Here is a 72,089-nt window from a genome sequence, read left to right on the forward strand (position 1 = left end):
AGTATTACAAATTACAATATGATATAAATAAAAAAAATAAAAACTTGTTTTCATTAAATTATTTGTATTTTTTAACACTTTTTATTTTTTAAACTTTTTATTCTATTCTTTATTTAAAAAAAAAAAAAAAGGGGACCCCACGAGCCGAAGCAACGAACCATGAGCTCGGCTTCAATGAGCCACAAGCACGAGCCGAGCTCGTGGCACTAAGGGCCGAGCCTTTCGTCTGTACAAGTCAAACTCATTCAGTCATTCTATAATATATTTCTCCTCTGACCAGCCTTGGCTCCATGAATAGCATCTGATCTCGTAATAATTGTAAAGAAATTTTATAAACCATTCTAAAATTAAAAAATTAGAAACTCATAATGAAGAAATTTTCTTGTCTGCAAGAGTATTTAGTGGTTTCTTGCAAATACTAAAATTCATATACCTTTAACAAATTTTCAATGGTTGACACCATTGTTTAAGAACATCCACTTTTTCAAGTCAAAAATTTCCTCCCAAAAAGGGGAATTGAAGAGGATAAAATGAAGAGAAAAAAATTGTGAAAAGTAGAAATACCCTTTTCTTCATATTCAAAAAAGAAAAGGAAAAAAGAAAAAAAGTCTTAAAAGCAACAATGATGGTAGATGATGGACTAAAAATATATCATATTAGAAAATCAAAAGACGACAATCCATCAGAATTGATAAAAAGATAAAGCGAAACTCCTCGATCCGCTTTCTTCATTCCAAGTGCATGAAAAACAACACACATACATACCTTAACTGAATAAAAGATTTACTTATTACTATCTGTCAATCTCATTCTACTTTCCGGGATCATTCTTGACAATATTACAACAAATAAATTTTCATAGTACTGTCTAACCTATTTTACCAGAAACGACATCTAGGCAAAGAGATGTATATTAAGAATCACAAGGAACAGAATAAGGAGCAAACCAAAGATAACGGTGTGCAGCAACATGGAGGGTATACTAGTCTTCATATTCAAAAAATCGACCGGCCTATGCTTCCCGGGAAGCTGGAAGAGCAATCCAGGACAGAGGAAAGCAAAAAGTGCTGTTCCGATGAGCGGGGCTGCCCAATCGTTCATTCTCTTAAGCTTCTACTTGACCTTCTTCTAACTGGGAAAAGAAGAAAAGTGTAGAGGACAAAGCTGATAAAAAAGGGGTTTTGTTAATTGGATGCTAAATAGTATTATAACTTCAAATTGGTGTAGATGGTGAGATTGAGAATCCCATAAAGTAAAGATGATGATAAATTATTATAGTCCTATGCTTTAACTCTTTCCTGTTTATTATTTGCTATGTGTTGGATAAGACAATACATAGTTGGTGGGGAAATACATGAAATTGACCCAAATAGGAGAGGTCATTTTCCATAATGACCCTTGACTTTTCCAAACATTTAAAACTACCTAAAATACCCTTAAACAAATATTAAAAACAACCTACTTCATAATAAAAATTTTCTGTTTAAGTCTTTAAAAATTAACAAGTAATTTTTTTAAAAAAATTGAAAAAATTATTAATGAATAATTATAAAATGGAAAAATCCAAATATAAGAGAGGACCATATAATATAAAAAAGGTTGTTAAAAATAAAAAAGAAATTAAGTTTGAAAAGGAAATTGATAAAATAGGATGTCAAGAACAATTATATGCATCACAAGAAATATTAAAATGTTTCAAAGAAAACTTATTAGAAAATTTTGCTAAAGGAATTGTACGATCAATAATCATAAAAGATAAACAAGATATCATAGATAAATTAGAAAAAAGGAAGAAAAATATCTCAAAATACGATATACCCTTTAGAACAGACATAGATATGATAACAGATATTGATATTATAAATTCTCAGACATTACTAGACTTTGAAGAATTACTTAAAAATTTATGAGAAGAGCAATAAAAAATAGATTACCACAAACATAAAAAAAAATTAGTTTTTAACCTTACATTAAGATTTTATATACGCTTAATAACAAATAAATTAACTAAAACAAAAATAAAATAATTTTTAGAATATTAGAATATTAGATTTGTGATTATTAGATTATTAGATTTTTGTTCGTTTATAGTAGCACCCCTCCCGTTGGTATCAGAGCCAGAGAGATCATGAGAAAATATATAAAAATAAATTCCCTAAGAGATATTGAAAATAAATAAAATTTATGATTTTAGAAATTATTGAAACTTATAAAAATAGACTAAGGTATCAGGTAAAACATAGCTCTAATATAGAAGGCTATATAGAAGAAAATAATATAGTTGGAACATATAGTAAAGACATAAAAGAAGTATTAGAAATTTTTAGAGCAATTAAAAATTTACCTTTAGAACTAAAAGAAAAAATAATTAAAAAGATATTATTTGAAGAATATAAGCATATATATATATTAGGAAAAATTCAGAGCGAAATAGATTTCATATTAATTTGAAAAAAATATATATATTTTGGAAATCATAAAAATAAATCATTATTATCAATGTATTGAAGAAAAAAGATGTTATATATTTTTCAACCCTATCCCTAATAAATTAAAAATAATAACATTACATATAACTAGAAATTTACCTAGAGAAATAAAGGAACAAATATTACATAAATTAATTGTAAGAGTTATCAAAGATAGACGTACATATGAAATAATTATCGAAATATTTGAAAATGAATTATACCATAGAGAAATATTTGAATCATCATAAAAGTATAATAAAAGAAACTAAAAATATTTTAGAAAGAAAGTTAAGAAGAATACGATTAATAAATAATAAAATTTTAGATGAATTATTAATACCTGGAGATATAACTAAAACTCAAGAAAAGCAAATATTAAAATTAAAACAAGAAAGGTATAAAGAAAAAGCAAGATATTATGAAAAATTAAAAGAACTAACAAATATTGAAGTGATAAAACAAAAGTATGATAAAATGATAAGAGATTGTAAAAACGCTGAGTATATAAAATTTTATTATTCTCAATCAAAAAATCGATAAAAGAAAATGTCAATCAGTGATCATATGGAAGAATTAAGACATTTAATAAGAACACTAATAAATGATGTACAAGAAATAAAGAATGAAATAAAAGAAGCAAGAAATGATATAAATATATTGAAACTTGAAGTCAGAAAATTAAAAGAAAATGAAGAAAAAAATAATAGAATAGATAAAAAATTTATAGAAAAAGAAATAACCAGAATAGGGAAAAAACATATTGAAAGAAAAAATATAATAATAGAAACAGGAAGCATGGATGATGAGTTTAGAAAAAATATATTACCTAAAATAATAGAAGAAGAGGAATCTAGAAAAAAAAATGTTAGGTAAACAAAAAATTGAAGAAAATCAAGACAAAGAAGATGAATGAAGAATTAGATCTACTTATAGATAATTTTGATCATTTAAGCTTAGAAAGTATAGATGATGAATACTAAATCTTAATGAATACTGGAGGAAGACCTAATCCCGTAAGAACCTCTAAACAAGAATCAATAAATCCATATGAAAGTTATGCTCCGATATATAATAAACCATATAGACAATTTTATGATAAAATAAGAGATAAACAACCGTTCAAATGAAATAAATATAGTAATAGATTTGAATTAAATAATAATTATGATAAACCTGTTAATCATGGAGGAAAAAAATTAGACTTAGATTGCAAAATAGATACTAAGAAAGCCTTAATAACTTGGATAGACTTAATGATATTATTCATTTTATATAATAAAGATGATACATGGGAAAATACTGAAAGGAGAATAGATTTTTTAATTGCATCTTTTGAAGGAAATGTTAAAAATTGGTGGGAAGGAATTAGTAGTGATACAAAATCATTAATAAAAAAAATGTACAAACAGAAATAATAAAGTCAGATAAACTAGGAATAGAAAGATTAGTAGAATATATTGCAGATGAATTCTTAGGAGAAAATTGGTTAAGAAACTATGAAGAAGAAGCAATACGAGAAAAAGATAATGCAAGAATTAAGTTAATTAATTTAACAATTTGTGATATGTGTAAAATTAAAAAATATACTTGTGAATTCAAAGAATACTATTATACTCAATTTTATAGTAATGAGAATCAAGAAGTATATCAAGATATGTATTATAATAAATTACCAGATTCATGAGGAATATATTTTAAAATAGAATTTGAAAAATATAGGAATACCTAGAACATTAGGATCAAGAATAAAATTCTTGTTTGAAAGACTTGCACATATATATGTCAACAAAGACAATTACTGAAAAAAATCAGGAAAATTAACTAGAATATGTTGTGAAGATATGGAAAAACCTACAAGATGGGGATGTAATTTTGAAAAAAGAAATAAAAGAAAATATAAAAACAGAAAGTTTAAAAAATACAGAAACTTTAGGAAAAAAAATACATAAAATCTAGAAGGAAATATTCTAAAAAGAAAAATAATATACAGAAAAATAAAACTTATAAGAAAGATAAAAAAACAATGTAAGTGTTGGAATTGTAGAGAAATAGGCCATATAAGTCCTGACTGCACAAAAAAAATTGAGAATATTACAAAAGGATTATTTTGAAATAGAAAGTGAATTAAGTGAAATATCTAATATTGAACACTATAATAATCAGGAAGTATTTATAAGTGAAGCAAATTCAGAAGATTATGGATCAAAATCTGAATAGAGAAATTGAAGAAATAGAAAATAATAACATAGAAATCCAAGAATATGAGGGAATAGAAGGTTATGGATTAAAAGTAACTTTTGATAATAATAAATTTAAGAAAATACAAAAGTTATCCTTAGATTTGAAGATAGGAAAATGGGAAATTCTAGATAGAATATGGATAAGAGAAAGAATAGCAATAAATGAATACCATAAGATTGAAAAAATTTTAGATGTTAGGACTACTCAAGGAACACATAAAATAAACTTTTTAACAAAAAATACAGTATCAGAATTATTATCAAAAATAAATAACAAACATAGTGAAAAGATCCAATATGTTTATTTAGCAGAAATACAAATAATGTTTAAATCCTTATTTAGGGAAGGAATAGATTCACCATTAATTGTAAGTCTACATGATGGAAGAATTATAAATCTGGAAGATGGTCATTTAGGAACTATAGAAGGAAATTTAGTATATCAAAATTTAATATTTACTTGTTACCCAAAATATTGTGTCTCATTGAAAGATAAAAACTTTAATGAAGTCTTTGGATTACATTTCAAATTACATAGAAATGATATAATGGAACCAGGAGATCAAATTATGACTATGGAATATAGGGCATTATACACATTTACTAATTCTAATTATGGGAATATTTATTCTAATAAACCATATATAGAAATTTATAAGGAATGTAAGGATATTAGTAAAATAGTGGAACCAAACAAACAAATAAATCTTATCCCAATAAGCCTGAAATTACAGAGTTAAGCAAAGAAGAAGATTATAAAATAACATTTCATAATGGAAGGTTGATAAAAAAAATCAAAAAGTCTTAGACTACCTAATAAAAAAGAATATTTAGGAGAAACTAGTGGTATAAAAGAAATAAAACCTCATGGAAATATTGGAAATATGAAAATAGAAGGAAAATATTTCAATGGTAGAAGGTATATAAAAGGACCAAATATATTGATAGATACAGGAGCTGGTGAATGTCATATGGTTGCAAATAAAAATGAAGGATTAATAACTTACAAGATAGAACCATATGAATACAGGAATTTTGATGGACAACTATACACTACAGAATTAAAGGTAAAGGTACCCATAAAAATAGGTGGGATTGATCTTTTAGTACCATGTTATTTGGATGAAAGTATGGATATTGAACCTCATATATTATTATGAATGAGTTTCTTAAATGGATTAGAAGATTATAGTATAAAAAGAGAAGGATTATATATAACTCATAAAGAACAAACTACATTATGTAAAATAGGAAGTGGATGAATAATCAAATAAGTTTTTCATTAGCAGTATATATACAAGTTACTATAGTAGAAACAAATATAACAACTTGTGCCTTAATTGATACAGGAAGTGATATAACAATTTATAAAAATTTCTTAATAAAATCATGGAGTAAAAACAGTAAAATAAAAATAACAGGAATGACTGGATAAAGTACTCAAATAATTAATAGTGCTAAAAAAGTTAATATAATACTTGGTAGTAAACAAGTTATAATAAATAAAATATATAATTATAATAAGTTAGAATGTGATATATTATTAGGAAATGATTTTATCCAACAATTTCAATATTATAAACAAAATAATTATATGATAATGTTATAAACACCTTGTGCACATCTATTAAAAATACCAAGAGAGTTTAGACCCTACAGAGTTCAGCCAGCCCAGCGTGATGATAAATGGGAAAAACGACCAATAGTAAAAGATGAATTAAAAAATAAAAAATTATCATATAAAAAGATCCTAAAAACAGAAATAGAGCTAAGTATGGAAAAAATCATAGAACAATTAGAAAAAATTTATGGAGAAAACCCATTATTATTTTGGAAACCATATCACCCTAAAGCTAAAATAGAATTAATAGAAAATGTTATAATAAGAGTTAGACTAATGATGTATACCTTACACGATATGCAAGAATTTAAAATTCAGATAAAAGAACTATTAGAACAAAAGCTAATTTGACCCAATAATGGACCTCATAGTAATCCAGCTTTTATGGTTATGAAACATTCTGAGCAGATTAGAGGAAAAACTAGAATGGTAATAAATTATAAAGAATTAAATAAATATACTAAATTTGATGGTTACTTTTTACCAAATAAAGAAGTCCTAATAAATCTTGCAAAAGGAAAACAATATTATTCCAAATTTGACTGTAAATCAGGATTTTGGCAAATAAAAATGGAAGAAGACAGTATACAATATACAACTTTTAGTACACCTCAAGGAAAATATGAATCGTTAGTTATGCCATTTGGTTTAAAAAATGCACCACAAATATTTCAAAAAAAAATGGATAATATATTCAAAAAGTATAGTGATTTTCTTATTGTTGATATAGATGATCTATTAATATGCTCTAATAATAAAAAGGAACATAGGAATCATTTATTACAATTCATAAATGAATGCAAAAGGGAAGGAATTGTACTTTCTAAAAAGAAATCTATAATTGAGAAACAAGAAATGGATTTTCTGGGATTATCAATAGATAGAAAAGGAATAAAATTACAAACTCATATATCTAAAAAGATAGAAAGCTTTCCAGATGAATTAAAATCTAAAGAACAAATACAAAAATTTTTAGGATGTCTAAACTATGCTGAAAGATTTATTGAAAATCTCTCAAAAAAGAGACATAAGATACAAATTCTACTTAGAAAAATAAATACTAAAGGTTGGAATAAAGAACATACTGAAATTGTTAAATCATTAAAAGATGAATGTAAAAATTTACCAAAACTAAGATTACCAGATGAAAAAGATAATTTAATTGTTAATACTGATGCCTCGGATAAATATTGGGCACCTATATTAAAAACAGATTTAAATGAAATATGCAGATATTCAAGTGGAACTTTTAACCAAGCAGAAATAAATTATATTACTCATGAAAAAGAATTGTTAGCAATTATTAGAGGAATAAAAAAGTTTTCATTATTCCTTTTATCTAAAAAATTTATTGTTGAAACTGATAATTCTCAAGTTGCAGGACTTATTAGAAATAAGTTACCTATGGAACCTCAATATAGAAGCTTACACAGATGGCAAGCATATTTATCATTCTACAATTTTGATATTGTTCATATTAAAGAAATAAATAATTATCTTGCAGATTTTTTGAGCAGGAATATCGTATTTGGAGATGGATAATATCAAAAATTCATTAATAGACATCAACAGACGAATGAAATTCCTCACGGAAGAATCAGAAGATATGAAAATTGAAATTGAGCAATTAGAGCAAATGGCAGAATCTATCCAACAAAATGTCAGATTGTTGGTGGAAATATCTAATTCTCATTCCAAATATACCAAAGAATTGAATAACAGAATTGTTGATATTACTTCACAATTCGAGTCATTAAATACCAAACAGGAAATACCAATTGATACAATCTCAAAAATACAAACAGGTACACAGCCAGGAAGCAGCAGTGGACCCAGCAATATCAAACGAGACATAGCAAGTCCCCGAAAGGTGACGATGAAAAATGGCGATGAACATACAAGAGTTATCAGAATCAAAACTGATGAAGATGATGATACCCCTTTATCATCAAAAGAAGAAGAATATAGATCATTTGCCAAAATTGTTTATGAATTGGAAGAAAATGAATCATATTTTATTGCATCGGGAGATCATGTTTATCCCAGATTAATAATTACCAAAGATGCAGACCCTTTTATGGTCAAAATGGCAGCAGATTATGGATTTCTGGATTTGATCCATCCAGGAAAAGATTTAAAAGAAATTGAAAAATTTGATGATATATTCAGGGCAGAAGTTTCAAAATTTGCCCAAGGGAGATCAATTTATATCAAATTTTATTCAATAAGTCCCGAGGTTGAGGTTGATGGCAGGATATACTATCCTGCTGAACATATTATTACAATTGGATATGTTGGCCGAGATTTCCAGATTGAAGTTGGCCGAAATAATAAACCATTGCCTAAAATCAATAAATCATGGATAAAATTCCGAAGAGTTTTGGGGATGAAAGTTCTTTACAACATTGCAAAGAACTTATATGACAAAAAATTCAGATGCTTGTGCCAATATGAAGGATGGACACTCCTTACTAATAATGGAAAAGAAAAATCTACTATTTTGAAAGAATATATCCAAAAATTTGATACTCATCAAATTAATGGAAGTCCTACAACAATCCAAGAATCATGCAGATTGAGGGAGTGCCCCACATGCAAACAAGATTAAAAGATTGATTCTTCAAGATAAAAGATGAATGGAGAAAAATAAAAGGGGACCTTCCACTACCAAAGCATCTAGACAGCTGCATATGGAGCCAAAGATGGAGAGGCAATAATAGAGGAAAAGATGCCCCTTTGATGAAAAAGCAAAAAACGCATGTGAAAATGTAGACCCCAGGAGGAAAAGAATAGAGAGGCATGTGAGCCTTTTTTCAAATTCTGATGTATGCAATGATGTAATAGACCAATAATAGTAAGTTTGAGTCATGTATAAATAGAGGTCTTTGGGAGAGAATGGAGCATCTCGAGTCAGAAACCATTCTCTTTCTTTAAGCTTTGTTTTAAAACCAGTTTTTCTGGAAACCCTTTGTATACAATAGAAACCTTGTATAAATCATTATATAAATAAAATTTCAATCTTTTGATATCAGAAAAATATGAGCTTCTAAACTTCCTATCCCATAGATTCTTGACAGATTGAAGAAGATAATCTCTTTCTTACTTTAACAAAGAGAGAATTTTCTTTACTTAAGATCCTTATTCTTAATTCTAAGAAAAGATACAGTGAGGGCAAGAAGTTGAAATAGCAGAATTCCCATTGAGGCAAAAGGCCGTTTGAGGGAGCAGTTTGCAGATTTAGAGCCTGTAGGTCACTCGATTCTAAGAATACAAATTTAAGATCAAAAGTAAGGTAAAATTATTGTCTTTGTTAAATTTAGAAAGAATTCTTCTAATATCTTGAAAGAATCGTAGGGATTATTACTTATCATGTTTGCAAAAACTTATCTATCGTGTTATTATTATCATAAAGTTTGTAAGGAATTATCTATATGATGCCAAGCTATACAATTAAGGGACTAGATAATCTGTTAGAAAGATTATTAGAAAAAATAAAAAGTATTTTTTCTCAACTAGAAACTATGGATACATCGTCTAAAGAACATGATAATCTTAAAGAATTATATGACAATTATATTACAGATTATGCTAATTTATTAGATCAAAGGATGGAACTATATATTAAAATTCGAAATGAAAGAAATAGAAGAATTTTGGAACTATCCCAATAAATCAGGATATTTTGTGCAAAATATGACAAGCCATTTCATTAAGGGTATTATAGACATTTTGACAAGAATGAATAGTGATAGGCCATTTAGAAAAATCCCCTGGTTGGCGTGCTTTTATTGTAAATATAATATATTAATAAAATATCATCATTATTCTCTAGTATTTGACGTTATTCAAAAGTGGGTCTGAGGTTGGCCTGTCCGCTTAGTACATCATGTTAGGCCTTTTGACGTTGGTTTGTTCTAGAGCGTGGCCCTGTCATTTCAAGGAACTATGTGGCACTCCTTATTGGTTGGACGTCTGTCCCGATAGCACCCTCTATACGTCATTTGAGGTTTCATTTCAAAAGTTGTAAACTAATCTTGGTCTCCCATGCTTCAGTAGCCAAAATGTGCAACAAAAGTTTGAATAGTAAATTTTGAAAGAATATGTGATTTAAAATAAAAATAAAAAATTTGAATTTAAACGAAAAATATTTTTTATTATGAAAATATGTAATTGAAAATAAGTATAAGAAAGAACTCTGATCTCTTGCCTCCAGTTGATTTATGGTTCTCTTCATTTCAGAGAACCATAGATAAGGATTACTTGCCACATCAACAGTGAAATTTTTTTACTCGACCCATTGGAAACATTAGACGAAATTCATGAGGAAAAATATAGGAAAAAGGTTGTCAAACCAAGGCTAAATTTTTTTGAAAAATGCTATTTGTATACCGTGGTTGACACTTCGATATACACTCTTCTAATGTGAGGGCGGGCCTAACGACAATAAAAAAAATCGTAGGACTCCCCTCAGGTAAGGAAAGTGTACACAAAAATGTCAACCCCGATAAAACTCAAAATTTTTTAAGATAATTGCTACAGTGGATAGCATACTAACCCCAATAAGCATAAAATGCTCCATCTTTAATTGTCAAGTTATCTCTCCAAAATCCAAGAACATTCACATTGTTTTGCTCAAGTCATTGTAAGTGTAACTCAGGACGAGGATGTCTCATTGATTGATTCGCTTAATATCAATCTTAGGAATCTTTCGATATTCTAGAGAAGGAATCAATTTGGAGCGTATAATTGTGGATTGGACGAATAAGCCCCCATTTGATAGTCGTTATTTGGTCAAAACAATGTTTTGATTAGTGAGTTTAGGAGAATGTATGGCTAAAAAAAATGTTTTGAATTTACATACAAAATATTTTATCATGTGAATATATGGTTGAAAATAAATATATAAGAAAAATATTTTTTAATAACGATGGTCAAACGGGGCCTAAATCTTAGGAATTAGTTAAAAGCATCAAGAACATATTCTTCGAGGCTAATTTTAGTACTTGAAGAAGATCTCCGAATTGGGTTCCTTTTTGTTCCTTTCGATAGAAGTTGAAAACTTGAAATAAAACATTTGGTAAGACACTTGACCCGCACTGGTAATCGCCAGGATGACTACACCCTCACATGGGGTGCGTGGGTTCCAACTGAATAAAAAAATGTCCCTCGAGGCATATCCCAGTGGTGCAAAGGACAAGAATGAGGTATATTCAGTCTTGCTGGCAGTCGCATTGTGAGAGTTGGATTCCTGAAATATGGATTGAAACTCTTTGTGAGCACCAGTGTACAGGCAGCTCTTGCTTCCTGACGTGCTGAGGCACATTCCGTGATTAACCTCTCTCACGATGCTCCAGGGCAGGACGGTGGGGGGACGCTTAAGATTGGGGTTCAATCTTTTAAATAAAAAAATGCTGACCCTCCATGTGTGTGTATTGTGTCAACCTCGAGATCATCCATTGAAACTGTAACATCAATCAAGCATTCGATTGCTAGCTGACAGATGTCCTCGAATGTAAGGTTCGATTTTTTTATGTCAACCTCAAAAGAAATGAGATAAGGTTGTAAGCTACAATACTAACTATTCCTAAGTATCATAATTATGTTGTAAGTTGCACGATAGCAACTTTAACACGTAACAAGTTTCAAACAGTAATGAGTAATGAGAGACAAAACCATAACTTCCTTTGTACTATGATTAAATGCACTTGTTAAGCAACAGAATAAGGTCATTAGAAAAATCATGACCGGATTAATATCCTATTGTCACGGACATATAGGACCAAGTTAAACTCGCTCAAAAAACTACTCATGCAGCTACATGTATACTATTTTGTACATTTTAATTTACGCTTTACTATGTGACATTATCCTATTGGATAGCTTAAATTTTAAACAGTTTTTCTATTCAATAGATATTTGACAACGATGGAAGTGTTAACCAACATATCAAAAATCAATGTACAGGTAGCAAAGTTCTTGAAATAGTAAATATCAGATTGAATAACAAATTCCAAATTAATGTTAGAGCAATGAGGAAAAATCTCCAACAACATACAATAATCAATGAAGAACTGATAACCTCCAATATTTATTACTATTTTATCGACTCAAATGAGAAAATATTTAACCAAAGCCGAACATACACGATCTTAATTTAAACAGGTAGTGGTACCTTTTACCGATATAAAGTACGAAAGATTTAGAATATGTGTAGTAACACGATTAGTTTGCTTTTTGGAATACACCTTTAGTTTACACTACTAACGCGGTGGTCAGAGTGTTCTAGATGAGAAATTAAATTAGTGTCAATCTAATTTTGACCGTCTATATCATTGATATTAAACTTAGAACATGTCGATCTAATGCTAAATAGTGGACGAGTACACTTTTATATCAAGAAAGTTGTACATTAAACTTGGTTTATATGATTATATGAAATCAAGAACTCTAAAAAAATTGGTGTTTTCCCCCAATACTGGAGTTTGGTAAATATGGTTAACATATTAACTATTTCTACATATTATGGAATGTTTGTTGACCGTTGAAAAAACAATATTACCAGAACGTTATAAAGAAAAAGATAACGAACAAGTTTTATAGATGAAAAATTCTTAATTTACCCCTCCTCTCCTCTTATTATGCACATTTTGCATATTTGCTGCCACACGAGTCAAAGTGGCCAGGGTTAGAGTTATTCTGAGCCACTGCCCGCTTCAGCAATAAAAGTGGCATATTTTGTTGAGACAGGTCAAAGTCATTTTAAAATAGATTTCTTTGCTGACCTGGGTAGGGCACCTTAGTCAGGGGAGGATCTAGGGACGTGGTCGGCTATGCTACAACTCATTCCTCCAGCCCAAATGTTAATTAAAAAATTAAGTAAATTTTTTTTCGTATTTGTACATCCTGAATATTTTTTCTGGATCCACTCTATGAATAGCCCATGCTCACGAAACCTGGTTTTCTTCGCTATTTGTTATTAAAGAGAACAATTAAGATAAATATAGTGTAGATAATTATTTTATGTTCTACATAGTATCAAAGATTCGATCCAAAAAATGGAAACCATGTCCAAGTCTACCACTTATGCAATACCAACCTTTGTTTCCACCCTTTTCCCTCTTAAACTGTGTCACGACTCTTATCTCCTTTTTCTATTTAATCAATCACAAAATTTACAACTGAATCACCATCGGTTATTTGTTCAGACTACTCAATCCTGCGATGCCTCAAATCATCGACAATATAAAGAATTCTGTTAATTTTGTCCACTATTGCCCAAGAGAAGTGCTATATCTACCCAATGGTGTACACACAATATTATAACCCCCATATAAAGGAGGTCTACATACAATAAATATTCATGGGTCTCTCTCCATGTGAAGAGGTGTAATCCATTATTCATGGTGTACACATAGAATTATTCATCAAATCTATTTACGATTTGATGGTATTGTAATTGGTGACGGTACCAATCTACGATTACCCATGCTATTGTGCTTTACTTTCCCTCTTCCTCTCACTATTTTAGATTATCTAATATCCTCTGAGTTCGGAACATGAAAAATAAAATGGACTTTGCTGCACTTACAGAAAAAAACTTACAGAACCGTTACATACAACTCACAAGTGCGGTGGGAAGGTGATTTTTTGACATTTTTATATTACACATGGGGCCCACACTGGCAGACTTTTGTGAGGTGAAATTCTGTACATATTGAACTTCCCAAAAAAAATAATTTCAATTTCTACGTTGTCAAACAAATCAGATGTCAATTGAATTTTGTACATCTTCTTTCCACGTGAAGGATCGATGGAGTGAGGAAATACCTGAAAATAGCTTAAATATAAGGGTGAATCTTAAGATTGGACCTAAAAAAATAATTATTTGAAGAATAGCCTTTGAATAATAATCTTTCCAAAAATACCCCTCATAGAAAATTTGCAACCAAAGCTATTACAATGTATAAAAACCTACAATTAGGTCCCCAAAGAAATATATATCATGAATTTTTAATAAATTTAACCCCAAATATTATACAAAATTTTATTGATCTAAGAAATGTAACAAATGATGAATTAAATTATCTAAAAGAAGATCTGAAGAGTTTCTTTATAGAATATTTAGATCTAAAATTAAAATATAAAAATGTTAATATAGATAATAGAGCAATTAAAATAGAAAATAATATAGATAAATAAATTCTTAAACTGGAAAGAAGAATTAACAAATTAAATATAATTATTAAAGAAAATGTTTTGACAAAAGATAGTGAATTTTATAAATTCTATTGTAACATTTTAAATACTTATGAAGAATTTAATTGGATTCAAAATCTTAACCCCTCCGCTGCACGCTCCGACGAAATGGTATCAGAGCCATGTTACGAACCGAAAATTATGATGAACATAGTAGATGAAGAAAATATAATTGAAGAATTTTTTTAAAAAGTTGAAAAACATAAAAAACCAAGTTATTCATATTTACCTAAAAACACCACCAATGAAAGCTTTGAGGATATACATAAACGATTAGAAAATTTAGAACATAAGCTACAAGTAGGAAACACTCTTTTAGATAAAAACCTTAAAGGAAAAGATAGGATTATAATTAATCCACCTTAAGATTTTAGGATAATACAAAAAATAATAATAATAATAAAGGGAAAAAAATGAAGAAAATCAATATATGATTACAGATGTAGAAGAACTAGAACAAAAATTCTTAGAATCTACTGGTGAAGAGTATGATGAATATAAAAAACAGTTAGAAGAATTGACTGAAAAAATGGAAAATACGAAGATGAATACTAATCCATCAACAAGTAATATAAAAATAGAATTCAGTAGCGATGAAGAATATGATTATCCTTATTATACTACAATACCTCTTAAAGACAGTATTAATCAATATAGAAAAACACAGAAAAGATACACTGAAAATATAAGAAAACAATCCATAAAAGAAATAAATCCAATAAAATCTTATAATGAACCAACCCACACAACAAGAGTATGGTTACATCTAGACTGTATAGATAAAAATAAAATTATTGAAACATGGATGAAAAGTACTGACTTAGCAATACAATTTAATAAATGGGAGACATATACTGTTTTTGGATTTATAGAACATATATTCAAAGGAATTGTTTCTGAATGGTGGAGAAAGTTATCAAAAACTATAAAAGGAAGAATTAAGTATGGAGAAAATAGAACTGAAGTATTAGATAATAGAAATACTTTAAATGATCAAAATATACAAGAAAAATTAAAAAGATTTGAAAGAGCCTTAAGAACAGAGTTCTTAGGAGATAGATATGCTTCTAATAAAGAAGAAAAAAAACAAGACGAATATAATGAAGGAATGATAGTAATAGAAAATTTAAAGATATGTGACATGTGTGAATTAGAAAAATATACATTTAAATTTGAAGAATTATATTATATATTAAATTAAGGAGATTATCAAGAAAATAAACTTATACTAAGGTCTTATTTTACAAAATTACCATTCCCATGGGAATTAAATTATTAAAAGAATATGAGAAATTATTACCTCTAAGAGAAGAGGGAGGAGTAAAAATAGATAGTCTTGGAAGTAGGATTGAATTTACAAAAAAAATTATAGGCATGTGGTGCAGAGAAGCTCTAGAAAGTAGGAAAGCATACAAAATAAGAAAGAATTCCTTGTGTCGTTACAAAGATATAGGCCAAATCGAACAATTTGGATGTCATAAGAAGAAATATAAAACATATAAGAAATATAAAAGAAAATTCAAAAACTACAAAAAATTTAAAAGAAATTTTAAACCACAGAAAAAATATTTTAAGAAAAAAAATTGGAATAAAAAATCCAAACCACGAAACATTAAAAAATGTAGATGCTTTTATCTGTAATGAAGAAGGACACATTGCCCCTCAATGTCCTAAAAAGAAAGATAGATAGAATATAAAAACTCTTAGAATTTATGAAAAATTCCAAGATGATAGTGAAATAGAACCAATTGAATATTTTGGAGATTTAAGTAGTGAATGCAGTAGCATTTATGAATTAGATATATCCTCATCAGAGGAAGATTCTGAGGAGATAGTATATATGAATCAAGAGATACAACAAGCAGATCTAGAAATAAAAGTAGAAACAACTGAAGAAGTTGAAGACTCAATAAAAGGTATAAATCAAGAAATTACCTTTGATATTAAAAAATACAAAGAAATAACCAAGAAAATACTAGTCCTACAAGAAAAAGATGTATTCCAACAAGGATTCTTAGGAATACTACAAAGAGTAAATAAAACAATTGTAAGTATGAATTATAAAGAAATATCTATCAACATAGAAGATACTATAGGAAAAGCAAGAATTCCTATAATTACAAAAGAATGGGTAAAACAAAAGTTATCCAAAATTCCAGAAAACATAATAAACAAATTAAAATGTATTGAAATAGGAGGAGTCCAGAAAGTAAACCATTAACTGCATTTAGTACCCCCAATCCTTTAGGACAATACGAATGGAATGTAATGCCATTTGGGTTGAAAAATGCACCACAGTTATTCCAAAGAAGAATGGATGAGGTAATGAAACCAATTACTCATTTTTGTATTGCATATGTAGATGATTTACTTATTCATTCAAATAACATTGAAGAACATATTGAACATCTTGAAAAATTTTGTTATATTATGAAAAAATATAGTATTACACTTTCTCAAAAGAAAGCTGAGATAGCTAAAACAGAAATAGAATTTTTAGGATTATTTATAAAAGAAAAAGAATTACAATTACAATCTCATATTGGAGAAAAACTTCAAGAATTTCCTGAAGAAATCAAAGATAAAAAAATAATTACAAAGCTTCCTTGGTATATTGAATTATGCTGAAGGATTCATTAAAAATTGTGCCAAACTAAAAAATTATTTTATTCCAAAGTTAAAAAAAATATAATATAGTCTTGGGAAAGATAAAATTGTGAAAATATAAGGAAGGTGAAAGAAGAATTAAAGGTATTGCCCAAACTTATAATTCCACAAGAAGAATATTTCTTTATTCTAGAGCAGTATTAAAGGTTAAAAAGAATCACAAAGAATATAAATGTGAGAAGACTTGTTCTTGTTTTGAGATACTTATAGATTATACATCAGAAACATTTAAAGAAGTTGAAAGGAGATATGAAACGAACAAGAAAGAACTCATTGCTGTAAAAAGAAGAATTAAAAAATATGAAGATTATTTATTATCAAAAAAGTTCTTGATTAGAACTGATAATACTCAAGTTAAAGCCTTTTTGAAACATAATGTTGATCCATTTATTGCCAATAGATATATTTTTCATACTTCAAATTTGATATTGAATATATAAAAGGTAAAACTAACTTTCTTCTTGATTATCTCAGCAGGGATGGAGCTAGAGCAACTAAGGACGAAAGTCCAAATACTTGAGATAAAAGTTTCCTATTTGGAAACACAAATTCAAAATATCCAAGATAGCCTTCGAGGCAAAAATATAGCCCTTGAGGCAGAAGTAACTTGTACCAAGTCTAGTATTCCTTCACAGGGACCAGTGAATACTAGCACTCTCCCCGAGGATAAAGGGAAAGAGAAGAAGGTAGTAGAAACCCCTTCACAGGGAATACTTAAACCTATTACTGGTAATGAAGATATTCAAAATATCAAAAGCAAAGGTAGCTCTTCACAGAGTCAATCTAAATCTAAACTTTCTATTGAAAGAATAGATCCAAAAGATATTGTCAAAATATGCCATGAGGCAAAATTTTTCAGAAAAGATAACCATGAAGAAGTCATATTCTTTATTGTTATTTTTAATGTTTTATCAGATTGGTATCTGAAAATAGAAAAGTGGATAAAAACTCTCCATTATTCAAAATACAACAAGATAAACTTCTATCCAGGAGCACCAGCCAACTGAGTATGAAACTGTTTTGAGATAGGAAATATACTCTATATATATCCTAACAAAGATCTCAAAGAAATAGCCCAACTTCTAGCCAATGTCAGGAAAGCTGTAAAAAGATATACTGAAGTAGTCAAGACAATAAACATATACATCAGATTCCATTCAGCAACTATGGAATGGGATCCCGTTCTTGAACAAATGCATCCATCATTCCATGTTATTAAAATGGGACTTACAAACCAATATTTTTTACCAACCAGTCAAAAGGTTGTTAAAAATGGATATCAAGATATTATAAATATGATGCCCCACGAAAGAGCAAAAGGGTACAAAGAAATATTTGAACATGTAACTCAGATTATTACTGAGAAAGAAAAAATATGAATTTATCTATCTGAAAACCATGTAATCTACTCCAACGCAAGGATGGCCACGAAGGAGGAAGATATATGTTATCTTGACCATTTATTATCCTCAATTATTTCAAACCAAGTACATGGATCAGAATATATGGCGAAAGAACTGTGCAAACTACTCTGAAACTACAGTGACCACCATTGTGAATACTGCGTAGTAGAAGATATGAGTCAAGCATCTCTCAACAGAGAAGAATTTCCTGCAGAATTCTTTGATTCGAATATGGAAAAGTGACAGTGATAAAAGTGGCCCTTTATCACTACTTTAATAAAGAAATTTATTAAAAAAAATCGTGGCTACTAAAAGACAGAAGATAGTGCAAGAAAGTCTCCATTATTGTGACCACTCATCCACTGGTGGAAGACAAAATCAAAGATAAGGTAGAAAATTTCAAAAAGAAAGGTCCACCTAGCAAGAAAATAATGGAGAAATAGGTGGAGATAAGATTGTTGAGCTACCCAACAAAAGAAAGGAGGATACAACTATTAAGATAAGATTCTCAAACTTTCTATAAAAGGAGGCAATCAGGGAATCTCAACGCATCTCGAAACAACTTATCTCTAAAACACTCTGAAGAAACACATATTTTGTAATCTGTATACACCACTTGTATTCAAAAATATTAGATAATCAGAAGATGGCAAAGCTTGTAATAAGGTAATCACTTATGAAGTTCTAAACTTAATAAGGTGAGTACCAAATGTATGTAAATATAGATTGTAAGCATGTACTATTTCAGTTTATGAATATTAAAGTAAAGTTTGTTATGTTTAACAAAATTTTCATAAAAGGATTTCGTTAAGTTTCTCATGATTCCTCAGCAGTACAGATAAAGATTTTAAAAGATTTTCAAAATATTAATTTTGAATGGATGTTAGCCATGCCAAAGTACCCGTCTTTGATGAATGGTTTAGGGGAAAAAAGTAGTTTTCTAACAAAATTGTAGCACCTTGTGTGTGAGTTATCTTTTAAAATTTTATTCCAAATAAGAACTTGATTCAGAAAAGAGTCTGAATAGAGGTGAAAACAGAGACTCTGAATACTCTGTGATAGCGGTAACACGGCTAGTTCTCTAGAGTGAGAAATGCAACCTTAATTGAAAAGCCTTTTGCGGAAGCAGTTGTGGACCCAAATGATTCCAAAAAACTTTTTAAACTCTTACTTGATTCAGAAGATTGATTAAGTACATGCAAAGTATCTATAAGAGCATACTAGAGGGAAAGTCTGTTTACTTCTATTTGATTACTGTAAGTTATTTACTCACTTTAACATGCTTATACTTTGATTAATTTTGATGAACAATTCACAAGCATCCACATCCACTTCTAATGATGATAAAACCAGATTATATTTAGATGAGAAAGATATTTCGTTTTTATTTAAATTAGCTGAAAAGTCTGGAGACATATTTTCTGTTGGCCAAGAAAAACTTGAAGAAATATATAGAGATATAGATTATTACTGTGAGCATAATATAAGATATGATTCTGTAAGAATTAGTAGAGAAATAAAAAAAGGTAGAAGATATTATAACTAAACATAAAGATATAGAAGAAGAAGTTTCAGAAGGAATAATTCTAGGATATATAACTAAAAAAGATCAGCCTAGAATTTTTGAAGAATTATCAAGCTACAGAAAATATTTAGAGGTATTTGAAAAATTAAAAAATACAAACATAAGTCCTGATTAATGAATCCTGAAAAGAGAATGATACATCTTGCAAATAATAAAAGTAAGGGTAAAATAGTATTTCCAATTGTTAAGGCCATTGTGGAAAATAAAATAAATATTCTGGTCATTTAGAAGATCGTCCCCTGATGGAGTGTATACGTGGCCCTACACATATTTATTACTCTCCACCGATTCTTGCCCCATTGTGATAAGAACAAATGCACCAAGTCATTCAAGCTTCCATTTTCAATGTCCTCTATTATTAGAACCGCCCGCACACACTATCATTTTCTTTGATCTTGGGAGATCACTTGTTGAATCTATCAAACGAAATAAATCCTACATTATTTTCATTGATCATTTCATAAATATATTTATGATTTATAATTCTATATATATATGCTCTAAAGCAAAAATTTACAACCCATATTATTTAGTCAAGTCAAAAGTTGAATATTCAAAATCCAAGTCAACTAGGGACTTAAATGAAATAAATAATTTTATTGGGTGTTGAATTGACCAAATTATTTTGTTGAGGTTTATTTTACAGTTTACCAAAACTGAAGGTTCAAGATGGATGAAATTTAATTTTGGGGATTTACTTATATATTATAGAAAGTAAGGGACTAAATGTTATGTTATATAGAAGAAGAGGGACTTCTTTTGCAAACGGAAGTTAACGGGCCATTTAAAACACAATTGCCAATTCATTTTACACATACAAATCCAGAGAGTTAGGAACGCAGAGAAGAACTTGGAAAAATTGAGAGAAAAACTGAGAGAAAGAGGAAGGACGAGAAAGAAAAAGGGGCGAAAAAAAATGAAGGAGAAGGAAGAAGGAAGATGTAATGTCTATTCTTCGAGTATAAGTTTTCAATTTCTCCTTCTACTCAAAAGGTAAATGAAAATATTTTAATAAGTTTTTAGGGTTTACGAACAATTTGCCTACATTCGAAGTTTAGCAAGAATTAGATGTTATTGACATATATTTGAGGTATTAAACATGAATATGTCAAAGAAATTCATATTGAAAGATGGGCGTTGAAGAAAAGTGAAACTTTGAAAATGAGTTTATGAAATAGATAGCTATTCTTTGATTTTCTTGAGATTATATAATGTCAAGCATTTAAATTAAGGAATTGGGTTGATTTCTCCATTTTTAAGTAAGTATTATAAGCAATTTTTGGACAAAATCCTACATAGGTGCTGATTTTGTAATTTTGCCCAGAAAAGTGCCATTTCTGTCAATTGTTTTGGTGATAGTTCTCATTGTACAGAACCTAGTTTTACAGTTCCATATTCTGGAATTTTAGTGTTGTTTTTGTTTAATCTTTGATTTTCACATTTTAAGGACTTGAATGAAGTCATATGACAAATATTGAAGTTTATGTAGTAGACGAAATTATGTATAAGGATTGTATGAGGTATTGAATTTAAGCAAGTGCAAGTGATTTAATGGATTTGATAATGAATGGTGATTAGTTGATAAATCATTAGACAGAAGAAAATTTGGGGAATTCATTCAAGTATCGAGAAATGGAGATTCAAGAGAAAATTTGAAAGTTGAGGAATTAAGTGGTGACTTTGTATTAGTTTACGTGTCATATTTCAATTTGAGTTATTATACTGTTATTTCAGGTAATGGCGTGGAAGTTTGGAGATGCTTGTTAATTTAGCCAGGTTTTTATCCATAGAGCAATGAGCGGATATAAAACTCATTTTTAGAAATTAATATTTATTAAATTTATGTTAGCTTAGAAAATTTATTATTTCATACAGTTGATTTGACAACATGATGTTTAGAATAAAGTGGATTCATAATCAGTTATTTTAATGTTATATTCAGTTTAATTAAATAATTTGATTAGCATGTTATATGAATATAAATGTTTTAGTATAGCTAAAGTTATTTCTAAAAACCACAAGAAAGTACCCAAGTGATTTTACCTTAGTTTGCACTCGTATGAATGTATGTTCCATAGTGTATGATCAGTTATGGTGATTTTACTCACTCTGCTTTTATGTGAATGTGTTTCTACAGTATATAACTAGTTATTGCGATTTTACCCGCTCTGCACTATTGTGAATATGTTTCTATAGTGTATGACCATATTATTATAGGTCTTTGGGACCCACTTTCGTACACATATAGGCTTTGGGCCGTGTACCAGAGTGATTAGCTTTTGGGGCAACTCCGCATATATTTGACCAGATTATCAAATTTGAATGACTTTGCCTTGTACATGGAGATTACTCTGTGCATGAGTAAGGCTATTCATTGGGTACATTTTTGGTGTACTTTTTCAGTATTTCTACAGTTTATCAGATTTCAGATTATAGAATTCATTCAATATTTCGGAATAAAGCTTTAAACTTATAATATTGAGCAGCAGCAATATTTCATAGATTTTCATTGATATCAGATTATTTATAGTCATTATATTTTACAGTTGCTTATTTAAAATTAAGAACAAAGAATTTTATGATGCAATTATATTTAGTTTTAAAAGTGTTACCAAATCTCAAAATTTCTCAATGTTTTAATAGAGTTAAAATTTTCAGAAAATATGCATAAATAGAAAAAGTATACTTATTTGCAAATTATTTACTCACTGAGCTATAAGCTTATATTTGTTTCACCCTTTCTCTTTGTAAGATAGCAATCGAGTTGAGAAGTTTTGGAGCTTTTCGATCCACCGAGGTGAGCCACATACATGGTCATTAGTTATATGACCCATTTTGTCAATTTATTTAGTGCATATTTCTTTTGAGGTAAATATAGTTTTTGTTATAAAAGCTTATCATGGGCTCACTACATATTCGATTTCTTTGGTACATTTGAGGACTTTTGGCTGTAGAACAAAGTAAATATTGATTTTCCAGCATATTATTTTGAATAGTTTGTATTTTGAGGAACTAGTGTACTCTGATTTATATTATAAGTATTGATTTGTGGAAATTGGTTATTATTCAGAAGGTTTTAGTTCATATTTTAGGGAAAACTTTGTCAAAATTTTGTTAAATTTATTTTTCAATCAAGCAAGTCAAAGATACCTTGGTGGTAGGTTCGGAGTTTAGCTGGTATCTACCATCGGCGCACGACATGTGTCAAGTCTACTAAGGTGATTCGGAATGGGTCAAGATGTGCATGGCAGTTTTAAATCTATTGTTGAAAAATTCTTTAATGCTCACATACGTACTCTGATTATATTTGTCTTGCCTCTTTCATATCAGATAATGGCATTTTGCAACTTGCTACACCTCATCGCACACTATAGTACAATGACTTCTCTAAACGCCCCGACACAATCACATTGTAGAAATCAGTCTTGTACTCTACCATGTGTCTGTCTTAATCTTATTATGGTGTCTTGTTAAGCACAATCTTGTATCTCATAAATCATATGTCCACGTCTATTCTAGCCATAAATCCCCAGCAGAGTTAAAGACTAGTGCTTAGATTATGCTAAACTCGATGTTTGTTATCTTTGATAGTCGTGGTTAAAAACATAGACTGACGACAAGTTATAACCTCCGTCACGTCCATTGTATTTTTTGGATAATCTCTCCCCAAAGTCGTTGTACTATATTGTTGCTAATCGGATGTAAATTTCTCGTCATGTCAACTTCATCAAATCTGCATTCCCATTTGATTCATGAACAACCACTGGTATTATTGTTTTCATTGCCGACTCATCTCATATTTCCCATCCCAATTTATATCCTTACCCATTCTGCCAAGCTCTCAACTTTTTCCACAAGTAAGCTCTGTTAGAGTTCGGGTATGGCTGAAATTCTAATGAGAATTCTATTGGGAGTTGGTAGTATGCCTTGAAAAAGTCTTGAAGAAGTCAAAGAGGTATAAGGAGAAATAATCACGTGAAGACGACTCGCCAACCTCACAGATGTCGTTCAAGCAAAAATTGCAATAACTTCATGGCTTGCTAACCATGCCAGGTGCTCGAGTGGTGGCCAGTAGATGCATAGCTTGTGAGCTACGTGACCACCGCTCGAGTGATGGTGTTATTCGATGCAAACCCTAGTCGCAATTTTGGTAGTTTTTACATTCATATTCCACCTCAAATACTAAATTATTTGTTAGACTTATTATATTAGTACACCACCATATGTTATGCTCTTCTTTGTGTTATATGTAGGAGTAATTTCATTTCCTGAAATCATCCAACTATTGTAATCATCATTTGATATAGTGAATTTTCTCCTCTTTTACCCATGTTTTTTCCCGTTTTAGATTTTCATGTAAATCTTGTATTCTTGTTCATTTATTTTTATATTGTCAAATTTCGTTTTTCATAACAAATAGGTATTAGAATAATGTTTAATTTTCTATTATGGCAACCATGAAATAATGTTTGAGGGCTGTCCTTGCACAAGTAGACTTAGATGATGCCCTGTTAGATTTGATAAGATGCCCTCAATTTGGATGCAGGGGGAAAACAACGTAAGGATCGAAATGCCTCATCTCAAATTCATCTTCATCTATGAAATCAAATTCTTAAGGACACTCTAAATGAGGAAACTTCGACTACGTTATGGTTACAATTGGAATAATTATACATATGGAAAGTCTAATCAATAAATTGCATTTGAAGCAATGATTGTATTCTTATCATATGACAGAAGATGCATTTATAGAAAATCACCTAAATTTTCTTTATGGAAATTTTTACTGATCTGGAGACCCTAGAGGTAAAGTATAATGAAGAAAATTTAGGGTTAATTTTCTTGTGTTCATCGCCTTCTTCATATATGTCTTTTAGTGAAACTATTTTTTACAATTACAACACTCTGACCATAGATGAAGTATATGATACTTTGTTTTCAAAGGAGAAGATGAAGCAGCTCGTGTTTGGATCTGAAGCTCAAGTCAAGGGTCTTGTTGTTCATGGTGGTGAGGGTAAATTGAAGTCTAATTACAACGATAAAATTTGTAATTATTGTAGAAAAGGGGTAGACAAGGGGGCACATCAATTCTGACTACTATAAGTTGCAGGATAAGGATAAAAGAGCTGCTGTAAATCAGAAAGGAAAATAACTAGAAAATCTAGGTAAAGCTAGTCTTGCAAAAGATTGCTACAGTAATGGAGACCTTCTAGTTATTTCTAATAGCGACTCCAAACCTTGCAAGGATTGGTTTCTTCATACATCTTACACGTTTCATATGTGTTCTAAATAAATTGGTTTTCAACATATAAAACAGTTTTCAAAGGTGCTAAGATAATGAGAAAAAATGCTTCTTATAAGATAGCCGGTATTGGAACGATAAGAATTAAAATATTTAAAGGAACCGTTAGGATATTTGATGATATGAGACATGTTTCAGATATGAAGAGAAATCATATATCTTTGAGTATTCGTTATTCAGAAGGGTACAAGTATACTGATGAAGGTAGGGTCTCGAAGGTTAGCAAATGTGCTCGTATTGTGACGAAGGGACAGAGAAGATCTGTCCAGTTATATGTGTTATAGGGTTTTACAGGATTATTGATACAAATCAATAGAGATCAAACACACAGGTGGAGTTTAAGTTTGGGTCAAGTTCTATACCAGACTTTACATTTCGGTCTTGTTCAGGAGAAGGGAAGTGCCACTTAGCTACCACCACCTAGTTATGGCAAAAAACCTATTCCTGCCTCGCTTGATGGATTGGTGGGACGAGGTGCGTAAAGAAAAAAAATAATAATAAAAATAATTTTATTTCTAGACAATTCACCCTTAGAAATTCATTTTGAATTTGTATTTTATTCTCTAATAATAGCATAACTCGAAATTTTGAAAATGTAGAAAAAAATTAAACAGGGCAACAAATTGAACAAAAAGCTGCCCTGTCCAAATCCCACACCCTGCCCCGTCTAAGGCAGGGTAGGAGGGTGTCAAACCTGTCTCGCTGCCATCCCTACCACCACCAGTGATATCACATTATTCTATTGTTAAAAATAGATCCAAAAGAAATATTAGACTTCCACATAAGTACGATGAGACTAATTTGGTTGCTTATGCTTTGAGTGTTGCCAAAGGTATTGATTCCATTGAAAAACCTTCTAAGAGGAAGTTAGATCTCTTGATTCGATTTTATTGAAAATCTTGATAAGAGAAGATCTCTTACAAGGTACCCATTTCTATTCCCAAGTAAGGGGTGAGTCTTATGCGTCAGTTTGTGGATCGCGGTCTCACACACTAATCCCTATAGGTGCTCGCAGTAGGTCGACCGCCCTACCTAAACCAATCATCATATCGGTCCCTAGGCCCTATTGCTGGAAAGGCTCGGCTTCAAAAGAAGACGTTTTTTAATAGATGTGAGCCCCACTGGTTTAGCCCCAGATGCGGGATCTTACTATAAGATGCCACAAAAGAGGAAAATCGCAGAACTCTTAATGAACAAAGAGTAGTCGCTCCTTTCTTGTGATGGGAAAAAGAAGCTACTCCACGGAACACAAGTTGAATGTAAGTTAACGTGTTAGTGTCTGGAAAGAGCAAAGATTCTTGTTCTCTTAAGTAAGTGAAGGAACCCGAGGGCATACAAGGGTATAAGAATAACCAAGGACTCTCTTTCTCAAAGGCATGTTAGTCAAGATAAACATAGAGCGATTTCTAACATCATCGTCAATAAGCCTTGCATGAAAGTGGAACTGTTCTCCCTAGCCTAGAATGATAATATAAAGATAGGGTGAATGGATCTTTCACATACTCCCTCATATCTTTCCCTATTGGTCTCACTACCCTGGTAACCAGATTGATAGTTTTAACTATTGGTGATTGTACTTTCAATTGGAAAGCTATTCTGTGATATAAGAGGTTTGGCCCATTTATAGTCACTCATGGCTTTAAGAAAAGAATTTATGATAGCTCTATTTATTTTAAGAAGTGTGGTGATGGGTCGTTTGTGTATCTACCCTTATATGTTGATGGATAAGAGAGAAATAAGAAAATTGAAAGCCTAGCTCAGTGAAGAATTTGATATTATTGTGAGCAAAGTTGGTACCCAAGATAATACTATTGATATGATAACCAAGTTACTCACTATAGTCAAGTTTGAGCATTACTTGAACTTGGTTATTATTTGTTGATTGAGTTTACCCATAGGCTTTTGTAGAAAGGTGAAGTTTTATTATTTTCATTGGAATTCGTGTCAAGGAGAAGAATTGTTAGAGTTAACTTGAACTCTATTGAGAACTATTAGGAGTTTGTAGTATGCATTGAAAAAGTCTTGAAGAAGTCAAAGATGGATAATGAGAAGAAATCGCGTGAAACCCCGATCGCCAACTACACATGTAGTGCTCTAGTGGAAATTACATTAACTCCACCGATCGCTAATGTCGCACCAGTACTCATGTGGTGGATACATCTCTTGTTAACCGTGATACAACCGCTTGAGCAGTGGTGTTATCCGATGCAAGTCTTAGACGCAATTTTTACATTTATGAATTATCACAAATACTCCATTATTCATTAGACCTGTTGTATTAAGAGCCCACCATATGTCAGGCTCTTTTTTGTTAAATCTCTTAAATCATCCAACGTTTGCAATTATCTTTAACATAGTGAATTTTCTCCTGCTCTGCTAATGATTTTTCTGGTCTTAGGTTTTCACATTAAACTTGTGTTATTGTTCTTATATTTTCATGTTTTCAGTTCTCATTTTTAGTAATAAGCACCATATCTTAACAATCATAAATTGATGAAACTGCAGCTACCCCGTACTATTTAGCTTCCATTCCTCATTTGCCTCGCCCTAATTACAATTTCCCTACAATTGACCTAATGCCTACTTACATATTTAAGCTTCATGCTCTGCCTACAGTTATTGTGCATTAGATCCTCATTTTTTATTTATTTTTTTTTCTTAGAACATTAGAACCCTATTCTCTAAGTATATAAATGTTCATCCGTCGACCACCCTAACGAAGTCATGAACCAATTAAAAAAAATAACCCTTATACGTACCTTACCACAACTGAGAACATTGAAGCCACATCTCCATCTTAAGATCTTAAACATCCTCATTGGCATACTATCATGCTTGATGAAATGTATTACTTTGAAATGGTAACTGGATTCTTGTCCTTCCTCATTTTTCCAAAAAGATGATTGGTTAGAAGTCAATTTATCGAAGTAAGAGTAAGGATTGTTTGCTAAAGGGTTCCATCAACACCCTATTATTGACTATTACAAGACATTTAGTATTTTTGTTAAAATAAAAGCTATTTACCTCATTTTTAGTTTTGCCTTGACCTCTAATTGGTATCTCCTTCAGCTAGATGTCAACAATGTCTTTCCTGATGGCATGTTGATCTAGTACATGGTTCAATCCTCTAAGTTTATAATGTTGGTCTTTTATTGATACCCAATGAATCTTAGATGATGTTTAACGGTTAATTTCATAGGTTTCACCTAAGGATTGAATTAACACCACAAGTTGGGACCCAAACCAGTAGCTTGATCCAAAACTTAATGAAGCCATTCGAAGCATTTTTAGTTAATGTTGCTCATGGCCCATTTGATAGTCTTGGCTAATTTGTGTGGTTGACCTAACTAATTGGCAACCTATTATCTTCCATTTCTTTGTGAATTGTTTTAAAAGTAGCTATTGAGATTAAAAACAGCATGAGTTGTTTCTTTCCTCTTTACGAGCATTTTGAGGCAACTTTGTGTTCATTTTCTCCTCTTTTTGTGAGTGTCACATTCAGCTTTCCTCTATCGAACATATTCTTAGTAGATTTTTGGGCAACCTTAGTGGCTTTTTGGTTTGTTCTTTATGGTGTTAGATTAATCTTTATGGTGGTTTAAACTGGACCATAATCATGAACCATAATCATCAACTTGTTAGTTTTGCACATTGAAGCTTCATTTGTGGTGTAATTTTATTCTAAAAATGATATCAGAGCCACAAATTGAGTTATATTGATTTGAAAAAAATCATAATAAGAAGCAAGACATGAACATGCAAAAAAAGGCCAAAATTTTGTTGATAATGTTCAAACTTGGATATGAAATTCCATTTTTCATGCCAAGCCAAGCATCAAATGAGGACACCATATTCTAACTCCAGACGACGAGGTTGAGTCATTGAGATACCTAGCCAACTTGTCTGATCCATAGAGCAGTAGAGGCAGCAATACGTGTGACCCATGCGCAAGGATGCTGACAGTGCGTGGCAATGTGTGTGGTTGTTTCCAGTGACGATCCCTGAAGACAATGTTCTCGTGTTTGGTCTATGGACCTACAATGGTGTTAGTTTTCTATTTCAAGCAATATATTGATTCTGGATAGTTTTGCTTTTAGTCATTCGATTGTCAATTCTTGTTGCTGTCTTGTTGTAGTTGTTGAAAACTTTAGGGCAACTAGTTTAGTTCTAATTTGAGTAAGCTCATAATAGGGAATACCCTAAGCCTGGGAACTGAGGCCTAGCCATCATTCATTTGCGGTCGCATTCTAGCTTTGTTCGTCGACAGCTGAATGTTTCGATCTGGTTTGATTCATGATCGCATCTGCAAACCTTATCCCTTGGGACTTTGTTAATTGAATCTTGAGCAAGTAATATAATGGTAAATTAAGTGTCAAGCATACGAGAATATGTGTTTGATCTTGTTAAAGTATACCCTTAATCGAATAGCAAGATAGAATTATAACGAATGAATGTCTAATTTATCACACACTTGAAAATAAAGTAAAAGCTTTCAAATTTGTGAGATGTATTGTTAGGATGTAGAAACTTCGTTGCTAATCCATTTTAGTTCAACAATTTAAATTGACATTTCGAAATCATGCTCGTTGGTGATGTTCCTATTTTAATTAATAGCTTCTCTCAATAGCAATTAAATCTAATCCTACATGAGAATTGTGTATATCTCTATGAAAGATACGAAAGTGCAATAAGGTATTAAACGAGCTAAAATATCTATAAAAATCATGTGAAACATAAAGATATATCTCTATCCTTTATCGAACCTCACAAAGTGCATTATTACGTACTAATGAACCCTCTATCTCTCTCAATGATAGTAAAACCCACAAACAATTTAGCTAATGGCTAGTTAATTGAAAAGCAAACAAAATAAATTAATATAAATCAAATCATTTAACCAAAAATTTTATAATAAGGGTTCATTTCATCCTAGTAATGAAAATAGTCCAGCCAAGCATATTGAAATTACAAGAACACATTTTAAGGTTAATAAACATCACCCGAAAATTAAATAATTGACGAGAAATCTTGAATTCTTGAATGTCTTCGATGAATTCTTGATATATCTTGTTGTTTCCTTCCAATTCTTGTGCAAGTTTCGTAGTATGAAGTGTGCTTAATAGTTTTCTTGCAATTCTTTGGTTGAAATATCTCACAAGCATGAATACGTCCTTTTCTTTAATATAATTCTTCCAAGTTTTTGAGTTGTCTATTGCATAAAATAGGCTCTCCCATGTGTATGGAATGTTTTGGTATTTATATGACTCAAATCTAGGTCAAACATATCATCCAAAACATTGCCAAGTTGAGTTTTAATCGTATAAGGAAACTTGAGATTCGTCCAAAATCTTGTACTATGCGGTAGCATAGTACATTGGGATGCAACTGCATAGTTCACTTGTTGAACTCCAAATTCCTCCCTACATGTGTGGATATGACTGTATGGATTTTTTGAACTATGCGATCGCATAGTTATAGGTTTTTTTTGGGAAATAACTTTCAGTATTTTGGTCATATCTTTCTCTTTCGATTAAGATGATTTAAACTGCATTGGAAAGATAACTCAAATTTATACAATTCTTCCAGACATAATTTTTTCAATTCGAACGTTTTGCTATGCCAAAATGGGTTTACACGGAAATTGAAAATCTGAAGCATAACTTTTTTGCCTAAAAGTTGATACGTGATAATATTTTGACTATGTTTCATTCCTTTGACTTCTTTCCTCATTCGATAGACCCCTAACACTCTCGAATATTCTTTGCAAGGTTCAACACAATTTTTCAATTTTGCACTTTAGTCCTCAAACTTTGATTTTGTTTCATTTCAGTCCTTTTCTTTTGTAATCTTCTTCTTTTATCTTTCCATTGTATCCAATTAAACTCATGGCATCTTCGATCTTTATTTCATTGCCTGTCTCATCTATGGATTATTTGAAACTTGGTCCCCGTCTTTGGGATTTCACTTTTTTTTTCCTTTTGTTTCTTCCAATTTCTTGTTCAACCATTGAGTTTTACATATTTAATACAAAAATGTAACAATTTAGATTGTATTTCACTAGAGAAACAATTAAATATTACTATTTAAGGCCTTTAATATGTGTACGAAATACACTTATCACATCGCATGTATATAACTATGTGATATGTGCTCTTGATTGATCACTATGTAAATTTGATTGTACCGGGTATGACCTTATCTCTTGGTGAGTACATGTAGTAAGTGTATGTGTTTTAGGTTTAAGATACTAGTAAGGTCTGTGCTTCCAATTTATTTTGGATAGCTTGATTAGGCAAGTATTAACTTGGTTTTTTGGCTTGCAAGTTTGTTTAGTATAAATGTGGATTTTATTATTTTTTTGGTACCCAATAAATCTCGGGACGATGATGTTTGATAGTTTAACATTTAATTTCATTGGGTTCGGTCAAGGATTGAATTAACACCATAAGTTGGAACCCAAACCAAAGTCTCAATTCACAACTTAATCGGGCAAACCAGAGCAATTTTTCAATTACACGTTGCCCTCTTTTTTAACTTATCATTTAAAAAAAATCAGATTTTAAATTTATTCTTTCAAAAATCAGATATACCCTATCAAACCCACCCATTTTCTATCCAAACAAAAGCTCATAGAACTTCTCCAGCAGCTTCTAATTCTCCGCTATCAATTATTTCTCTGACGATAAGTGCAGTGGCAGTAGAGCGGCGCGCATCATTGCTATATGCAAAGTAGTGTCATGCGCAGTGGAGATCGCATGGTGGAGCTTGTTTATAATTTGCAAATGGTCGTTATTTGTGGTGGTCGTAATTTTGGCACAACATTAGGTTGATGTTGGTGTAGTGGAGTGGGGTGAGTGAGATGAAGAGCGTTTGTGACCAATTATTTCAGTGATTGTCACCAATAAAATGGTTAATTTGTTACTAATAAATATTATGTATCCTATAAATTAGGTAATTTGTGATCAATAAATAATATGTGACCTAAAAGATGTGTGATTACGACTAAGACTCACAATTTGTGTCTTTTTTATTGTGACCGTATATGATTTGTGACTGTGATCATAATTGTGTGTTAACGTGACCTTCGACCAGTTATTATGACCTTGACATGTTATCAAGTGGCCACTTGATTTTTGATAGCTCTTTACAAGTTTCTTATTTCTGAAAATGTGTCTTTGAATCTTTGTAATAATGTATTTTTCCTTTTTTTAGTTAATGCTGCTCATGGTCCATTTGATAGTTTTAGTCCATTTGTGTGGTTGACCGAACTAATTGGCTACCTATATATATCTCTCCTTTCTTTGTGAATTATTTTAAGAATGGCAGTTGTGATTAAAAAACAACAGCAGTGTTTCCTTCCACTTTGTGAGCATTTTGTTGTGGCTGTGTGCTCCTTTTCTCTTTCCTTTGTGAGCACCACCTGCACCTTCCCTTTGTGGATTCCTGGGCAACTCAGTGGCGTTTTTGGATTGTGCTTTTTTGTGGTGTTGGAGTACCCTTGTGGTGGATTATACTAAGCCGTAATAATCAAGATATCGGTTTTGCACGGTGAAGCTTCATTGGTGGTGTAATTATATCCGACACACGATTATCTACCAGGAATCAATATTGGTTCATTGCCAACACCGCGTGTGAAATTCTTTGACTAAAATCATTGCTTCATGAACTCGACATTCAAACTACTTACCACTCTATTTATTTAGTGTAACAATGTTGTGACCGTTTATGTGTGTGCCAATTCCATATTCTACTCTAAAGCGAAGCACATAAATTGACATACAATTTTTTTTGTGTTTACGTTCAAATGATGCACTCACAAAACCATTTTCTTGAGCTCGCTTTCATTATCTTCATTCCAAGATTGGAGTCTCTGATGGGTCCAATCCATCATCTTGTACGAACATACTAGAGATAATATCTACGATAAATATTCCATGAAAATATTTATCTTTATTTTGTACACAGATATCTGTGGACCATTTTTTACCCCTTAATGGAGACTTTATATTATTTATTGATTACCACTCAAGATAGATGTATCTCTATCTTTTGTTCGATAACAAAGAAGCGTTTGATGCTTGTAAGGTTTTCAAAAAGAGAGAGAGAGAGAGAGAGAGAGGGAAAAATGGTAACATCAAATATGGGTGGATAATCTTATGGGAAGTACATAGGAGTGATAAGTGATAGGAACATATTCATTCTTTTGCCCATTCGTAGTAAATGTTACTCTAGTCATTGACCATAGTAGTTAGCCAATACTCTAGTTATCCTTATACACAATTGTAGTTCCCCTTAATTTTAGTTCACTTTGTATAGAATATAGATAGAACAAATGATCAATAGAAGAGTGGCTAATTCTCTTCTAAATATTGTCTTTATTTTATATTCTACATTTGTTGCATTCCATTCATTTGAAGCTAAAATCACTCAGAAACATATAATTGCAAGGAAAGTTTTTTCTGCAAGAGTCTTCGGTGGTTTCTACTTTCTTCCGCATACTAGAATTCACCATCTTAACAAAATTTGAAAATGTAAAATCTAATGTTTAAGAATATCCACTAATTTTCTAAGTCATTCGAAATTTATCTTTCGAAACTAAATAAAAAGAAAGGTTAAAAGAATGAAAAAACAAGGTATGAATTAGTAGGAAAAACGTTTTTATAAGCTTATAAAACAGTCCTAAAAACAAGCAGAATGATGACTATTGAAACTAAGCTCCTGTTTGATTGCAAAGGTGGAAAAAGGGCAAACTAATTCTATATAAGTTGGAAAAGAAAAAACTCACCAAAACCATATGAATGTATTTTCCACTCAAGTGGCCAAAAACATGCTTTAAGTGTTTATACCTTGAAATTCGAACTTCATTTTCACTTTCATATCAAACAACCAAAGTAGAAAACGAATTTTTTGGATGTGACATGTTCGATGGAATTGAAGCCAATCAAACGGACCCTAAAATGAATAGAAAGGTCAAAAAGAAGTAAAATAAAAGGGTTGAATTAGTAGATTTTTCATTATTTTATTTTATTATTATTATTTTTTCAGTAAACTTAAAACAGTCCTAAAAGCAAGTAGGATGATTGATATTGGATTTTAAAGTTTAAAGTATTATAATACAGAATCAAAAGACTACTATTGTATTATAACAGATGTAAAAGATAAAGATTAAATGTTAAGACGGCTTGTTTCGAGATCCATAGTTTCAAGTTTATAAAAATATCACTTACACATCTTACAAAACAAAACTTAAATTACTACTATCTCATTCTACTTTCCAAGATTGTACCATCTAATCCATTTTACTAGAAATGACATCTAGGCATAGAGATGTACATCAAGAATCACGAAGAACAGAATAAGAAGCAAACCATAGATGACAGTGTGCAGCAACATGGAGGGTATGCTAGTCTTCATATTCAAAAAATCGACCGGCCTATGCTTCCCAGGAAGCTGGAAGATCAATCCGGGTGAGAGAAATGCAAAAAGTGCTGCTCCAATGAGCGGGGCTGCCCAATCCTTCATTCTACTAAGCCTTGTCTTAAGCTTCTTCTTGACCTTCTTCTAACAAGAGAATGAAAAATAAAAGAGTAGAGGGCAAAGCTTATGAAAAAGGGCTTTGGAATTTGGATGCTAAATAGTTTTATAACATCAAATTGCTCTAGAGGGAGATTGAGAATCCCATAAAGTAAGAAGATGATAAATTATTATAGTCCTAACTTTAAGCTTTTTCCTGTTTATCATTTGCTTTATGTTGGAAAGGCAGGATATGTGGTATTGTGGTTGAATTATAAAATATTCAATAAATTTCGGTAGATATTACGAAGATATTGAGTTTCGCATGCGGAACAGTTTTGAGTAAGAACACAAACGTCGACAAGTGCTAATTGTATTCTACAGTTATTACTAGATGGGTGCGTTTGCGAGTTTCTAATTCTTATTATTTAAAAGAAAAAAAGAAAAAAGGTTAAGCCTCCATCTTGAGGGCCCTTACCGCCCCACCCCTAGAGCTTTATGAGGAGGTAAATCGCATGATGTGTTCCAGCAGGTCAGGGAACATGAGCTGCCTGTATACTGCGCCTACAAGGAGTCCAATTCTATGTTTCAGGAATCGAACCCCAATACTGCGATTGCCAGCAAGGCGTGAGATAAACTCACTTCTGTCCTTTGCACCATTGAGTTTTGCTCCGGGAGCTTCTAATTCTTATTATTTGATTCTATTTGAAATTGTGCACTTGAAATATCGAGCTTGACAGCAATGGACTATATGGAGAATTGAGAAAGAAATATATTAAGCTCATGTTTGATTTAGATATAAAATTCAGATTTTTAGTAAATTTTAATAAAAATTGATAAATATGTGATTGAAAAATTGAGAAAAATTATGGTTATCATGAAATGTGTAATAGAAAATGAGTTCTAACTTCTAATGATTGGGGGCCAAGGGATAACTGATTTTTAATTATCAATTATAAAATTTTAATTAAATTATTATTAATTATCTACGTTACTTGTTATAACAGGGAAACGTTTAGCTAGGGTACCGAACTTTTGTACCTTGTGACCATTAATAACCTTTCAAAACCATATGAATGTGGTCGTCATTTAACAAATCAATTAATTTGAGAGTTAAAACATTTTAAGTACTAGAGATCCCTTATTTTAATTAAAAAAAATAACAAATCAGAAAAAATGAAAAATAGAAAATACGAAGGAAAAATAGAAAATCGAAATCTGAAAAAATAAGGGTGCGTTTGGTTTGAGTTTCTGTTTTCTATTTTGAGGGGCTATTTTCGAATTACAGAAAATTATAAAATGCGTTTAGTTTAAAATTTTTAGAAATTATTTTATGACATTTATTCAATTAATTTGATTATTTAGTAAAACATAACAATTTTATGTTAATATATTATCATATAATATATATTTTAAACTTGGTGAATTTACTATTTTTCTTGCTACAAAAATAAAATAATAAATAATAAATATTTAAAAATTATTTTATGACACTTATTCAATTAATTTGATTATTTAGTAAAATATAATAATTTTATACTAATATATTACTAGTTAATATATATTTTAGATTTTGTAAATTTACTATTTTAAAAGTATTGCTGAGCATCCATATAAAAATAAAAAACATAAAAACCTGAAAGCGGCGTGTTTTGAGCGTTTTTCATGTTTTGAGTTTTTTGAACTGAAACCACTCCAAACGAAAAAAATCGTTTTGAGTTTTCAGTTATAAATTTTTCCTTATTTTCGAAAATGCATTTTAGGAAACGAGTAACCAAACGTATTTTTGACATTTTCGAAAACTAAAAATAGAAAACGGCTGAAAAACGACAAATTTGAATTTTAAAAATGGTCAGTGCCCATTCTAAACTCTGTAAGTCAAACTCCTTAAACTAATGCTGAGATCTGAGAACTCCAAACCATCAAATTTCTAAGAATACAAGCATTAACCTTCCCTCCCAAACTTTTTTTAGCATTTTGGTTTTTATACTAATGATTTATAGCATCTCCAAGATACTCTAAATATGAGATGCTCTCTATTTTGAAGAATCTATCCTAAAATCATGTTTTAAGAGACTTTTTAAATTTAAATTTTAGTTTAGATAGTGGGTTTGAATTTGGAGAGCCTAATTCACTCTCTATAATTAAATACATTCAAAGTGTTTAATTTTCAATAAAGGAAAATGATAAAATAATCTAGAAAAGGGCTAGTTAAAAAAAGATAGAGAAAAATAATAAATATTTTTTGTGAGTAATAAAATTAAGTTTTAAATATAAAGAACTTGTAGGAGTATTTCAAAATCTTATCTCTCTAAATTTACAGATGCTATCCAAATGATAGAACGTTCTTTAAAAAAAGAGTCTCTTAGAAATGCTCTTAGGAATTCAGTCAAGTATTGGTTAACAACACTAACATTAAATCCACATAATCAAGCCATACCCTAACATAAGTGATAAGTCAATATGGCTATGTACTCAATAATTAAGTTTAACATGGATAAGTACTCAAGAAAATGCACATGTTTTGTTGCTGTCCAGTAATCTAGCTAAAGTCATACTCAATTCAATTAAATATCATCATAGGCGGCAAGTCATTCAACACTAAATTAGACACTATATTTTAATTTTTCAAATTTTTTTCCTTAGTCATTAATAACTGACTCGATCAGTAGTTGAAAAATTAAGTATAATTAACAGTTATCATGATACTTACCCCACCCCTAAACAAAATACTATATTGGCCCCAATATAAAATTAATTAATCATAAATAAATGAATAAGAGATCAGATACTCCTTGGGGTGGATGCGGATGAGTGGAGGAATTAGGTTTGTCCGACTGGCTGGACAAACTAGTAGGTCTGAGAGACTTGACAGTCCTTACTATTTGGCCTTCATTTTTGGTCAATCATCTCCAATTGACTCTCAAAGTGCACTGTCAATTAGGTTGGTCCGACTGGCTGGACAAACTAGTAGGTCTGAAAGACTTAGCAGTAAAAAAAATAACAAATCAGAAAAAATGAAAAATAGAAAATACGAAGGAAAAATAGAAAATCGAAATCTGAAAAAATAAGGGTGCGTTTGGTTTGAGTTTCTGTTTTCTATTTTGAGGGACTATTTTCGAATTACAGAAAATTATAAAATGCGTTTAGTTTAAAATTTTTAGAAATTATTTTATGACATTTATTCAATTAATTTGATTATTTAGTAAAACATAACAATTTTATGTTAATATATTATCATATAATATATATTTTAAACTTGGTGAATTTACTATTTTTCTTGCTACAAAAATAAAATAATAAATAATAAATATTTAAAAATTATTTTATGACACTTATTCAATTAATTTGATTATTTAGTAAAATATAATAATTTTATACTAATATATTACTAGTTAATATATATTTTAGATTTTGTAAATTTACTATTTTAAAAGTATTGCTGAGCATCCATATAAAAATAAAAAACATAAAAACCTGAAAGCGGCGTGTTTTGAGCGTTTTTCACGTTTTGAGTTTTTTGAACTGAAACCACTCCAAACGAAAAAAATCGTTTTGAGTTTTCAGTTATAAATTTTTCCTTATTTTCGAAAATGCATTTTAGGAAACGAGTAACCAAACGTATTTTTGACATTTTCGAAAACTAAAAATAGAAAACGGCTGAAAAACGACAAATTTGAATTTTAAAAATGGTCAGTGCCCATTCTAAACTCTGTAAGTCAAACTCCTTAAACTAATGCTGAGATATGAGAACTCCAAACCATCAAATTTCTAAGAATACAAGCATTAACCTTCCCTCCGAAACTTTTTTTAGCGTTTTGGTTTTTATACTAATGATTTATAGCATCTCCAAGATACTCTAAATATGAGATGCTCTCTATTTTGAAGAATCTATCCTAAAATCATGTTTTAAGAGACTTTTTAAATTTAAATTTTAGTTTAGATAGTGGGTTTGAATTTGGAGAGCCTAATTCACTCTCTATAATTAAATACATTCAAAGTGTTTAATTTTCAATAAAGGAAAATGATAAAATAATCTAGAAAAGGGCTAGTTAAAAAAAGATAGAGAAAAATAATAAATATTTTTTGTGAGTAATAAAATTAAGTTTTAAATATAAAGAACTTGTAGGAGTATTTCAAAATCTTATCTCTCTAAATTTACAGATGCTATCCAAATGATAGAACGTTCTTTAAAAAAAGAGTCTCTTAGAAATGCTCTTAGGAATTCAGTCAAGTATTGGTTAACAACACTAACATTAAATCCACATAATCAAGCCATACCCTAACATAAGTGATAAGTCAATATGGCTATGTACTCAATAATTAAGTTTAACATGGATAAGTACTCAAGAAAATGCACATGTTTTGTTGCTGTCCAGTAATCTAGCTAAAGTCATACTCAATTCAATTAAATATCATCACAGGCGGCAAGTCATTCAACACTAAATTAGACACTATATTTTAATTTTTCAAAATTTTTTCCTTAGTCATTAATAACTGACTCGATCAGTAGTTGAAAAATTAAGTATAATTAACAGTTATCATGATACTTACCCCACCCCTAAACAAAATACTATATTGGCCCCAATATAAAATTAATTAATCATAAATAAATGAATAAGAGATCAGATACTCCTTGGGGTGGATGCGGATGAGTGGAGGAATTAGGTTTGTCCGACTGGCTGGACAAACTAGTAGGTCTGAGAGACTTGACAGTCCTTACTATTTGGCCTTCATTTTTGGTCAATCATCTCCAATTGACTCTCAAAGTGCACTGTCAATTAGGTTGGTCCGACTGGCTGGACAAACTAGTAGGTCTGAAAGACTTAGCAGTCCTTACCATCTGGCCTTCATTTTTGGTCAATCATCTCCAATTGACTCTCAAAGTGCACTGTCTACTCATGCACTTGATTATAAGCGTAAGTGATGGTTCTTTGTTCATAGTACGTCTGATCATCACTTAGTTGGAACCCTCTTATTTGTACACTCACTCTTTGTAACTTCCTCAACATGTCTAGCTGCGTCCGCTGCATCACCTCTAAAACATTTGTCGTGGTGCTAACATATCTACCAAACTCCACATAGGTTATCTGTATCTGAGATAACTGTCTACTAAGGAAGATTGTGTTAGCATCTAGAGCTTGCTGTTGTGGTGGAGGTGCCTGCTCGGTATTATGTGCTCTTTTTGCTCTCGCCACTATGGCTTCTGAATTGTCAATTGTTCTTTTGCTGATTAGGGCATCTAGAGCAGCACTATCCTATCTTGACAGCAGTGGTATCTCGACTATCAAACAAATTCCATGATCAAGCATGGGAATATAATGCCTCGCTAAGGATCGATAGATGAGGCCAACTCCCGTATAAACGTATGTATACGGGCTCCCAAGTAATTTCCGCAATCTTGCCTTGTGATAAAGTAGCCTAGCCCTTTCTTCATTGAATTTTTTTCCTTTAGGACGTAGGGTAAATATTGGTATAGAAGATGATATGCAAGAGTCTGAGCTCTGAAGTCAATTATTATGTAGAAAACGAGATGAAATTAAGTGGCCGTTCAACCTCACTAAAACAAGCTACCGGTGCCATGTCTTGTGAGTATGGTTCAACCCATAATATCTGTCAATTATCGTTGGGCTGAACCGGATCCATTTTCCTCTAACCCATGTTTGATTTCTGTGGGAAGATTATGGGTTATCAATGTTAGCATTGTATTTGGTGAAAAAATCCTTTACCAATGTACAATATGTCGCGTGAGATATACCAATAACCTTTTCCCAACTGAAGTGGTGTATAATTCTCTCGAGTAGCGTTCTTCAAAATCACCAGTTATGACCCTCCTCTCTTGGTAAAATTTCTTATCTTTCCACTTTATCTCCAAATTTTCGTAATTTTCAACATTCAAAAATCGTGCTATATCCCCATCATCTAGATTTTCATTTGCCTTTTTGCGACTGGTAGATGTCTCACCAACCTTCAAACTTCATTTCTCTTGAGTTGTGTCCTTTCTTTTTGGTGGCATTTTGTACCTACATATGAAAATAGAAAACATGAGAATAAAAGTATAATAAAGTGGGAAACACCCCAAAGTACCGAACTATATGTCAATAATCATGCACTAAAGTGTAAAACTCATGCCATGCTTGAGAAAATTTTAGATATAGGGTGTGTAATCAATGAATGGAGAAAAAAATATGTTACATTCCCTAAACAAACAAGAAAGATGTGTTTTTGTGTTTTAAAGCAAGGCCAACCAAAGACTTTCACCATCGAAAAATGTGGAAAAAAAATTTGAACTATTCCTAAGCGATCTCCTAGCATATAAAAGATCCTAGGGTAGTCTTACTCATGTTCAAAGTTGTGGTCAAATGGAGGTTGTTTGGATACGAAGTTGGTGACGTAAGGTGGTTAGCGCTTAGGCAATGTCAAGCTATGGTGATGCTAAGTATGTTTTGATGTTTTCTAATACAATGCCAATGATTTTCAACACCAAAAATGATCACACATGTATTGCAATCATGCCAAATGCTAGAATAGTCCTAATTAGACAAAAATTTCTACTCAGGCATTTGATCAAACACCTAGGATGCAATCTATGTTTCCATAAAATTTGAAGAAATCGAGGTTCCAATCAAGTCACAAATTTCACCCCATAAGCAACAATTCAATACACCTCAATCTTTCTGAGCCCATACTCATCAATTATACAGTGTTGTCCAATAAAAACAAGGCAGTCACATATATGGAGAGAAAGTAAAGAGAAGTTAAAGAGTACCTTGAATTCCTTAGCTTAAATGATGTGTCGAAAATGAAATTGATAGGTGAAACAATGCAATTCAATAATGACCTATTGTTTGGTTAATGGTTCTTGGAAGAGGAATTGAAGAGAAATGACTACCGTAAAGAAAGTGTCATGGGTTTCGTGTGTACGAGTTTTATTTGTGCTGGGAATGAGGTGTGTGCGCATAATGTTAAAACTGGTTTCAATTTTTTTAAATGGGTAATTAGCACAAAACGTCCATACCTTTTAAGTTTATTGTCAATAACATCTCTACCTTTCATTTTTTGACATTTTTGCTCCTACCTTCCACATTTCTTTGCGCAGAAGGTCATTTTGACGATTTTACCCTCCATTGAAATGAAAAAAAAAAAAAAAAAAGAATAAAGAATTAATTGCAATCATAGTCCCAAATTTTTTTATAAATTATAAATAAGTCATGAGGAAACTTGAATGTTCAGGGAAATAATCAAGAAATGGAGAAATTTTTTAATCATAACCAATGGAAATGAAAAAGTTTGAAGATTACGTGATTTTTGCGTCAAGCATTCCATCTACTATTCACAAAATAAAAATTGAGATTTATACTTATCCATTTTTGAAAATTTTCAGTTTCATTGGCTATGGTTCAAAAATTTCTCGATTTATTGATTATTTCTCTGTACATTCAAGTTTCCTTTTTTTTTTTTGGGTAATTTTAAAATTTTTCAATTCACAATAAATTGTGACCGATTTGTAATTTTTTTGAAAATTTGGGACTATTATTGCAATTAGTTCTTTATTTTTTTAATTTTCTTTTCCTTTTGTTTTATTTAAATGGAGGGTAAAATTGTCAAAAACAAATGAAAAGGGCCTTTTCCGTAGAGAAATGTAAAAGGAAGGGACAAAAATGCCAAAAAATGAAAGGTTGTGACGTTTTCTACAATAAACTTGAAAGGTAGGGACGTTTTGTGCCAGTTACCCTTTTTAAAACTATATGTTGTGTGTTCGTGTTTAAGTATTTTTATTATTAAAATTGTGTGTTTAAGCCTAAATTAGTGCTTGTGTGCATACGATGTATTTGAAACCGCCTAAAAAAAAGTAAAATTCATGTGAATGTTTAAATCTCTAAATAGGATCCAAAAATTATAATGCAATTCCTAAAGCTATATGTAATGCAACGAGCAATAAGAATAGAAGTTAGGGATGAGAAAATGGGTTGCCTCTCATCAAGCACTCGACTTACAGTCTAGAGCTCAACTTGTGATTGATTTGCTCCAGTGTTGCAAGATGAACGGTAGACTATTATTTCGAGAATCCATTGCTTCAATATGGCTTTAATCACTGTCCATTATCTTTAAATGTTCAGTTGCTTTCATGAGTGATCTTAAGAGCCAACATATGGATAAATGAGTAATTGTCTATGGCACCGACCACCATGATCTCAACTTGCCTGGAAAGGGCTTGAGTTGTGAATTGTATAACAAGACCTGTTGTCCAACTTCAAACTTTCTTCGTTGAATATGAATATCATGCCTATTTTTTGTACATTCCTTATACAATTTTACCTTCTCATAGGCTTCTAACCGAAACTTATCCATCTCATTTAGTTGAAGTACCCTCTTCTTGCCAGCTACTTTCAAATCAAAATTTAAAGTTTTAACTGCCCCATAAGCTTGACATTCCAACTCTACTAGCAGATGAAACACTTTTCTAAAACCAAATGATAAAGATATATGTCTATAGGGGTCTTGAAAGATGTTCTATAGCCCACACGGCACCATAAAGTTTTTTAGACAAATCTTTTCTTGACGAACTCACCGTCACATTAAGTATCCACTTTAACTCTCCGTTGGAAATTTTGTCTAGTCCACTGGTCTGAGAACGATAGGGGTAGCTATATGATATCAAACGCTATATTTTGCCAACAAGGACTCAAATTAACGATTACAAAAGTGTTTACCCCATCACTATTGATTACACGATGAGTACCACAATAAGTGAAATGCACTTCTTCAAGAAATTTATCACTACCCAAGCATAATTTGTTGACAATGCAACTACTTCCACCCATTTAGAGACATAGTCAATTGTAACAAGGATATATTGATCTGAGAACGAATGAGGAAATAGTCCAATGAAGTCAATTATCCACACATCAAATGGTTGCACTTTAAGAATATTATTTAAAGGCATCTAATTCTTTCTAGAGATATTTTCTGTGCTTTAACATATATCACACCTCTTCACAAAAATATAAGTATCTCTAAATATTGAAGACCAATAAACCAAGACTGGAGGATTTTTGCAACTATCTTTGAAGCACTAAAGTGTTCATCATAGGTGGACGAATGTCTAAGGGCTCTCCTATTTTGGGACACATCGTCGAATAATCTGATCTGAAGGATCAATAGTTCACAACAACGAGAATAAAAGTAAATTCACAAATAAAGATTTAATTATTTTATCCTATCGAAGACATAAGTGGGGTGGGAACTCAAAGGATGGATCGAGTGGACCGTCATCTAATTCTTCAGGTGTAGTTTTTAATGACGAGGATTTACATGTTGAGTAACTATTTCAAACAAAGAAAGATTTGCATGAAACTGTGCACTAGATGTCATTAAAATGCAACTTTAAGTTCAAGGTAAAGCAATCAAAAAAGTCAATATAGATGATTGTTTGCATCGACGATAGTTGCAATTGACGCTTTTGAGTGACTAAGATGGTCATGAATGTGTTATTTGTAATTCGCAAGTATACACAAGAATATACTTACAAAGTGGAAATTCATTGATACGATCATAGGAAAGTTTGAGTATGATTTATTGGTCGACAAATAATGTATAAGTATTAAGACCCATAGATGATTTACAGACCTTCGGACATCATTGACAACGTCTGTTGAGAGTACAGAGTAGTCATGAGCTACCAGAAGGCATGGAAGGCAAAAGAATATGCCTTGAAGGATTTAATGGGCTCAATCGAGAAGTAGTACGCTAAATTGACCAAGTATTGTCATAATTGGGGCAACTAATCTTGTCTCGACATTTTTTATTGAGACAGAGGGAAATAATTGATTTAAGTTTTTTTCCATGGCTCTTAGACCATGTATTCAAAGATTTTGAAATGCTATTGAACCCATAATTCTAGTCGATGGTATAACTCTAAAGCTATATATAAAAGCAAGTTGATTATAGCTAAATGTCAAGATGCCAACATCAAAATTTACCCTCTTGCATTCGACATAGTCGAGAGCCAAAATGATCTGTTGATACGTTGGTTCTTTACAAATTTGAGGAAAGTGGTCGAGAACCTTGCCTTTGTAATTGATACAGGACCATCTATAATAATTGATATTGGTGAAGTTTCCGCTGAAGTACATCATGGGTATTTTATGTATCATATATAAGGCAACTTGATGATAGGTATCACGGCAAAGTTATCATTTCATTGTTCAAGAGAGCGGCCAAAGCTTATGGTATCGAGGAGTTAATACCAGCTTGGAATTGTTTAACAAAAATGGGGATTCAATATTGGGCATGATCACATCTTCTAGGACGTCGATACAATATGATGACATTGATCAATGTGGAATCTCTCAATGCATTGTTCAAGAAGAATTGAGAGTAACCAATTCTTGCAATGTTTGAGAAGATTTGTGACAAGATGCAGCAGTGGTTTTACGATCAACGTACGGAATCATAAAGTTGTACGAGTGCATTAGTCCCGGTATAAGAGGATAAACTCTTCATATATATAGAGGTTGCGAGAAAGTTGAATGTGGAACCACTAGATGAGTGTATGGTTCTCCATGAAATGTTCATGTAATATCGATGCATGGTGGACTTGACTAATCACCATGCACATGCAATTGACTTTAGTTGGAGAGTTTTTCACATAAACATGCAGTCGCAGTGGCTATGTATCGAGAATTTACAGCAAGAATATTATGCTTTCCTTGTTACTCGACTTATTCTTGGAGAACAGTGTATGCTGAGACTATATTTCCTCTGCTGAATGAAGCTAAGTGGAAAGTTTTCGACTATATTCTTCTACTTAATACATTGTTGCCATCAGAAATTGAACTGTGTGATCCTAGACATCCACATGCGTCAAGAATACCATCTACTTGAGAGTTTTCTTGATTGCGTAGGTACGATAAGTATACAGCAAGTATACAACAATAGGCATACTTACCAATTTTGTACAAGTCAGATTCTTCTAAATGACAATTAGACCAAGATGTAATGATGTCATTGTTAAATGAACAATATTTACAATTCTTTTATAATATTTAAAATTAGTTCGTAATTAAATAAACAATTAAATATACAATGTTTACATAAATTTTGCAATATGTACAATTATTTCATAATCACAAAAAAATGCAATATACAATGTTTACATAAATTTTACAATATTTACAATTATTGCATAATTAAAAAAAATTCAATATACAATATTTATAGATCAAAATTAAATTAATATAAATCACATGCTAACTTATTTCTCGAAATTTGTGCTATATTAATAAGCAAAAAAATCATGTATGCATAAAAATAAACAAAAATGTATTTCAAAACTTATGTAAACACATATTGTATATTGAAATAATCAATATAATTTTTGGTTGATTTTATTAACATTATGTGCTATATTTAAAAATTCAATATACTTTATGGCGAAAATGCTGCAATCGCCTCTACAATTGAATAATAATGTGTTAATTCAGTGCCATGTGGCTAAAAACATAAAAATTTCAAACATTTTCGATATGGATTGTCTCGCTGTCATCGTGTTTCGCACAATGGTTAGTTTGTCCTGCAAAGTCACCCCTACTCGTTTGGCCATCAGAGGAATGGTCACAACCACCTGTTCCAGGTTTTACTCAAGCTGATCCTATGTCAAATATAAATGATCAGGATCGTTCACCTATATAGTCGAGTCAGAGAAGACGATCTCCATGGTAATGCATTAATGATTTGCAATAACTGAAATGTACATATGCATACACCTTTCCATGACTTTCTTCGGACACTGGTGACATCTCTATGACCAACTCGAGCATATATTCAGGTACCGTATACTCATTACCTATAAGTTGGAATGGCTAGTACTCAATGACAATGACACATACGAACTCGGTATTCAATATGACTTGGCCAGGAATGTCAAATGGTTTTAGATATCTTTGAGCTCGATCGCGCAACAAGTCCATGGCCAGGTTGATGTACTATATCAGGAAACATGAACAAAAAAAGAGTGAGTTATTTCATCGTATAGACAAAAAAATTATGTATACATAAAAAATAATAATATGACTACTTCACTTACATTCTAGGCAAGCCAAGTTTTCGAAGTGACGATGTTATGGAACCATTTGTAAGCATTCAAACTCGTCCTTTGAGCTATTGTGCAGCTAGCTCTAAAAATGAAATAGAGAAAATGTTAAAAGAAGTATAATAAGTTAGCGTAGCGTACTTTACTAAAATCATACAATACTTATCTGGGCATACATATCATAAAAATAATGACCCTGACTGTGTACAAGGAATCCACAGAGGACATGTTTGGACGATGAAGAAGGAGATCTCCTCGACGGAGGTGATGCTCTCATTGGAGGTGATGCTTTCGATAGAGATGATCATTGAGCAACTGGGCTGTGCTCCTGCACAACTAAAAACATTAAAAATTATTAAATTAATTAATAATTGCTAATTCATACCAAATGGTAATCAATAAATTATATTCAAATCGATGTTCTCACATGGAAATGCTGATTTCTTGCAATTTTTGATGCGTAAAACATAATTTTTTGCCCTAAATTCATCTAAACCAATAATATACCTGATTAACGAAAAATAAACATTATAAATAACTATTTAAATCACAAATTCACAAGTTTTGCAAAATGAAAAATTATTCAATTAATCCCACAAAAAACTAACATTGTTGAAGATAATAATTGAGTTTTGTGGTTGTCGACGTTGGGTACACTGTAGGGATGGCAGCTCTCGATTGAATCCGATTGTGTGAAATTTTGTTTTTTCCCCATTTTTTCTCTTCTCTCTTTCTTTGGTTGAAGATGAGGGTGAAGTTGACAACTTGTAATTTATATATTTGTTTTGATTTTTAACTTTTTTTAAATGGTCAAAGGCCATTTGAAAATATGGCCGGCTCAATCGGCCATTTCCATGTATTTCCTCCCGCAACCCCACGCCACCATTTCCACCCCCAATATCGTGAAAATAGAAAGGTAAGTGATCCTTCTTCCCCACTGCCGCCACCCACTGAGCCACATATCGTCAACACCACCGACCAAAAATAACTGCTACTACCCAAATTAAAAATAAAATAAACCAAACCAACCCTCTGATCCCACCACAGCAAACATCGACAAGCGTCAGTTGAAGCAATTAAATGGTTGCCCATGGTTGTACTGTAGGAAATCGAAACGAACCAGATACTTGATCTCCATGTTGAAATCAATGAGAAAACAAAATAAATGCAGAAGCGTACCTTGATCCATAGATTTGGGTTTTCTGAAATCGATTATGATCTTCCAACTGCTACGTGATTTCTTAGATTCGTTCTCTGTTGATGGGGATGCAGAGAATTCTGAAAGTCACGTGCAATTGGGAACCATGACCCATATTAAATAATTAATTATTATCTTTCAATTATTTCAAATTGGCCCCTCAACAATTTAAAATAATTATTCTGGTCTCCCCACTTTGATTCCATGAAAATTAATACCCATTAGTCCAAAATTAAGCTAAATGGATCAACTTATTGACTAAACCTTAAAGATAGCATCTCACATTTTAATATATACACGTGTAGCCCCATATGACGAAATTTCTCCAACAATCTCCCATTGGGCCACACATGTAATATTACAAATGTGAGCAGCTTTATGAGCTCAAGCTTTTGCTATCATTGTTAAGGGTATTTCCAAACAATCTCGTCCATCAATCAAGTTGATGTAGGATCAAAGCGATTTTTGTCACATTTAGCGTGACTAAATCCATCAATGGTCACGTACACCCATACAACCAAATGATATAGATCAATGATGGGAGTGTAGCATGGAAATTACATGTTATGTGATCCAAACATGTCTATTTCCAATTGGTTCAACCTTATTTCTTAAGTGAGATCAATACTGAACATAATAACAGAGTGGAATGAACTGAATACTTTATTTCTGTATAGAAAAATATCTACCCAAATATGTCCAAAATAAACATAAAGTAATGAGAATACAAACTCCACTAAAACATGATATCCTTAAGAAATACAACACCCATGCCAGCAGTGTGCTCATAAAAGACCTTGGGTGGTAATCCTTTAGTGAGCGGATCCACAATCATAAAGTTTGTTCCAATGTGCTCTATAGAAATCTATCCACTCTGTACTCTTTCCTTCACAACCAGGAACTTAATGTCAATATATTTTGACTTAGATGAGCTCCTGTTGTTGTTAGAATATAGAACTGTCGAGTTATTGTCACAATATAACTTTAGTGGTCTTTCTATTCCATTCAGAATGTGTAGCCCAGTGATAAAATTTTGTAGCCATATTCAATGGTTAGATGCCTCATAGCATACTACAAACTCTGCTGTTATGGTAGAAGAGGTTATGAGTGTTTGCTTGACAATCTTCCAAGAAATAGCTCCACCAGCCTGCAGATAGATATAGCCTGATGTGGATCTTCTACTGTCTTGGCACCCAACAAAATCAGAATCGAAGTACCCTATGATCTCTAACTGGTCTGATCTGTTATATGTGAGCATATAATCATTTGTTCTCTTTAAATACCTTATAACCCTTTTGGCTGCTTTCCAATGATCTATCCCAGGGTTGCTTAAATATCTGCCTAGCACTCCAACAATGAATACTATGTCCGGACGTGTACAAACTTGAGCATACATCAGACTCCCAATAGCTGATGCATAGGGAATTTTTTGCATTTCCTTAGCTTCAAGGTTATTTTGTTGGCATTGTTTGAGACTAAATTTGTCTCCCTTAGCAACAGAGGTGTCACCTGGTTTATAGTCTTGCACGCTAAACCTCTTAGGTATTTTATCGATATAGCACTTTTGTGATAGTCCAAGAATACCTCGGGAGCGATCCTGATATATCTGGATCCCTAATACAAAAGAAACGTCACCAAGATCTTTCATCTTAAAATTTCTTGATAAAAATCTCTTGGTTTCGTGCAACATGCCTATATCGTTGGTGGCAAGCAGTATGTCATCAACATACAAAACCAGAAAAATATGCTTACTCCTACTGAACTTGTCATACACACAATCATAAACGACATTCATTTCAAAACCAAATGAGATAATGACTTGATAAAATTTGTGGTACCATTGACGGGAAGCTTGCTTGAGCCCATAGATAGATTTTTTTTAATTTGCGAACCATATTCTTCGGGTATCCTGACACGAAGTTTTCTGGTTGCACCATATAGATCGTCTTATCAATGTCACCATTGAGAAACACCATCTTAACATCCATCTGATGTAACTCAAGATCAAAGTGCGCAACAAGTGCCATATTTGTCCTGAAAGAGTCTTTCGTTGAAATTGGAGAGAAAGTCTCTTTGAAATCGATGTCTTCCTTCTGGGTAAAGCCTTTAGCCACAAGACGAGCCTTATATCTTTCTACATTACCATTTGAATCACTCTTGATTTTAAAAATCCATTTGCAGCCAATGGGCTTCACACCTTCAGGTAACGGGACAAGATCCCAAAATTTATTGTCTTGAATAGACATGTATTCCTCATTCATGGCATCAATCCACTTTTAAGAGTTAGAACATGGCATGGCCTGATGGAAATTGATTGGATCATCTTCCACCGTTCTATTATTTTCTTCATGTTCTTGGAGAAACACAACAAAATCATTTGGAATAGCATTTTTCCTCTCCCTCGTGGATCTCCTTGATAGCATTGGTTCTTGAAGTTTTTGAGTTTGTACTTCTGGAATAATTGCCTCATTTTGGATGGGAGGTTCTTCAACATTGTCTCGTTGAGGTTCTGGATATGCTTCTTTATCAACGACAGGTATAGAAACCTGTTCATTGTAAAAAATAATAGTAGGAATCGAAATTGATCCTTCCTCAACTTCTTCCTCAAAGACAATGTCTCTAACCTTATTTCTCCCTCCAAACTCAACATCCTCAAAATGTTGCGATTCCTATTTCAAAAATTCACTTAAGTGTGGGATCATAAAATTTATAGCCCTTAGATCGCTCAGAGTAACCAATAAAATAACTGCTAACTGTTTTGGAGTCCAATTTCTTTTCATGTGGCCTATAAGGCCTCGTCTCAGTTGGACATCCCCAAATGTGAAAGTGCTTTAGACTAGGTTTTCTGCATATCCAAAGCTTATAAAGTGTTTTAGCAGCAGCCTTAGTTGGTACTCTATTCAGAATATGAGCTGCAGTCTTTAATGCGTCTCCCCAGAGTGATTTTGGTAAGGTTGAATGACTTATCATACTTCTTACCATGTCCTTAAGAGTCTTGTTTCGTCTTTCAGCTACACCATTCATGCTAGGCGATCCTGGCATGGTGTACCGTGAGACGATTCCACACTCTTTAGCTATTTAGCAAATGGTCTTGAACATTGTTCACCTGAACCGTCATATCTGCCATAGTATTCACCACCATGGTCAGACCTAACGCTCTTTATCTTTTTGTTGAGTTGATTCTCAACCTCAGCTTTAAAAGTTTTGAACACGTCCAGTGACTCAGACTTTTCATGGATGAGATATAGGTACCTATAACGTGACTAATCATCTATGAATGATATAAAATATTGTTGACCATTCCAAGAAGCCGTAGGAAAAGGCCCACAAATATCCGTGTATATCAATTCTAAGACGTCTGAAGATTTGGTAGTACCCAATCTCCTTGTTTTGGTCTGTTTTCCCTTGATACAGTCAATACATACATCAAAATCTGTGAAGTCAAGGGAATCCAAACTATCATCTGACAAAAGTCACTCAATTCTAACTTTTGAGATGTGACCTAAGCGCTTGTGCCATAATTTTGCTGAATTTTCTTTATTTAATTTTCGTTTAGTATCTCGTGATTTAACATGCAAGGTTTCATTATATGATGCTATTATATCAAGCAAATATAGGTTATCATATGCACATAATGAACCAATACCAATAATATTGGAATTTAATGAAAGACTAAACCGATTGTTTCCAAATGAACAACAATATCCAAATTTGTCCAACAGAGAAATGAAAATTAAATTCCGTCTAAAAGATGGCACAACAAAAGTGTCTTCCAAATCCAAATAATAACCAGTTTCCAACAATAACCTAAAAGTGCCTACTGCATCAACTTCCACCGATTTGCCATCACCTACATAAATGTATCTTTCACCATCACTTAGTTTTCGGTGGCTTAGACAGCTCTGCATAGAAACACTGATGTAAGTAGTAGCACCAAAATCCATCCACCAAGTGTTTCTAGGTACTGAAGCTAAATTATTCTCAGAACAGACCAAAGTAAGAATTGTACCTTTCTTTGCACGCCATGCGTGATATTTGGCACAGTCCTTCTTCACATGTCCAGCTTTATTACAAAAGAAACAAGTTCCTTTATTTTCCTTTTGTTTCTTTTGTACTGGACCCTTAGGAGCAACTTCATATTTCTTCATCTTTTTCTTGCCCTTATCTTTAGAATGCTTGCCAAGTGAGCAACTTCAGTTCTATATTGCTTCAATCTTTCTTCCTCTTTTACACAATATGAAATGAGCTCATTTAGAGACCATTTCTCCTTTTGGCAGTTATTACTGATCTTAAATTGATTGAACTATGTAGGAAGCGAGATCAATACCAAATACACAAGCAAGTCATCAGACAGCTCAAGCTTTAGCCCTTTAAGTTTTGAAACAATGTGAGACATCTCCATGATGTACTCCCTTATGTTCCCATTGCCTTTTTGCTTCATTGAAATCAATCTTTGCAAAAGCGTGTTTGTTTTAGCCTTATCGTTTTTCGCAAAACGTTTCTCAATTTCAACAAGGAACTCCTTAGCATTAGTTATCTCTTTGGATATGGAACCTCTAAAGGCTTCCGGAATGCCGCGCTTAGTAATCATTAGAATCATGCGATTTGAGCGATCCCTCTTCTCAAAGTTTCTCCTTTCATTAGGAGAACTTTCTTCCGTAAGAGGAGTGGGTTGCTCAATCCGAAGTGTAAGGTCAAGATCCATGTAGCCAAGAACGATCAATACTTTCTCTTTCCAATCCTTGAAGTTTGTCCCATTAAGCATGAGAATGAAATTGATATTAGCAGATATTGTGGTAGCAGATGAATTAGTTGTAAAGAGAACAAAAAATGAACAAATAATCATGCTCATATCCATATTAAATGAACAATAAATTCAAATAATGGTAAGTCCCATCTCAAGATACCTCGTGCAACATTAATACCAAGTCTTTGGACAGTAATATTAATTGCTAGTGGTACTCTCAATACAGTGATTAAATATTGACAATAATTCCTGTCAAATAATGAAACCATCTTTGGATCGATTTATTATTCACATGGAAACCTTATAATTGTCACACATTTACCATCGTAGGTGTGTATGTAATTCAGCCAAGCATTAACCTTCCTTTGGGCCAGTTAATACCCGCATGAAGAAGCACACACATGATAACTAAACATCCCAAACAAATCAATCTACACAAAAGAGGTCACTTTGGTGACATATTGTTTCAATTAGTTTATTCAAAATGTTAGATAACCTTAATTCATTATAAATGATTTACCAAATTATTTGAATTTGATTGTCTCATATGATTAAACCTTAATTATTCCTCTTGAAAGAGCCTTAGTACCTTAATTTGAGAAAGAGAATCATTAATTTTGCATTATTAGATGGCTTTAGAAACTTTAGGGACCTAAGGGTTAATAATTCAAAAATTTAGGGATCAAATTTTAAAAAAATTTAAAATTTTGTGATCAATATTGATTAATTATAAACATTGAGGGCTTTAATTGTAAATTTCAAAACTTTAATAGCCCAAATTAAATAATTTTCAAAATTTTGGGGCTGAATTATTAAACCCGTAACCTTAAAGGTCCAATTTGGATGGATCAGAAACATTAGGGACTGAAATGTAAATTTTTATTTTGAAAAAATAATTAACCATAATTTTAAATTGCAAGCAAGGGCCTGAGAATACCAAAATTGCACCTCATGCCCCCGCCTCCAAAATCCATCCAAACCAGAAATCGGAGGAATGTGTTTTTCTTTTGCTCTATCATTACTGGCGTCGGCGGCCGGCATCCAATGGGATAGTAGCGCCGACCTAGTCTCGCGCCGCTAGCCGGCGCATCAGCTGCAGCAAGCAGCTGGCGAGCACTGCTGCTGTAGAAGCCAGCAGCAGCGTGCGTACTGTTGCACCTTTGCAGCGCCACCGGCAAGAAATAATAATAATAATAATTATTATTATTATTTTATTAAATTTAAAATGCTGGTAACCATAATCTTAAATTTCAAAATCCACAACCCAGTTCTTGCAAAACAACCATGAATTTTCCAAAAAAAAACTTTACCTAGATCTTGAAAAATAATCACAAATAATGTTTCAAATGATTTTCAAATTCAACAAATACATAGCCAAATAGCCAAATATGAAAATCCTTTAAAAATTATTGCAAAATCTTGATAAAAAAAATAAAATTAATCCATAATATAAAACTGTAGTAATATTAAATCTTGCAATTTCTCAAAGAATTCAACAATGGAATGACTTTGATACCACTTGTAGGAAATCGAAATGAACTAGATACTTGAATCTTCATGTTGAAATCAATGAGAAAACAAAATAAATGCGGTAGCGTACCTTGATCCATAGATCTGAGTTTTCTGAAATCGGTTATGATCTTCCAACTGCTACATGATTTCTTGAAATTCATTTTCTGTTGATGAGGATGCAAAGAATTCTGAAAGTCACGTGCAATTGGGAACCACGACCCATATTAAATAATTAATTATTATCTTTCAATTATTTCAAATTGGCCACTCAACAATTTAAAATAATTATTCCAGTCTCCAGTGGCGGATCCAGGATTTTGAGTCAGTACGGGGTGACTGTTAACCGCCGGCCGTCGGTCCAATAAAATATTACGAGCTCGTTTGACGTCTTTTTTTTGTGTGCAAAAAATGCATTTTGAAATAGTGATTTGATGGAAAATATGTGATAAAAAATAAGGATAAATTTTGAATTTGTGTGTAATATTATTTTATTAAAAAATATATGGTTGAAAATAAAAGCGAGAAAAATATAATCTGAAATAAATGAGAATAAAAAAAGACCTAAAATTTAAATATAACAATTATTTTGTTGAAATTAAACATATATAATTTTGTTATAAGAATAGATATACTCATCAAATAACATTGTTGCCAAGTTTTATATAATTCAGAGGAAAAGCACGGCTTCAAATTTTTGTTGTTGCATTAAAACATGCTAAGATCTAAATTATATAAATTTGTTAACACTATTGTCACAATCCATAGAATGGCATGATGGTCAAACCTTTAACCATTCCAACAAGAGCTCCAATTTCGAATCCCCATATCTCCTCATCCCATCAATTTTTGGTAAAAATTATAGAGCTAAAAAAATTGTACAGTAAAAATTGATTTATAGAGGATTCGAACTTGGGACATGCAAGAAGTAAAAACCAATGCTAACCAACTCGGCAAGAAGAAATGTTTAGATAAAAATGTATTATTAGAAATATAACCTAAAATATTTATCTATTATACAAAAAAAAAAATGGCTGTCAGCGGATCCAACACGCGCGGCCACGGGTGCTCGCCAGGTGCTAGATCCGCCAGTGCCGGTCTCCACACTTTGATTCCATGAAAATTAATATTCATTAGTCCAAAATTAAATTAAATGGATCACCTTATTGATTAAACCTTAAAAATAGCATCACACATTTTAATATATACACGAGTGACCCCATATGACGGAATTTCTCCAACACGTACAAGTCTGCTAGAGGTTCGCCTGGTTCCAATTTGATGCAATTACACCACCTGTTGTTGCTATAGTGGCAAATGTGCGAGGCGATTTTTTTTCTCTCTAAAAACCTTCAATATATATGTATATATAATAGGGAAGACGTTGGCATAGTTGTGCTATTTGTACAGACCCATTTGCACATGGTCTGTACAGATGCGCACACATGGGGTGGACCCCACACATGGGGTCCACATGTGGGGTCCACCACATGTGAGAGCCCCTATACAGACCCTGTGCAAAGGGGTCTGTTTTATTCCCATTGGCATAACATTCTGGATTTGGTGTGTTGGTGGAAGCTATTGGTGGGCCACCATCGTTTGGTTTTTCTAGGTTGAAGGTGATGATGGTGGCTATTTCTGGCCGTCTAAAAGACATTTAAAATGTTCTAAATTATTGATTTACAGTCACTTGAGTCGATTGAAAATGAGGTGGGATAGAAAATTATTGAGGAAATGCTTAGGTCGATTTTGGTTCCTTGCATCGTTATTTTTGGGATATCATTGGAGAAGAAGAAAATGGCGTCGAGGTCTCCTGTGAGGCTACACGGTTTTCATTGCGTGGGGTGGGGAAGAAGGTAGGGTAGGTTTATAAATTTATTTTTGTTTTTGGGTTTGTTAATATTAAATGTAAGGAAAATGAAAAGTACAACTTTGCCCTTCTAATTTGGTCAAAATATATCAAATTTCGACTTTTTTGGTCAACTCATGGTAAATATTCCATCCATTTGGACCCAGGTGCATATTTTTGAAAGGTTTGAAATTGTGGTTGATAAAGCCAACGAAAAAGCAAAAGGTTAGGACTGCTTCTGCATTTTTCACTAAAATTTCCTATTAGTGCGAGCATGATACCACAGATACAATTGAGCTTAATGTAGAGCTGGAACGGCACATTACACTTGAATTTGATATTAATTGCAAGAGTAATGCTACTCGTAGTCCCTCATTGTGACAGCCCCCTACATGACATACACATGACAAGTAATTATTTGATGAACGAGTTAATAAAAAACTACTACATTAATGCATTGAATAATCACCAATTATGTGTATGTCATGTAGGGTGATTGTCGCAGTGAGCGACTACGAATAACTTTATTCTAATTGCAAATGTGACTGAGGTATTCTTGAAAAGTTCAAATAAATTAAATATTGTCCTTCAATACTCTCCTTCCATTTTTGTTCCTAACAAAATTGACTGCTTTCTAAGCATCCAAATTCTTTCACTCAAAATCTGATCTTAAGTTTTTCGTAATTATTTATAAATAAACCAAGAGAAGAAAATTACTAACTAAAAATTAATTGACAAAGAAACTTTCGAAGAAAGGAAAACAAAAGAACATTAATTTGAAGTAATTTCTTCTATTCTTGAACACAGAATGAACGAGCCCGGTATGTTGATGATTAATTAACCAGTGGAGTGAAGTCGGGCCTATGGTCTCATAATTATTTTTGCAGACAGACGCAAACGATGACGGATCTTTAGATTTGAGCCCGACATGGTGGAAAATTAGAGGCCGCATCGCCCACCGCATGGCCCATCAAGGGTCGGATTTTCACTTGTCCGACCACCCTACATATTCTGATACCTTGAGTCGGTGTTAATTATTTATTTCATTGCGTTATAATTTGACGCAATCAACTATAAAACATCCATAATCCAAGAGAAGACAAATTTACCAAAGAAAAAAAAAAGTTATTATAAAAGAAGGGAATACAAAGGGAACTTAAATTTGAAGTAATTTCTTGTATCATTGAGCATATAATCAACCAGCATGTATATGCACTCCAACTGCAACAATTAAGATAGTGTAAATAACAAAATACAAGATTGCATGAACCAGAATGGAAATCCCACTTGTATACATGTTGCCAAATTCGATCACCCTTGCCCTCGCCGGCAACTGGAAGAGCAGCCCTGGTGATAGGAGGATGAACAGCACTACCGCCACCACCACTGGTCCCCAGTCAGCACCCATTAGTGTCCGTAGATAGGAACAGATTTGGTAAACGGATACAATATTAGAACAAAATATTATCCTATTTGAAACCAGCAGTTTCCTCTCAATCTCTGTTTCTTTGACTTGTGCTGAATGTTTTCTGGAAAATATGACAGGGTATGTATTGATATGATTTTCTTAGTGAAGAAGGCCTGGAGATGCTAAACTTAACGATACAAAAGAGAAAGTGGGATTAAAAGAAGGGAAAAGCATATTATGGTAGTGGGATTTGCTTTAGAAACAATAACTTTTTTTTGGTTCATAAGCATACAAATAACTGACTAACATTAGGTTCCTTTTTACATTGCTTTAAAAAATTTATTGTGAAGAGTCTGGAAGTTTATTTAAAGGAATTTGGAAAAAGCAAGTGGGTGCATGTGTAAAGTTATAAAAGTTTTTTGAAGCCTTGGAGCAATGAATGCTTCTTGGGGTTAACTTTACTAAGTTGATTCAATGCAGAAGTTGGAGACTAAGAACATTCAAGTAATTGTTTATGTAAATTAAGCTATTACTATGTAGGATTTATTTATCCTCTTGATTTAAATTAAAAGAAACACCTAGAGGTATGACCAGTGAAATAAGAAGAAGAAAAGCTTAGTAAAGAATTATATTCACAAAGGGATATAATTTTGTCCGGTTGAGCCACTTCTCAATAAATTTTTTATTATTTTTTTATCGTCATTAATAAAACGTGTCACCTATTCATTTTAATTTCTTATGATGTTCAAAGAAAGAGAATTGCCTATTGATTTTTTTTTTTTTTTAAACTATTACTGTTATGGACAATATCTTTGAATTTGTTACCTAATTTATGGAAAAAAGGAACTCTATTTTCGAATTTATGTAAACTATAGTGTTCAAATGTCCTCAATGTTTGAACCATGATTTGATTAAGATTTGTTAAGGCTGAATATAATTTTTAATAAATGTACTACATTTTTATTGCTGGAAAATCTTTTCATTATCACATTTATATCTTAAATTCTTTTTATTGATAATCTCAAATTAAGAAAATTTTTGATAGTTTATGTCCAAAGACTTATTTGCATCTTGTCTTTTTAATTAATTAAAAAAATACGAAGTTAGGGCTAAATTTTTTCCTGTAGTTTTGCGGCTTTTTAACAGCATTTTTAGGCAAAAATCCTTATAAATGACAAAATTTACTAATAAATGAAAAATTAAAGATATGAACATGCTGAAAAAAATATAAACGTGACAATGAACAAATGTTAAGAATCTCTAATGGGGTTAAAATATGATATATTTACAAAATGTGGTAGCACCTTATTGTTAATTTAAATATTTCAATTTTTATAATGGGTATGTTCCTCAGTCTAAGACCACTGTCCATTGGTTTGCTAAGCTTAACCCAGAAATTGAGTATTATCTCATTTAAAATACAAAATTGAATTTTTTAACCCCAAAACCATATTTGTTTTAAAATAAATCTATGATTAGGAAAAAAGATGTTTAATACACCACGGTTTTCTATCGAGTCTATAGCTCAACGTGACATGTACCGACCCTATGCCGCATACATTTTTATATAATAGTTAAGGATAATGTGCGTTGCATGTAGTATTCATAATTTTATTATTTTGAATCTCGTTTTTGTGGTTGAAAATTTTAAATAATTATGGTTGAAGTTGCAGTAATAAAATTACATTTAAAACATAATAACTAAAAGAAGAAAGTGAATTTTGCAACTGGAAAAAAAAAAAAAAAAAATTCTTAACAGCCCTACACAAAATCGTGCAACTTCTGTGGTAAATATACATATTCATAGTTTATGCCAAAAAATTCTATACCCTTTGAACCTAATTAAACAAATTATAGTTTTAAATTCATTTTTTATTTAAATTTTTTGCATACGCCTAGTTAAAGGTGATTGGATAACAGAAATCAACTTGCAAAAATGTTAATAAACTAGTAAGAATTATTCTTTGATACCACTTGTTAGCGACTTGACAAAGATGGGCCATGAATAAATATGAAGTAGTGATCACATCATAAGAACTAAAGATCATTTGGCAAAGGATGGGAGAATTTATTATAATGTAGAGAAATAATACAAAAATATTGTGTTAACGATATTGTCTAACTTGTTCAAATTATAAAGAAGTCCATCAAAATCTGTTAAAAAACTAATTTTAATCCTTGTCAAATAGGAGCATATGATGGGGCGTGTGCATGCATACATAAGTAGTCTACTATTTATAGGGGACATGCTAAACTGTAATATAAGTCCTAAAGATGGAAATATGATTAAAAAAAAGGAGAGTCAAAGTTTGAAATGGATCACGGGCTGGAATATCCCGTCACTCGAGTACCCCTTTGGTGAGAAGTGAGTGGTGGGAGTTGTGCTCCAGTGGTAGATTGGTACCAGGTGGGCATCAATTTCCTATTCTTCGCACTCAAGCGGGAAGCGAGCTTGCAGCTGGTGGTGTTTGCGGTGACTTTTCCTTCTTTGTCCATATTTTGACCTTTTCAAAGCTCAATTCAACAAATCCGCAAATGATCAATCAAATTTGGATCTAACTTAACAAAAAATAATAAGCATGCTGATAGTGTTAGATTTACATGTACTATCTAACTGATTAACAAAAAGAAAGAGCAACAACAATAAAATACTCGAAACACATCACATTACATACTTCATGAATAAAGGCAGTTTCAATAGTTGTGTCCTTATAGTTAGCTAAGGTTTCTTCAATAATACTATCTATATAAGTCGTGAGCTTATATTGTGGTTTGGCCGAAGTGTTAGCCATTGGATAAAGAAGCACGTGGCTTTATCCTAGCGAAGCATCCCATCATATGTGATTACATCAAATGTCCTAGGCACTTACCACCTCAGTGATGGTGGTGGTGAGGTCGGTTGTGCCTCACACCACTTCACTTGACCCTTTCCTTAGTGATGCCTCTTACCTTCTTTGAGTTTGCATGTTCATTACTTGAACTAATAGTGAGTGAACGTCTCTTTTCTTCAAAGAGGAAAACTCTTGAGTAGATTTTTGCCTCAAAATACTCTCTTTTTCAGGGAATACAAATACCCAATTCAGTAGAACACTTAGAAATTTCTTTATATTGGAACTTTTACTCATTCTTTCTCTAAGAACAAGAAAATTGTAATTTCTAGCAAGCATTTTCACTGGATGATCGTGGTTATAGTGCACTTTTCCTTAGATGGTGCTAATCTATTTGTTGAATAATTGACCTCCAATCAATGGATTTTTCGGGCTCAGCATACCAATCTCAACCTTACAACACCCAAGCAAATCACGACCCAAACCTCCAATCCTTCTTCCACACTCCGGTTTGCTTCACCTTGTACCCACTAAGGACACAATAGAGACGGTGTTTTTTCAACCACAAAGGCTATGAAGAAGCAAGAAGAAAAATAGCCGAGAGAGAGCACAAAGCAAAAGGGACAGAGAGTTTTCTTCCAAAGCCAAGAAACACACATGAGAGATAGAAGACTAAGGGGCTAGCTTATATAGTTTGGGTTAGGTCAAAGTTGTGTGGGCCAAGTCCAATACGAATACCAGTAAGTGGGCTAACAAAATAAGTCGTCCAATGAGTGTGAAAGACGGGCCATGAGCAACACTAATTAATTAGGTTGCTTCCAATGATCCAAATAGTTTTAGGGTCAGGTCCTCAATCTTGGGTGTCGATAATTAATTTATCCAACGTGGGTTTAAGATCATCGCCTGGGATTATTGGGTATCAAAAACCCAACAATCTCCACCTTGATGCCCAATAATCTGCAAGCAACCAAAACACAAAGTAACTTGCACAATCAAGATAATCCAATAAAATTGGTATCTCAGACCTTACCTCGTGTTTCGAACCGAAACACACACCATACCTACTCCATATATTCACCGAGGCTAAGGTCCAAAAACACCCAAGTAGGAACAAGTATCACAACGAACAAATAATCATGCGATGAAGATATTATATAGGATACTACACAGATCTTTTAAGAAAATCACGTTCACACAGAATTAAAGATTAACACCAAGTTAATCAGCACACGGTCAAACACATATGCAACAAATGCATAAATGACCCCACGCAAGATCTCACCACACTTATCCTATCCCATTTCGTGTTACTCCCACCTCGAGAACACATATCTCCTCTCATCGCCCACCGTGCTCACTAAATAGATCATATAGCTCATGTCAAACAGGCAAGTCACAATAGATCGTAAATTCTAGGGATAATCCTTTATCATCACATCATTTCTCTCAACCTACGTGAATAATGAGACTCCACCTTACAGAAGTGATAGAAGTGCCTCTCTCGCACTCCACCTGTACGGGGCCTCTTTCACAGATAAAGGATTCTACACATTTGATCACATCTACACTTGTGATCCAAATGTCACACTCCACATCCCCCGGTAAAAATCACGATGTACCCCTAGGCATCTATACTACACCTTACCAAAAGGCATCTAACACACTGTTAATGCATCTTAACCCACTATGCATGCACACGATCACACCAAGTAATCACATTACCTCAAATTCATGCAAACACACATATCAAATAAATTGAAATGCAACATATAGTCATGCAACAAATTAGACAATCACACACATGTTGAAAGGATCACACACAGATGCATATGAAGTGACTAGGTTTACTCTCTCAATAAACCTCACTGGGGTCATAACTCGACCCACCAATCACATTCGTCTCACCTCTCACATAACCCTTCTGCTTATCATTCTTCTTGGGACAATCCCTAATAAAGTGTTCAGACTTACCACAATTAAACACCGTCTACCACTAGACTTGTCCCGTCCCTTGCCCTTCATCTCACCACCTTCATCGCTCGAGTCACTACTCGAATCACCATTATTTTGAGCTCTACCCAAATTCATTTTCTTAAACTTCATCCCACTCCTTATCATGTGTAACTCACCACTCCTCTTATCTTTATTTTCAACCCTCATTTCCATCTCCTTACTCCTAAGTGAGTCTTTGACAATCTCGGGAGTCAACGTATCTCTACCATACTTAATGGCATTTTTAAATTCCTTATATGACTCAGGCATAGAATTAAGCAAAATTATAGCTTTGTAGGTTTCAGATATGGTTTCTTCACAGTTAACAATATCTTGGACAAGTTTATTGAAAATATCTAAATTGTCATCAAGATCCTTTGAATTATCCATTTTAAAACTGAAGAAAGGCTCAATAAGATAAAGTTTATTGGGAGTGGATATAAGCAAATATAGATCTTCCAACTTTTTCCAAAGATTTTTTGTGGTTTTCAGTCTTCCTACTTTTCTCAAAATAGTGTCAGATAGATGTAAAATGATTGAGGTATAAGCAAGCTCATCAGCTTCTTCTTCTTCTTTTTTTTTTTTTTGAAAAATTAGCTGAGAAATTACCTTCAATGACTTTTGAAACCTTTTATTGGACTAAAATGCCTTTCATTTTTTGTTGCCAGATTGAAAAATCACCTTTTCCATTGAAAATACCAACTTTGAAATGCGAAGACATTTTTGAAAAACGAAGCAATCAATTGGACAAATAGATTACACAAAGTAATCCTACGACCGCAATATACACCGTTCTAGATTCCCAGGGTTTCATAAGACTGGTGGTTTTAGATCAAGGGAACGTTCGAACGGGTAAGGTCAAGGTATTCTAACGAAAGTAACAACACAGCGGAATTTACGATACAACAAAAAATAGGTATATACAATCAAACGAAATTTCACGACAATTTTAGCACAAAGCACAATACGCTAATTTATCCAAGAATAAGTTCTCAATCACAAAAGAGCAAGTAATCCTAATTTCTAGCACAAGCAATGGTTGTCAAGCAATGACAACCCCCAATCCTAACGATCACCCCATACGATGATATGCTAATGCTAAAATTTAAATTAAGATAAGCCAATATACCAGAGCGGACCTATCTGAGTCCGTAAGTTACGAGAAATGTGAATTTATCACTTTAGGGCCACCACTATTCGTCCTAAAATCTTTGAAAACTGCAGCAACGAAGAAATCAAGAATGAGTCCCGAATGCCCGAAGAACAATGCTGTCCAGATTCTTCTGCAGGCCCTGAAACAGAAAACTTTCAACACAAAAAATGTTAGAAATAATGTTAGGAAGAAACTGCCTGAAAGAACCTCCTCCAGAAACGGCCGCACCCGCCTTCGTTGGATTGCCCACCGGTCGTCGTCACCCACACGCGCCGACCACCCAGCACCGCCTCCACCTACGGATCACAAATCCAGCCTCTGTTTCACCAAAAGACATCTAGATTCGCCGAAAATTGAAGTTGCAGATTAGGTTTTTTGTGAAAAAAATTCTGGACAGTTTTTCTACTAATTTCTGTTGATTTTCTGGTCGGATTTTGCCTGTAAATTCCACCCCAACCTCGCTCTGATACCAAATGTTGAATAATCGACCTCCAATCAATGGATTTTTCGGGCTTAGTATACCAATCTCAACCTTACAACACCCAAGCAAATCACGACCCAAACCTCAAATCCTTTTTCCACACTCTGGTTGCTTCACCTTGTACCCACTAAGGACACAATAGGGACGGTAATTTTTCGGCCACAAAGGCTATGAAGAAGTAAGAAGAAAAATAGCCAAAAGAGAGCACAAAGCAAAAGGGGCAAAGAGTTTTCTTCCAAAGCCAAGAAACACACGTGAGAGATAGAAGACTAAGGGGCTAGCTTATATAGTTTGGGTTAGGTCAAAGTTGTGTGGGCCAAGTCCAATACGAATACTAGTAAGTGGGCTAACAAAATAAGCCGTCCAATGAGTTTGAAAGTCCGGTCATGAGCAACACTAATTAATTAGGTTGCTTCCAATGGTCCAAATAGTTTTAGGGTCGGGTCCTCAATCTTGAGTGTCGATAATTAATTTATCCAATGTCGGTTTAACATCATCACCCGGCATTATTGGGTATCAAAAACCCAACACTATTTACTCAGAAAAATGTACTATGATGTGGCCAACAGATCTTGGACTCACTAGCGTCAATGTAAACTCCTTTCCCCACACAATTGGACAAACCATTAGTTACTTGTGGCCTACCTTGGTAGTGGGAGAGGTGGTAGCGAGCACTTTGATAGTCAAATTATTCAATAAGAAATATATATTAGGTGTGGGACGAGTTTTAAGGAACAAGATACAAATGTTTGTGAACACTAGGAATATATATTGAAAGAATATATAGAAAGGGAGCAATTTTATAATGATTGATTGTTAGAATTGCATTATCTTGAATTGGTATAAGTTGTAAGCTTATAGAGTGGTGTGGCTGAAGTGGCGGTCGTTGGATGAAGAAGCATGTAGCTTCATCCTAGTGATTGAAGCATTCCATTATAGGTAATTGGCAATTGGGTCAAGTAGCCTATTTCATAATACATTTTGAGATTTAAGCCTTTTGACCATAATAATGTTTTTAAAATAAATATATTAAATCATAATTTATAAACCACCTAATATACCCTTATTTAACATCACTAGAAAACTTAATTCCCCATTTTTCTAAAATCAGTTGAATTCCAGAATCCCAAATCCTAAATCTATTATATTTCGTCTCTCTTCACAATCCCCAAAACCCCCCTTATTTTTTCCTCGTGGCTTCTTCATCTCCAAATCCTTCTACCATTCAAAATCGGTTTCCTTCGTCTTCTTGAGCGAAATGAGGAATTTGGTATGAAAGTTTCATCATTTTCCCAAGATTGATAGAACTGAAACTCGCGAAAAAAGCACCCATAGGTGAACAACCACTTCTAAGAACCAATTTCATAGTGGGTTATCCTCAGGTATGAATGTTTCCTCAATTTTTTATTTTTAATATGATTTTATGCCAAAAATAAAAATTAGAAAATTTGTGCCAACAAGAGTTATACCGATAGGGTGGGCTTATTTAGACCTTTAAATTTATTCATGTTTCTTATATGTTGTGATTAAGTTTTGGAACTCAATTTTCTCTTCATATTTTTTATTGTTGCTTTGAATTACACAAGAAATACTTAACAATTCGACTTTCTCCCTGTAACTGCAAATTTGAAAAAAAATGTTATTTCATTGTTTATTGTTCCTGATGTAGATTTATAAGCAATTTGGGAAAAAATATGTAGTCAAGTATTCTGAATGTGAAATATTGAACAAATACATATGGGCTTATAAGCAAACAAGGCGTAAATAGCACCATAGGTGATTTTGGATTTGATTTATGTCTACTTTTTGTTGTAAATAGGATTTAATCATGTTTGACACTACACAAGATTATTCATTTTCACGAAACCTGGACTTGTTCCTATGAAGAAATTACGTAATGAAATTGTGGCAACAAGCAAACTATTTTTTTTCCTTAAAAAATAACATTCAACAATTGTTTTCTTCTTATGCTCTATTTATTGTTTGAGAGATTTTTTCTTCTTGACTTAAAAAAAATAAAAAAAAAATTCCTCAGCAACGTATGATTCTTTTGTATTCTAATTAATGTTGAGCTGATAATTAGAAGCAAAGATGGCAATTTAATAGAAATTGTTACAAAAAAAAAATTAGATATTTAAGATCTGCTTACTGAAAATATTTAAATGTCATGTTAGTTACAATATTAGTGTAATGAAATGGATATTCTGGTATATCATTGAAGTCTAAGCAAATTAAATTGCAATTTAGTAGAGCAATAAAATATAGTAATTTTTTTTTTATTGTAACTAATATATGGTAGTGTCTTGCATGTTTTTCCATGATGTAAATTGCATATACTTGGTTGAGATTGTGATATTTGATACGTTAGTTTTTGAATTTTCTAGTATGGCACCTTGCAGTTTATCTAGTTCTGAAAATGGCATATCCTCCCTTTTATGTAATTTTGAAAATGTCACCTATCTTTTATCTATTTTTGATAATGAATTGTACTAAGTATCATTTAACATTACTGTAAATTCTTCATAGTTGTTCATTGATTAATTAACATGATTGTTTTGTGACTTTTTATTGTAGAAATGGAACATTCATTTTTGAGTACGTGATTCCCGTTGAAGATAGAATTAAAGGTAGACCTTCTAAAATATGCTCCATTAAAAAACTTGACTATATTTAAGAGATGTTAGATAATGTTTGGGGTAAAAGGCTTTTGGTCGTATAATTGAATGATGAGCAGAGACAAGCAATGGATACTTCATCGGCCGGATTAGACTACATATGTTATATTTATTATTGCAAATATTTTTGTAAGGGAGATTGCAAATTAGGGGTGGGCGCGGGTCAGTTCGATTTGGTTCTAAAGAGAACCGAATCGAACCAAAATTTTCGAGTATTTAGTAAATGGAACCGTCGGGTCCAAATATAATTATGGAACCGTTCGGGTTCGGCTCCATTTGGTTCAGTTTGGTTCGGTTCCATTCGGTTCTGTACTATAATTAAAATTTTTCACATTTATAACAACATTATATAAATACAACTAATGACACGTTCAATGATTTTGAAATGTCAGAGACTAGTAAACTGCCTTGTTCAAAATGATCGCTACGATCAAAATTTCGGTTGGCGGAGGTTACAACTTCAATTGGAGGTCACAGCGTCGGTCGACGATTGTATAGGTTTTGGAATGTTAGCGAGGCTGTGAGAGTCGAAACAGCGTTATGCACTTTAGTGTAGGTGTTTAGGGTTATTTTGTGGGTTGAATCTTGTTGGGCTAAGAAATGAGACAATAAAATGGGTAATTGGGCCAAAAATTAAAAAATTAGAAATGAAACAAATTATTGGGCCAAAAATTTGAATTTAAAAATTGTTAATTTGTTAATTTGTTTAGAAAAAATTAAAATTAAAATAATTTGATTTATTCAATATAAAAAAAATTAGAAAGATTCAGTTCTTATTCGGTTCTTCGGTTCTTAGTCTAGAACCGAGAACCGAACCGTGGTCGTCGGTTCTCAATTTAGATACCCGTTCGGGTATTTAATTTGACAAGAATCGTCGGGTTCGGTTCGGTCGGTTTGGTTCGGGAGATTTGCCCAGCCCTATTGCAAATTATACACTATCAAGTTTATAGAACTTTTGTAGGTCAGATTAGACGTAAAACATATATCTGATGATATGATTGAATGTTGGAGGAAGAAACTAGTTGCTGAAATTTTTACTATACATTTTGATCCATAGTTGTTTTCTTTGTATATTTTTCAATTTTATGTGGTCAAGGATATAGAACTTAGATGCTAATTTTGTCTAGATGGTAATGCTTTGTATGATTTAGTTTTAAAACATGTGTATGGATGCTGATTTTGTCCAGTTAGTATTGATTTTTATGATTGATTAAGAATGATTGATTATGGAATAGGTGTATGGATGTCGAGTAATGTTACTATAAAATTTTACTACATTTTCCATTGTATGAATTTTATTCAAACATTGAAGCAGTTGGGGTTGAAAGAGTTGCAGTATTTACAATGGCTTGTATATTTATGCGATGGAAAAACAGATTGTATTATTAACTATGCAAATTCAACCATTTTGAAAAATGACAATTATACGTTTAAAATGACAACATACCGTTTTGGGTCATGAGGACTCAATTTCACTACAACACAAGTATTGGAACATGCTATGTTTTGTACACCCTAAACGACAGTCATACTTGTAAAATGATAACATGTTATGGGTAACAGGGTCTCAATTTCACTTGCTATGTTTTTGTTTACTCTATTCCCTAAATGGCACCCCTATATGTAAAATGATAACATGCTGTTTTGGATCAATGGGTCTCGATTTCACTCCAAAACTAGTAATATATGTTTTGAACATTATACAAGACTTGTACATGTTAAACAATTACATGTTTTTCTGTTTTGTAAACCTTATACCCTAAAACCTAAACCATATATCTTAAAACCTAAACCTTGAATGGTAACCCTCCGTTTAAAATGACCAGATGCCATTTTGAGTCATGGGCATTGATTTCATTCCGAAACTAATGAAGCATGCTTTGAAACATCATACATGACTCATACACATTAAACGACAACATGTGCCGTGATTTAGATATTATGATTGCTATTTACGTTTTTCTTTATTGTTAGGATTAGTGTAGTGTAGTTTCCAACCGGATTATGGAGTGACTCGCTATAGTTTGAATCAATGTGTCAACGATAACGTTGAAACTTTCATCCTTAAACTCTGAAGTGGTTATGGACATGAATAATTCAAAACAAAGACTTTTACAAGCTAAGCGAACTAATTTATTAAGTAATCTAACTCATGATAAAATATAATGAAATCAGAGTTCCTTATCTTCGTTCGCAGTAAAGTCTATTGTAATTTTCTTATGAAATGATATTGTTGGTCACTATCACGTGAACTTTATATCGATACTCAGGTCCAAATGTAATGAAAACTTTCATTCGCTCATTGTCATGTGCATACGAGTGAAAATAAAGCGAAGCGAATATGAAATTAGTTGAAACGATACCCAATTATTTAAAACAGTAGCGTTTTCGATTACGGGTTCTCAATATCCAAATGCAGTAAAAACTTGCATTCATTCATTTTATATGGATACAAGTGAACATTAAGTGAAATGAATACAAAAATAGTTGAAACAACACCTAACCTTTTCATTGATATCATGTCGTTTCGGGTCACGGGCCTTGATTTCACTCTAAAATGAGTCGATAAGACTTGGAACATTTTAGATGACTCATACAAGTTAAACGAGCCAACTTGTTCAATATTGTATCTCATGATTAGAAAATAATGGAATTTACTTACTTTAATTCATAGTTAAATCTAATACAGTTTACTCATGGAACAATAGTGTTGGTCATTATCGCATGAACTTTATGCCGATACTTGGACAAATATAATGAAAACTTCCACTCGTTTATTTTAATGTGCATACAAGTGAAAATAAAGTGAAGCGGATACGAAATTAGTAGAAACGACACCAAATTATTTAAAACAGCATCAGGACATTTTGGATTATAGGGTTTCGATTTCACTTCAAAACGAATCGATCATGTCTTGGAACATCATATACGACTTATACAATTTAAACGAGCTAATTTGTAGAGTGTTTTATCTCTTAATTGGAATTGAATTATTTATCCTTTTAAAGACATCATGTTATTCTGGATGATGGGGCATTGATTTCACTACAAAACGAGTCAATCAGACTTGGAACATCTTAATAGGCTTGTACAAGTTAAACGAGGCAATTTATTGAATATTTTACCTCATAATTAGAATATAATCGGATTTAACTTACTTACTTTCGTTTGTAGTTATATCTAATTCAGTTTATTCACGGAACAATAGTATTGATCATTATCCTGTGAACTTTATATTGTTACTCGGGTCAAAGTGTAATGAAAACTTCCACTCGTTCATTGTCATGTGCATATGAGTGAAAATAAAGTAACGTAGATACGAAATTAGTTGAAACGACATCCAATCATTTAAAACGCAGCATGAGATTTTAGATTATAGGGTCTCGATTTCACTATAAATTAGTGAAAAATTGTTTACTTTAATTAAAACGTCATCAAATGATTTATAATGATAGCATGTCGTTTTGGATTACGGACACTCAATAACACTTGAAATATAGTTAAAACTTGTTTTAATTAATTTTTATATGGATACGAAAAATATAAAGTGATACAAACATGAAATTAGTTAAAATGACATTCAATCGTTTGAAAGACAGTATGCCATTTTTCCTGTTCGTTTTAAATTGTGTACGAAAAGTTAGAATGAAAATGTGCATTTGAGTTTGGGATTTGGTAAATTTTTGTTTCAGATTGAATATTTTAGATATTTCAAATGAAGGGTATTTACTACTTTTAACACATTATAAAGTAGACTAAAAGCTAGTTAACCAAAAACTATTGATAATAGCCTATTTTTCCAAATATTATTGTTGACTAGACTTTTTAAACAAATCCCCTGTATAGGTAAGTGGTGATTGGGTCAAATGTGCTAGGCCCTATTGCATTTAATGTCATCTGAAAAGTAATCACTCTATAGCCTAGGTCTCACATACCTATGTAGTAGGCTGACATGGGCCGATATGACTTGACATTTGTGGTTTTGCAAGAAGTCACATCAATCACTTTCGTAGGATTTTGAATTTAAAAGATCTCTTTGCAGAAATTATAAAGACGTTCTCTAGTAGAGTAGGAGGCTATCACTTCCCTTGTTTGAGCTTCGAATTATTAGGCTTTTCGACTACAGTATGTGTAGATAGATTCTCTATAATTTTAAATGTAGCAAGAGGACCTCGATTCGGTTGATTGGAGGTGAAGAATTTGAGCATTGATGAGATGCGCCCTGGCAGCTACCATAGGCACCTCATCTTAAGCTTCGGTGGAACTCCTCTACGTGGCCTTGTTGAGTTGCCATCGAGCATCTTTATGGGCCCCAGTGACACTACAACATATACTCCTTTTTAAGCCTCGATGGCGAGGCGTAGTAAATACATTTTGGTACTGGGACTGGTGAAAAGAATAAAGAAAAGAAGTTGGAGGACAAATATGAGGTAGAGGCTGAATGTTCAAACCAATTTGGATGTGGGCTACGTAGATATGGTTCAAACCAATTTTGACGTGAGTGCTCGATTTTTGTCTTTTCATCCATCAATTGCAAATTTTGTTTGCATATCTATCAACAATTTGCAAGTCTCTTAATCTCGATCTTTGTGTCTTCATTTTTATCGATTTTGCAATAATCGCTATAAATACTTGAATTCAATTTGCTAAAAATAAACGCAATTGATTTGTGATAATCAAAACGAGAAGTCAACCATAGGTCAATAATTTCCTCCTTTTTGATTATGAAAAAAAAAACATAATTTGTAATATAACAAGTTGATAAGGAATTGAACAAATCGACAAGGAATATGAAATTTAAAATTTAGCATTTGATGCATATATTCCCCCATCATTCTCAATTTTATTCCCTCCATCAACATGTATGTAATAATTCATATATTTCCCCTTTCAACATTCCCCCTATCAGCATAATCATCTATCATCTATTTATCTTCCCCTTTTGTCATAAGTAAAAATATATGCGGGAATAGAGATTGAAGAAAGTCAACCATAGCAATGAAATTAAGATATTGATCAACAAACAATACTAAATCTCCTCTAGTATGTAATTTGGATGTGGGCTACGTAGATATGGTTATAGAGATGTACAATCTA

General features: G+C 32.2%; 4 protein-coding genes and 1 long non-coding RNA gene across 5 annotated transcripts; all 5 read right to left on the reverse strand.

Moving 5' to 3' along the window:
- Nucleotides 1-688: 688 nt before the first annotated feature.
- Nucleotides 689-1,288, reverse strand: LOC111373959. Its single transcript, XM_022996563.1, has one exon. The coding sequence runs from the start codon at nt 1,099-1,101 to the stop codon at nt 895-897; it is 207 nt and encodes a 68-aa protein (XP_022852331.1). The 5' UTR covers nt 1,102-1,288; the 3' UTR covers nt 689-894.
- A 33,403-nt stretch (nt 1,289-34,691) lies between these two features.
- Nucleotides 34,692-35,196, reverse strand: LOC111373942. The gene has a single exon (XM_022996546.1). The coding sequence runs from the start codon at nt 35,065-35,067 to the stop codon at nt 34,861-34,863; it is 207 nt and encodes a 68-aa protein (XP_022852314.1). The 5' UTR covers nt 35,068-35,196; the 3' UTR covers nt 34,692-34,860.
- A 4,319-nt stretch (nt 35,197-39,515) lies between these two features.
- On the reverse strand, nt 39,516-41,995 carry LOC111373960. Its single transcript, XR_002699045.1, has 2 exons — nt 41,828-41,995; nt 39,516-41,081 (listed from the first exon to the last, which is right to left on the reverse strand). It is a non-coding gene; the product is annotated as an uncharacterized LOC111373960 (long non-coding RNA).
- A 10,658-nt stretch (nt 41,996-52,653) lies between these two features.
- LOC111373948 lies at nt 52,654-53,208 on the reverse strand. Its single transcript, XM_022996551.1, has one exon. The coding sequence runs from the start codon at nt 53,206-53,208 to the stop codon at nt 52,654-52,656; it is 555 nt and encodes a 184-aa protein (XP_022852319.1).
- Nucleotides 53,209-57,559: 4,351 nt separating this feature from the next.
- On the reverse strand, nt 57,560-58,194 carry LOC111373943. Its single transcript, XM_022996547.1, has one exon. The coding sequence runs from the start codon at nt 57,861-57,863 to the stop codon at nt 57,651-57,653; it is 213 nt and encodes a 70-aa protein (XP_022852315.1). The 5' UTR covers nt 57,864-58,194; the 3' UTR covers nt 57,560-57,650.
- Nucleotides 58,195-72,089: the final 13,895 nt, after the last annotated feature.

This window comes from Olea europaea, unplaced genomic scaffold, assembly GCF_002742605.1.
Source record: "Olea europaea var. sylvestris unplaced genomic scaffold, O_europaea_v1 scaffold1185, whole genome shotgun sequence".
NCBI lineage: Eukaryota > Viridiplantae > Streptophyta > Magnoliopsida > Lamiales > Oleaceae > Olea > Olea europaea.

Coding starts and splice junctions, on each gene's coding strand:
- LOC111373959 (XM_022996563.1), bottom strand. CDS start 1,101: ATGAACGATTGGGCAGCCCCGCTCATCGGAACAGCACTTTTTGCTTTC.
- LOC111373942 (XM_022996546.1), bottom strand. CDS start 35,067: ATGAAGGATTGGGCAGCCCCGCTCATTGGAGCAGCACTTTTTGCATTT.
- LOC111373948 (XM_022996551.1), bottom strand. CDS start 53,208: ATGGATATGAGCATGATTATTTGTTCATTTTTTGTTCTCTTTACAACT.
- LOC111373943 (XM_022996547.1), bottom strand. CDS start 57,863: ATGGGTGCTGACTGGGGACCAGTGGTGGTGGCGGTAGTGCTGTTCATC.